This window comes from Molothrus aeneus, chromosome 11 (assembly GCF_037042795.1).
Source record: "Molothrus aeneus isolate 106 chromosome 11, BPBGC_Maene_1.0, whole genome shotgun sequence".
NCBI classification, from domain to species: Eukaryota; Metazoa; Chordata; class Aves; order Passeriformes; family Icteridae; genus Molothrus; species Molothrus aeneus.
Window position 1 is genome coordinate 18,234,278 of NC_089656.1, and position 70,675 is coordinate 18,304,952.

Genomic DNA, 70,675 nt, shown 5'->3' on the forward strand with positions numbered 1-70,675 from the left:
TTTTTTGGGAGCAAACTGCACTCAACAGCTCCTGGCAGGGCAGAAGTGCCAGGTCCAGCTGCTGGACCACGTGTTGTTGGTTCCCATACACAGTTTGTTTGGAAGTAAATAGAAACTCTTTGTAAATACAGCTGGGGGAGTGTGGGCAGTGGGAAGAGCAGCCAGAGGGGCTGGCGTGGCTGCACCAGGCTGTGGGACTGGGGCTGACTGGTGAGGACTGGCTGCCCATCTCAGCTTGGAAGGGGCTGGGAGATGCAACCCCAGTGATGACAATCTGTTCCTTCTTGAAAAATCCTCAGGAAAATGGTGTCAGAGATGGAATCAGCCCCAGTGCTGACTTCAGAGGGTTCTTTCTTTGCTCAGAGCTGTGCTGCTCTCTCCCAGCTGCCAATATTTGCTCCTCTGCTCCTGCTCTGTTGAACGAGTTTGATAAATGTCCCTCTGCTTTCTGAGCCTGGCTGGGTTTGAACAAACCTCTGGGAATATCTTGTAAACTCCCTCCTAGTAAACAGTAAATAAAAGTGGTTGGTGTTTTGCCTGAAGGAAGAAATAAATATTGACTGGTTAGAAGAATAGTAGAAAGACTTTTTTTTTTTCCCCAAAAAACTTTGTAAAGAGGACAAGGCAGCGCATTTGGAGAAATCAGAGCTGCTTTTCTTGGATGTGCCAGCTCCCAGGAGATGGGTGCTCCCCTGGCTCCGTGCTGGGTGTGGCTGGGGCCCCTCCTCAGGGGACATCCCGGGGGATGTGCTGCCCCTGCTGCGGGATGCGGATCCCAGGGGAATGCCGGGGATGCTGCTGCTGCCGTGACACACTCGCCTTGTTACTCACGACAGCGCTTTGGGTTTTCCCTGTTTGTTTACTTCGAGAAAAAGGAAGGAACTTTGAGCTTGTCTTTTGCTCAATCGCTTCCTTTCACAGTGGGTAAAACCACGGAGCTGGATGCCAAGGCTGGAGCTGTTGGGACATCGGCAGAGGTGAGTGCTGCCTGCGTGTTTCACCGACTTTTTTTGCGTTCCCTATTCCCTGCGGCTCCCGCGCTTCCCCCGGAGGAATGTCAGCGCTGGGAGAGCATTGGCAGCAAACTAGAGCGCGATTAATCTGTTCCCAGCAAAAATCCGGCTCTGGAAATAAAGGGGGATGCCATGGGGTTTACTGGAAGGGCTGGAGCTGGGTGGGATTTCCCTGCGAGGAGCGGGACTGGCGGCCGGGGGCAGAGAGCTGCCTTCAGTCCCTTCCAGGGAAAATTCCTCTCGGGAATTCCCCCTCCTGCCCGGTCACCGCAGCCCTCACGGCGGCGTCGCGGTCCCCCCTGTGCGGGGAGGATTCCCCGTGCCCTGGAATTCCCGGCTGCGAGTCCCAGAGCCGGCTGCTGGCACAGCCCGGCACAGCCCAGCCAGCGCTTTTATAGGGGCAGGGCTGCCCTCCTCCTCCTCCTCCTCCTCCTCCTCCTCCTCCTCCTCCTCCTCCCGCCTTAGGGAGGATGGTCCCGCTCCTCTGAGCCCCAATGACCGCCCGGGAGCTCCTGCGATCCCAGCCCCTCTCCCTGTGGCTTTTCCCCCCTTTTCCCCTCCCTCTCCTTCTCGTTATTGCTCCACGCCCGTTGTCACAGGGATGATCCAGGGTTCTCCCCTCTGCCTGGAGAGCATAAATACCACCGGGAGCTCCGGGAGACTGCACTGCTCCGAGTCTGAGCCCAGACCTTGCACATCTCGCACCTCCCGAGGCTTATTCCATCCTTTCCCCCCTTCCTCCTCGTTTAAATATTTCAAACACGTTAATTTATCTCCCACAAGCAGGCTTGGAGGAGCTGCAGTTACCTGGAGACTTGGAAGTACTCAGCAAGGTAAGTGTAAAGTTCAGTCCTGGCTGCTGAAATTTTGGTTTTGAGGGTGGTGGGAGTGCAAGAAATTACTCTGAAGAAGGCACAGTTTTAGTAACTTCTCCAAAAAGTTGCCTGGATGGTATAAAACAGCACAGTGCTGTCTGAGCTTCCCTCATGTGTGCCCTGCAGAATTTAATGCAAGATTAACAAGCATTAATCTGGAATGAATGGGAGGAGTTTGCAAGTACAGGAGTGGATTTCTATGCAAATAGAAAATATCCTAGGGATGCTGCTGCAGTCCAGAGCTGATCCCTGTGGGCACATTTGTGAGCTCCAGGCTGCCTGTGTTTGTGCAGCTCTGCCCTCAGGTCCTGTAGGAAAGGAATTTCAGCATCACCACATGTGGTGTCTGTCACCAGTGGGTTCTCTATGTGGTTCTACATAGAAACTCACCCACTTGGCTTCTGTGGCAGAAATGGAAGATCCAGATGTTTTAAGCCATGGCCTTGAAGATGCTGAATCTGTGGTGTGCCCAGTGCAATGTGGCACTGTTGTCCTGTGCCTAGGAACTTGTCCTCCTCCCTGTCTTTGGAAGGCAGCACAATTCTGCACAGCTTGGGGTGTGTGCATCCCAGGGAAAGACATGACCTGGGGTTTCCTGCATCATCTTGTGGCCTTATCCCTGGATTTCTTTGCACAGGTTAAAGCTGATCCCAGGCTAACTCATCCTAGATTCCAGGCTAACTCAGGTTAGAAGCTGATCCCAGGCTCAGTGTAGAAGCTGATCCCAGGCTAACTCCCCTCTGCTTCACTGTTTTAAATGCTCTCCTGACATCCTGAGCTAACTTTTCATTTTCCATCCTTGTCAGCTGGTGCCATGTGTAACTCCACAGGCCCTGGGATGTTTTAGCTGCAAATGTCACCCATAACCCAGGAGCAGGAGCCCACCCGTGTGCTTCACCAGGGAGCAGTCAAAGCTCAATATCCCCAGGGAAAAAGGTGACATGGGGACATGCATGCAGGATCAGCCTGCATGTGGCTTTAGCAGTGTCTCTGCCAGGCTTCAGATGTGCCCAGCTCTCCTGCTTTCCGTGCAAAGCAGACACCATCCATTAGCTGGGGAAATAGCTTTCTAAAAATAACCTTTCCTTAAGTCCAGTGCTGCTCTTTAACTCCCTCAGACCCCAGAAGAAGGCCTCCCATTTCTCCCCACTTTGGACAGGCTTTCCAGCGCATTCAGGAGTCCTTTTCTGCTGACTCAGTCATTTCTGATGGCTCCCAGATGTTCACCTGGCACCAGTGTCAAGGGCCTGATGTGTTTAAAGGGAGGCTGTGCTCCTCTTGAACCCTTGAAATCAACAGCAGAGGCTTCCTCAGCTGACTGTCAGCTGATGATTTTCTGTGAATAATGTCAAACCCCAGCTCAAAGGCAATGTGATTTTGTGATTTCAGCCTCCCTGGGTGAGGCATTGCCCCAGCCCAGCAGGGCACTGGGACAGGCTGGGCTGCAGCACACATGTCCCAGTGTTCCTTTGCACCTGGGCACGAGGACACTGAGAGGCAGATGGATGGACATCTGAAATCTGTGACAGCTTTCTGAAATGTGAGCATCTTCCAGCTGCTTTCAATTAATCTGGCCAGGAAACTCTCTGCTTTCTGATCCCTTTATCCTTCCTTGGGATGCTCCTCACCTCAAGCTGAAGCAGAGGACGGGACTTGCACACCCCGAGTGAAATAGAAGATTAAGCCAAAATGACCTAATTTTAAAGAGGTGCTGGTATCCTTTTGCTGGCCAGTGGGAGCCAGGGAAGCACATCCCGAGGAATAAAGCACATCCCAAGGAATAAAGCACCATCTGTTGGGAGGTTTTGGCTGCCTCGCCGAGCCAGACGCGCTGGCCTCGCTGCGGAGCCCTGAGCGGGGCAGCTCCTCTGGCTCTCAGATGCTACAGCTGATTTTTTTTCAATCTGCCCTCTCTGAAAGTTCAGTGTTTGCCTTAGATGGGTGGCAGATTTGGGCTCCTGTTCAGCCAAGGGCAGGCGGCCAAACGAGGGGTGCAACGGCCGCCTCTGAGCGCCGGCTGTTCCTGCAGGGAGAGCGGCCGGGGCTAAATGGCCACATTGTCAATGGCCCTGGCAATGCAGCTATTTTTAACCTCTCAGGGAAGTGCCTCAAAGTAGGAATTGTTCCCTGAATTTGGGTCAGACAGTCTACAAAAGCAACTTGCTCCTTCTCCCCTACCCTGGTGCAGCCGGGTTAGAAAGTCGGGCTCCTGCCTGGGGGGAGGCGAACGCCGCAGGCGGGGCTGAGCAGGATGAGGTTAAAGGAGTGTCTGTCTGTCCTTCTGCCACCGACTGTCCTGCCCTCCAGGTGTGCCTGCAGCTGGGGACAAGGCGAGTGTGTTCGGTTTGCTCTGCAGAGCAGGAAATGATGAGGATTTGTTACCTAAACTGAGCAATGACATCCTGCATTGTTGTAGGCAGGCAAAGGCTGAGAGCGCTGCCTGGAGAGAGGCTGGGGGCAGCTGGTTTTCATCTGCCTCAACGTTCAGTCCAAGAGAGAAGCCTCAAGCAGGGACTCTGTGTCTTTTGTGCAGTCAGCCAACAAGTTTTCGGGGGTTCTCGGTGTTCTCAGAGTTTTTTTGGGGGTTCCTGGCTGTGCAAAGCACCTCCTGCTTGCTGCTGTTCTCAAATGCTGCTCTAGTGGGTTGGGGGAGCAGGGGGTTGGGGTTTTGTGCTCAAGTGCAGCTTTTAGCAGGGAGTTAGATGGCTCTCCCCTGCTCTGGTTGGCTTCCAGCTCCTCTGGTCTCAGAGTGTCCAAATCCTGTGTCACTGGATGAAACTTCTCAAATAATTCCTGCTAATCTGGGGGTTGTTTCCTGCCACTGCAGAGGAATGCTTTCAGCGTGGCTTTCAACAGTGCTGTCAAAACTAGATCCTCACCTCGTGCTGGAGACAGGGATGGGTGAGCTTTCTCCCAAACATTAACCCTAAGGAGGGAGATGCTGTGCTTGCTCTGTCTGTAGAGATGCTTCTTGCCCCTGGATGGATTGATCCTGCTCCAGGGGCTCAGTGAGTGCTGCACAGCCTCCTGTGAATGATCCAAATAAACCCAGCCAAGATGCTCAAGGATGACTGAGTGGATAAACTGGAGCATGGGAGGGGTAGAATGGGAATGACTGGTGGAGCAGGAGCACTATAGAGCAAGGGACAGGGATCAAAGGAAGCTGCTCAAAGACCAGATGTCACTCCTGCACCGAGATTGACACCGGAACGCGAGAGGCAGGATTGTAGAAAAGACAAAGAAAACTTTATTTAAAGGAACTGCGCGGTTTTTATAGAGTGATACGATAGGTTCTGTTCAAAACCAAAACATCTTCCTCACACACTGTCCTTGAGAAGAACAGAAAGACCAAGCAGAAAAACACCACTTGCAAATTGTTCATACTCAACAAGTTATCACATCTTTCCAACTCTCTAAAATTCCTCGCAAGCCGCTGTGAGAGACGCCGTTTCTCCCTCTCCGTCCCACGGCATCCACAACCAAAGCCCACTCTGTCGGTGCTGACGGCATCCGAGTGCCTGGGAACACCTAATCTGGCCGGGGGAGGGCGGCTGCTCCCGCTGCTCCATAACTCACATCCCGGGAAGCGTCAGCCGGAGCCCCGGCTGCGTCAGCGCCAGCAGGGACCGCGCTGCTCCGTCCCGCCGTGACATTTCCCAAACACAGCCGCTCTCCTCCAGCCCAGCAGCTGCTCTGCTGCAGCCTCAGAGCAGCTCCTGCTGCTGCCTGACCTCCTCACCCGCCTGGCTGGCGATTTTTCGTTCCCTTTTATTCATAAAGTAGCGAATCTCGGCTTTGCCAGCTGCTCTTTGGGGGGATGGCTCCAGGGGTCGCCCTGCCTGGGAGGGGATGGAGCTGGGGTTACTCAGAGCTGATGGGTATTACAGGGTGGCAGCTCCATCGGGGGTGCAGAAAGCATCCTCCTGCATGCCTGGGAAGGGTTCACCCCCAAATCAGCATCAGAGGAATTCCCAGGTGTAATAAACTCTGAGTCCCCACCTCTTTCGGTGCTGTTCGGGTCTTCCCACCTTTGGGGTGAGCAATAATTTTAATAATTTTAACTCTTTCCCAGTCTCAAATCTGGGCTGTGTGACCTGGTTGTTGGGGGGCAAACGCACTGAGATCTCCTGTGGCACTGCTCTGACTGCCTCTTTCTCCCCAAATTCCAGACCTGCACTGAGCCCCGTGAGTCCCTGCAGGAAAACCCAGCATTGCCTTCATCTCTGCTCCTGCTGGCAGCATGAGTCCTGCCCTGCCCTGGATCCTTCCTCTCGGATGTGTGCTGCTGCTGCTGCTGACAAAGACAGCTGAGTGCTTCATCTTGCCCAACTCGAGTCACCTGGAGAGCATCCTCAGTAAATACCAGGATGGGGAAGCTCACTCCAGGTCCAAGAGAGCCATTTTATTCTCAGACAGACAGGAGATACTGATGCTCCACAATAAACTGAGAGGTCAGGTGTATCCAGTGGCCTCTAACATGGAATACATGGTGAGTCTAGAGCCTGATGCATCACTTTATTACTGTTTTTATTTTTTCCCCCTAACTGTATTTAAATTTTCCTTGTGGTGCGAGAGGTGTAGCAAATTTCCTCTGAAGTAAGTTTTTCTCAAGAGGTTTCCTGAAGCCTTTCATTCCAGAGTGAAGGATGCTTTAGATCTGTGGCCTGTTTTGGTTGGAAGGGGCTGCTGCTGTTGGGTCATCCAGTCCATCCTCTGCATAGTTCCAGAAGTGGTTCCATTATTCATAAAGGAGCATCTGGCCCAGCCCTGGATGCATCTCCGGTGCTGGCAATTCCCCAGCCTGCCTCAGCAGGTTCTTCCATTACATTCAGGTCATAAAAGCAGCGATTTTCCCCCAGTGTTTAACCCCTGCTCTCCCTGTGAAAGCTTTCAGCCTCTTGTGGGGACACCACAGTCTGCTCAGGCAATCTTCTGGTGGTTTTTGGGTTGCCAGCCCAATGATGGAGGTTCACCTGCCCTCAGTCACACAGTGATAACCTGAGCTTAGCAATGTGAGCCAAACCTCCACAATGCTCCTGGGAATCTGCACAGGACCACGGGGAAATGGGGCCTGAGGAATGTGGCTCCATCTGCAAAGCACTGGGAGTAGCTGGAAAGGTTTTTGGAGTTCCTGGGTGGATGGGTCACTGCTGTTTTTGTAGTTCAGGAAACCAAAATAAAAATTTGGTCAATGTATTCTCCTATTTTAGAGGGAGAACCTAAAAGTTGGAGGAGTATGAAATACGCCTTTGCCATCAACAATTCACATGAATATTGTTTTTTCACCTGGTGCCAGAGACCCTACTTTGAGCTATTTTTGCCATGCCATCAAAATATTACAGGGCCACAAAATGATGTAGGCAAATAATTACTTTTTGTGTACCTTTTCCCAATGTGCAAATATAGTTCTGATCAAAACTGGTCTGACTTCAGCCATGTGCCCCTGCTGACAGATCAGAGGACGGATGACTTGTTAAGACCGTGTTTAAAAGGGTAAAAGAAGAGTAAACTTAAATGTAATATAAAATTGCCTGCCAGCTGTGCTGAAGTGAGGGTTGCAGATGGAAAATCCTGCCTTTTGTGACTGCAGGGAGAAAGGGAAGAGAAGGGAGGGCAGGGGATGGTGAGGAGGGACAGCTGTCCCTGGGTTCTGGGTTCTGCCAGAAATCCCGTGCCTTTCTAAGAACTGGGGATTGCATCCCTTCCTCAGCATTATCCTGCAGGGAAGCACTGCCAGGAGAGGCCACTTGATGCATTTCCAGAGGGTAAACACAAAGCAGGAGCAAGCCCAAGGTGTTTTGGTTGGCCCTGGGGCTGGCAGAGCCGCCGCTCGTCCCTGGCCCAGCTGCTGTTTGCACTTCTGTGTTTGCCTTTGCTCTGGGAGCTTTTCTAGTGGTTTTCATGGGTGATGGAGGGCCAGTGAAAGGGCCTTGTGTGCTCTGAAGAAAGGAGCTGAGTATGAGATGGTGCTGCTTGGAAGGGCTATAATCAGCCTTTCATGTGCTCCTGTTTACCCAGTAGGACTTGGAAATGCCATGTATATGCTGAACGGGAATTTCTCTTTAATCCTTTGTCCTGCAGAGGACATTTCTCATTTGGACTCATTGAAGAGGATGGTCTGTCTGTAGAACCATAGATAAACTTTCCTCTTTCCCTTTGGTGCTGGAGTGGAGCATCACTGGAGATGTGCTGGGATAACTTGTGGATGAGTGGGTAGAGCTTGTTCTTGCCCATCAACCTCCAGCCACACCCTTGTGAAAATCCTTTCTCCCAGCTCCATATCTGATGTATTTAAGTGGTCTAAAAGGGAAATGAGACCTAATATATTCCAGAAAAGGGACATATTTAACTGCTTCTGGATGAACTTCTGTTTTTGGATACTGTTAATGAGAAAGCAAGAGCACAGTGAGTCCTATAACTTACCTGGAGATCAAAAGAATTTTTATATACATATGGGATAGAGGCAAAGGGGGCTGAAAAATGAAGGAAGAAACGGTTTAGCTGCTGGGTCTGTGTAATTAATTGAGAGCTGGCACAGGTATTCAGTGCTAATGGAAAATGAGTGAGCAGGGCACAAGTTCCTGACAAAACTGAGCCAGTTCAAAATTACCTTAACCCCTCTACCAGCTCAGTGACTGACACTTCCAGAGTGCATTTGGACAGTTGAACAGAGGTGGGTGGGTGCCAAGGCCAAAACAAACTCCTTGTTAACAGTCCCAGAGTGAAAAGGACATAACGGACTCAGAGGAAAAAGGACAAAATAGATCCTAAGGCATGGTGACCTTTTAAGATGGCTTAGTCAGATGCTTTCAGCAGTGATGAAAGGCAGAAATCTTTCCTCTTGCGGCCGCCCCAGAGACAGCTGGATAAAGCAAAATTGTTCTCAGTGCAGATTGCTGGAAGGAAAATAGTTTGTTTTCATGTATAAGGTATGCATCCTTCCTCTCAACTGCAGGGTGGTGGCTTTCCCTGTCAGGATGGGGTAGTGTTTCTGTTCTGTGGGGGTTAGCAAAAAGCATCTCCAGACCTCTGCCAGGACATGTCAGGCCTGGAGTTTGATGCCACTTTTAGAAGGAAGCTGCCAGCATTGCAGAGAGTCTGGGCTGGGGAGGAAAATGAGTGAGTAACCTGATCACTGCAATTCAGGTGTCTGGCTTTGGGTTTGCAGGCTCCTCAGGCTGAGGGAGCAGACTCCTTGTGGGATGCATTATTAAACCTGGACCTACAAGTTGTGGTGTGGTGTGTGTGTGTGTGCCATGCATATATTTTACATATACACTGTCCATTCCACTTTGAAAGGCCATCAGAAATTTGCAGGAGTAAAAAAGAAGAGAGTTGATGTGCTAACCCACTTGGAATCACACACACCCAAAACATTTTCAACCTCTGCTTCTGAAGGAAGCTGAGCACAGGCTCGTTGCCCCTCTGGCTTCAGTCATCTTCCTAGATACTGCTTTGAATATTGGCATAAAGAATTCTTGCAAGTATAGCTGGGAAAGTTTGAAAGTTTCTCTTTTTTTTTTCCCCCTCTATGTTTATTGCTCTGAAATAATTCCAGCCCCCTGACCGCATTCGCGTCTGAGAAGCAAGAGGCAAATAACTGCTCTAATTTAGATGGGATGGCTTTGTAATCTGATGCCTGCAGAAACGAGCTTCTCTCCTCATGCAGAAAAAGCCGTGCAGAGATGGAGCTCCCTCCCAATTACCTGCTAAGTGTCTTTTTGTCCGAGTTCATTTATTTTATCCGCAGGCATCAGAGGGAGATACAGCGTGAACGCTTGCATTAATTCCCATTTAATAGCCCATTGCTCGGGACGTCTCTGCATTAAATTAAGAAATTTGGAACATCTCCGCCTCCGGGGCTGCAGGGAATAGATCTGGGTAGGAAGTCTGAGGAGCCGGGAGTGCAGAACATCTTGGGAGAGTTTCTGTGGCTTTTGTGCTGGATGGGAGGGCAGCTGTGGCCGGTGGCTGCTGAGCCCACAAAGTGGGAAACCACAAAAAGCTGCGTCTGCTGCAAGAGGCTGCCGGAGCAGAGGGCTGGGGATGTGTGGTGGGTCTGATCCCATCACTCCCAAGGCGCTGGGAGGGCTGAGAAGGAAAATGGTTTTGTTCCCTGTGTCAGAGCTGTGTCCACACAGGGTTTTGCAGGCTGAATTTTCCTGGTCACTGCGGAGTCCAAAGCCAAGCTGGTGAGGCTGGGACAGCTCTGGGATGCTGCTGGAATCTGGGTTGCTGAGAGTGCTCCACGATAAGCTCTTGTGTGAGCTCAATGAGATGAGGTCGTGTTTGCCTCACTGAGACACTGGAGACACACCGAGCTCCAGGAGACGCTGCATTTTCCTGTTGCCTTACCCAGGGATGCACAGTCCTTCCCCATCCCAGCTGCAGCTGCCTGAGACTGTGTGCAGATATGCTCAGAGTGAACACTGGGAGCTTTGTAAATGTGTAGGAGAGCCTGGATGCCCTGCATCCCTTCAGGTCCTTTGAAATGTTTGAGATGAGAAGTTGCTTTTCCTCTGGAGGGGACAGGACTTGGAAAGAGCAGCTGGTTGTGATGGTAAATGTCCAAAGAGGACAGTCTCGTGCTGGCATGTGGATGGGCTGGATGCACATTACAAGACCTCTCCTCTCTTTGCTTTTATTGGTAGGAATGTGTGGTAATATTTTAATCCCAATGAATTATCCTCTAAGGGCTGCTCTGAATAGAGCAGCTGTCAGTAATTACACAATGAATTCAGGGCACTGGCTGCTGGACCCAGAGAGCCTGGCCTTTAGAACAAATGCTCTCCTGGGCAGCAGAGCCAGCAGAGCTGCTTTCCTGTTTGCCTTTGTGTCATGCTGGAGCTCTCCTTTGGCTCACAACTGTGTGATATTCGATGAGCAGTGATCTCACCCCAGCATCCTGCCCTCAGAAATGGCATTTGTCACTTCCAACGTGATGCCTGTTTCAGTGAGAGTGGAAAAAAGCTTAAAAACCCTGGGACGTTGCCACCTCTGATGTATTTGACTGGATCCACTGGTGGACTCTCATTTATTCTGGAAGGAGAAGGGGAGCTGGGACTGAGAGCCTCAGACCCACAGTGCTTGATGAAGAGGTTGGATCAAAGATCTCCAGCTGTGTGGTGGTGGAGGTAGTGGAGCTCTCACTTGATGGGAAAGCCTGGAGACATCCCAACAGTGAGGACAATGGATGAAAAATCATCCTGAAATACATCAAAGCACTGAGTGCATGACAGAACTCCTGCAGGACTCAGAAATGTGTGTCATGTTGGAGATCATGGGATCCCAGAAATGATCCCAGAAATGTGTGTCATGTTGGAGATCATGGGATCTCAGTAATATCTGTCATGTTGGAGAGCATGGGCTCTCCAAGCTGGAATTTTAATTTTTAATTTTTTAAAAACATATTAGGAAACCAAGTGCCAAGAATATCTTGTGGTTTAGGGTGCATGGTCTGGATGTGTTCCTGAGGTCCTCCCACGTGGGTCTGTGTGTTTTCTGATGAACTGAGTGAAGCATTTCCTCAGATGCATGGCATCAGCTGGGGAAAATCGTAGACCCTTCAGTGCCCTAGACTTTCATGGCAGGGGAACATGCTGAGAAATTGATTTTAGCACAGAAACATCACCAGGACAGGCCAGAAATAGGGGGGTGGTCTGTACCTTAACCTTTCTCCACTAACTGCTGTTGGTTTAATCTCCTGATCTAGTGAGTTTGAGATGCAAAACTGACCTGTTCTTTTCTCTCCCCAACCCTGCAGACCTGGGATGAGGAGCTGGAAAGGTCGGCACATGCCTGGGCTCAGCAGTGCATCTGGGACCACGGGCCCAGCGACCTCATCAGGTCAATTGGGCAGAACCTGGCAGTTCACTGGGGCAGGTAAGGCTTGGGGTGCTCCAGGATCATTGCAAAGGGTGATTCATGGGGTGTCCTTTAGAGAGAGACAGCTGGAAATGTTTGCTGTGGTGCGTGGTGGAGCGTTGGGGAGATGGGAGAAAAGCTGGGGGTCATTAATTGTGATTAATTGCAATTAATTGTGATCAGTGGGATGGGTATTGTGGTAACTCCTGCAGCCACCTTCCACTGAGAGTTCCCAGCACTGATTTGGGCTCCTCCATCCATCTGGAGCTGGCGGTAGCACCTCTGTAACACACCCAAGTCACTCCTTCTCCTTGAGGAGAACAGGTACAGAAGCCTGAGCCCTTGCTCCTAAATCTGCTGTTTCAGGGGGTTCTGGCATCATGCAGCTGAATGCTGAAGTTTCTCAGGGGCAATGTCTCGATTCAGCTGAGAATTTGTGTCTGGATTCAGTTCAGAATTTAATTCTCTCTTGCTGTGTTTTCCATAAATATTTATCTGGCTCTTATTTTTCTTTACTGAAAACACTTTGTAGGGTTTTTTTTTTCAATTCCTAGGACAAGTTGTTAAACTAGAGTCATTAACCCAGTTAGGAAGCTGACATGAAGGCTTCTAAAGGAATTTTCCTCTCCATCTCAGGATGAAATCTGTTTATTGTTAAGTCTCTAATTTTAAGCTTGTTATAGGTTAAACCTGCTTTGCACAGCAAACATTTTGTACCTGCTCAGGAGCCCTGAGCTTTTTCCCCCATTTCCTGGGTGGAAGTCCAGTTATCTTTGTTGTAAATCAGGTAGAACTTGGTGGAAAGCAAAGGAAATTTGCTGGTGTGAAATTAGCCAGATCTAAAAATTGGGGCCCATTTTAATGCTTGGCAAGTAGAGTGGTTAATTCATTGGAAACAAAGTCAAAAGATCGTGCTGTTCTTGGCTGCCCTACAAGTGCTCAGGATGGCCACGGGTTCCTGATGGAAGAAGATCCAATCTTGCTCCCTTTGAGGTCCCTGAGAGGAAAGAAAAATCAGATTTATCTCAGCTTTTTCAGGAACGGGCCATGACTTGATTGCCTCCATTTCCTCTCCTGTAAAATAGGATTCGGAAAGTATTTGCTTCATGACATCATGAGATGGATGTTTTTAAAATACTTCTAATGAGTGATTTTTAATGAAAAGTTGGCTGAAAGGGTAAGCTCCAGTTGGTAATGATATAATTTGGATTTCTGGCAGCTTGCTTGGTGTGAGGTGTTGAAAGCAATCAGAAAGCAGTGGGTTTGGTACAGTTTGCAGATCACTGTGTGTAAAGTGTGTATGAGTTTGTACAGGTAGTATTGACACCATCTGTGCCCCCCAAACAGCATCAGCACTGCCTCAGACTGTGATATCTGGGGCAGAGATTACACACAGGGTACAGGGGGCTTGGTGCAGGGGAAAATTGCTGCCAAAAAAGGTGGGATAGGAGTGCAGAGCACCAACTACTCCACACCAGCTCCTGGTGGCATGTGAGTAGGAAAAGCCCACTCATTTTCTAAGGTCTTACAGTACTGGCTGTGAGTTATCTCCCAGATCTAGCAAATTGCCCCCTGGTAAGATAGGTACATGATGGCTTTGGGTTTAAGATGTTTGGCAAAGCCTAACTTGTGTTTACTTTCAAAACACAACTTCCCGCCAAACTAGAAGTTATTTTGTCGTTGAGTGGAAAAGTGAGAGGGCATTTCAGGTCAGCAGCACTTGAGGATCATGTCAAACCTATAAATAATACAGAGTCAGGTCAGGCTGTGAATCTGAGGGGAAAAAATCATAGAAACACACAACAGTTTGGGTTGGAAGGGACCTCAAAGATCTTTCCAGTTCCAATTCCCCTGCCATGGGCAGGGACACCTTCCACCATCCCAGGGTGCTCAAGCCCTGTCCAGCCTGGCCTTGGGCACTGCCAGGGATCCAGGGGCAGCCCCAGCTGCTCTGGGCACCCTGTGCCAGCACCTCCCCAGCCTCACAGGAACAATTCCTTCCCGAGTTTTTCACAGAAAGAGTGGTCAAATACTGGAATCATCTACCCAGGGAGGCGGTGGAGTCGCCATCCCTTGATGTGTTTAAAAAAAGACTGGATGTGGCACTTGGTGCCATGATTTAGCTGAGGTGTTAGAACATGGGTTGGACTCGATGATCTTGAAGGTCTCTTCCAACCTAGAAATTCTGTGATTCTGTGATTCTAATTGCAGTGACATATCCCATCTAACCCCTCATCTTTAACAGTTTTAAAAACCGGCCTTTTTGTTGGTGTTGTGGTTTTTTTTTATTATTATTTTGGTTTTTGGGGGGGTTTTTTGGTGTTTTTTTTTTTTTTTTGTTGTTGTTGTTGTTGTTGTTTTTTTTGGTTTTTGGTTTTTTTTTTTGAAAACTTCTACCAGAACATCCTGACTCCAGCTGCCTCTTTTCCCCCTCAGGTATCGCTCTCCAGCCTTCCACGTGCAGTCCTGGTATGATGAGGTGAAAGATTACACATTTCCATACCCCCACGAGTGCAACCCGTGGTGCCCAGACAGGTGTACAGGTGCCATGTGCACGCATTACACCCAGGTAAAGGACTCCAAGGGCTCTGTACCCACACTCCCCACATCCCCCCCACGTCTGGAACGGGGTAATTTGCTTATTTGCAATAACCACATTTCCCTTACAGATAGTCTGGGCCACCACCAACAGGATTGGCTGTGCTGTGAATGTCTGCAAGCAGATGAATGTGTGGGGAGAGATCTGGGAGAACGCTGTCTACCTGGTCTGCAACTACTCCCCCAAGTAAGGCAGAGCAGCTGGGCTCTCTCCAGCCCTCCCAAAACTGGCAGCTGGCTTAACTAGCTCTGGGGAAGAGATTTCAGGCAGTCTAGACTGGTGGTTGTGGCTTTAAATTTTTTCTTTAGACAGCAGCACTGGGCTGGTTCAAAGCTACAGAGCGCTGCCTGGAAAACTGAATGAGAGGCTGGGGCCAGGCTGGAGCTTTGATGTCCCTGCCACGGGAAGGGAAAGGAGGAGCAGGAGATGGCCAGGATGGAGCTGGCTGCTGAGCAAGGCTTGCTCTCTGCTGTCACAGGGTGGGAAGGGATGGGGTGGTGGCGAATGCCAAAAAAACCCTGAAATAACTGCAGCAGTCAAGATTTCACCAGCTCGACGGTTTGATTAAATTTCAAAATGAAAAATCATATTTCTTTGCCTACTACATCCAGGAGAAGTTTACTACCTGGCAATGGCAGTTAAGATTTTCTGGTTTAATGGCTAATAGGAGAAACATTCCCACTCCAAGCCCTTGGCAATTTAAAACTTCAAAACAAAACAAAATAGGGAAATCTCTGTATGCAAACAGAGTGGCTTGGGGAGCACCTGACTTCAGGGGATCACTGCAGAATAATGCAAAGGAAAAAGATGTGTGGGGCTGCAGCTGTCATGTCCAGGCAGAGCTCTCTGGGTGGGTTCTCTAAGCCCCTCTCCCCATTTAGGATGAGCACATTTTGCTCCTGGTTTGGGGGGATTTACCCACCTGCTGCTCCTGAGGGATAACAGCATCTCCCACAGAGCCCCCTCAGCAGGCTGGGAGATTCACACGTCATCCATTCAGAGCTGCTGGATGGAAAAACACTCTATTTCTGCAGCTTCTGCTTAATCTCTTCTCTCTGGCACCGGTGCACATTGTCCTCATGTAGCCTCATAGGTGGAGACAGCTGAAAGAGCATAACCCAGGAGTTTATAGGCACAGCTTAACTCCAGCTCCTTCAGCCTCCTCATCCCCTAAAACTTGCAGGACAGAAGGCCAAAATGGACTGTTGTTTCTGGGGAGCTTCTTCAGCAAAATGCAGTAATCCATTGATTTATTTCTGTTTACATAAGACCCTGGTGTTGATGTTGGAATGCAATATAAAAGCAATATGGCACACGATTTAAGCAAACCCCTAAAAATGCCATTTTAGAGACGGAACAAGGAGGAACATCTTTCCTACAAGGCTGGTTGTTTAGTCTCTATTTAGTTGCTCTAGGCCAGGATGATGTTTCTGGGTTTGGAGGCTTGGAAGGGTATTTGGGTGTCTGATGGGTGCTCATTTCTCCTGTGCTCCCAGGGGCAACTGGATTGGAGAAGCTCCGTACAAGACCGGCCGTCCCTGCTCCGAGTGCCCTCCGAGCTATGGAGGGAGCTGCCAGAACAACCTGTGCTACAAAGGTACCTGCTGGGGGCTTGGGGCACCTCTGGGGTGGGGAATAAGGCTGGAGCAAACCTGTGGAAGCTTCTAATTGGGACCAGCCACAGCTTCGTGCCCCTCTTAATTAGCCATCCTCAATATTCCGATGTTGGGAAACGTGGGAAATCATCAGCCACTGAAAGCAGGAATCCCTGATCTGCTGAAAATCTGGAGCTGGGCTTCAGCAGGTTTTCCTGAGGAAAACAGAGCTTGGATAGGGAGAAGCAGCTGTGAGCTCCCATGGGTTTGGCCTGGGAGCTGCGGGGGGGTTTGAGCACCGGCAGGCTGGGGCAGGAGCGATCCCGTCCTGGTGGGGTTTGCTGGGGAAGAACATTTGCTGGAATGTTCTCCAGGGCTTGGCAGAGGCATCCCGGGTGGGCAGAGCTTGGCTGCCTGCCCTGCACCTTCAAGGGCCACGGGTGGAGCCTTTGCCTCCCTCTGCACCTTTCAGGGTGGGGGATTCAAGGGATGGTTTTCAGGGATGCAAAATGAACCTGGCGATTTGTGTCCCTTGGAGGAGAGGAGGGGGATCCTGAAGGGTTTTTCCTGACCTGTGGAGTGTTTTTGGAAGAGAGGTCAATAGGATAAAACATATTATTAGGGTGAGCCCTCCAGCAGCAGTGCTACCCCCAGCATCTCCTGGGGCCATTTCTCTCCTCCCAAGTGTTTTCCTTCCCAGAGAGCTGGGCTCTTTGAAAACAGGGAGATTCCCTGGAGAATTGCCCAAAGCTGAGGCTAATTTTTCTGCCAACAAGCATTTCTCATTTTTTATCTTGTGGGGTTTGAAGGAGGACCCCAGGGTCCTCCTTCAGGGTGCAGGTGGGCTCCAGCAGGGAGAGAAGGAGGGGGATGCTCTGATGGAATATGAGCCCTTCAGCAAATTTGTGTTTTCCTCCAGAGGGAAGAGCTCAGTGGGAAAAAGAGGAAGGAATAACAGCTGGTTTTTTTCACTAATTAGTGAGGATCCCTTCAAATCTTCATTGTGAGATGCTGTAAATGCTGCTTCATGTGCAGAGGAGCAGGGGAGGAGTGTCCTGGCAATAGCCCTGAGCTGCTTCCAATGGGCATTTCTGATCTCCCAGCTGTTTAAAAGCAGATCCTTGTCCAACCAAACCATCCCCACTGAACATGAACCTGACTTGCCCACCAGTGTGAGCACACTGTGATTATTTTGAATGCCCTTTTCTGCCAAGATCACCGTTATGAAGATCCCATCATTGCTGAGACAGACGAGACCAACGAGGTGGAGATCCCGCAGGTGGCGGAGCAGAAGCCGGTGCAGTTCCACCTTCCAGAAAACAAACCCAGCAAAACCATCAAGGCCAAGAAAATCACCCCAGAATCCTACATGAGTAAGACACAGACTTTCCCTTTTTCTTTCTCTTTTTCTCTGTTTCTTTCTTTTTCCTATGGGTTTTGGAGCAGCTCAGTGGGAAAGGGTGTGGGAAGTGATGAGGAGGCTCAGGGACAAAGGAACTGGGAGGATGTTTGAGTGGAGGAAAGGTGATCTGTGTGAAAATTCACTGTGTGAACATTTCAGCTGTGCAGAAAGCTGCTAAAAGTGATGAGCAAAGCTCTCAAAAACAACCTGTACCTTCTGCACATCGATCTGTAAAAGTCCTCAGTGTTTGTTTCAGTCATTTCATAGAATCCAGGAATGGTTTGGTTTGGAAGGAACCTTAAAGCCCACCCAGTCCCACCCCTGCCATGGGCAGGGACACCTTCCACTGTCCCAGATTGTTCCAAGCCCTGTCCAGCCTGGCCCTGGGCACTGCCGGGGATCCAGGGGCAGCCCCAGCTGCTCTGGGTACCTCCCCACCCTGCCAGGGAACAATTCCCAATTCCCAATCTCCCATCCATCCCTGCCTCTGGCAGTGGGAGCCATTCCTGGGCTCCTGTCCCCCCATCCCTTGTCCCCAGTCCCTCTCCATCTCTCCTGGAGCCCCTTTAGGCCCTCTGAGCTCTCCCTGGAGCCTTCTCCTCTCCAGGTGAGCACCCCCAGCTCTCCCAGCCTGGCTCCAGCTCTCAGAGCATCTCTGTGACCTCCTCTGACTGACTCCAGCAGTCCATGTCCTCCTGATCTCAATAAAATATCAATGTGCCAAAAGTCCCCTCAATTAGTAATGCATTTAGGAAATATTGGTTTTATTTCACCTTTAAGAAACTCTATACTCAGCACTTAACCTTCTTCACAGCTTTTCTGGGGTTTACGGCTTGTTTCCTCTTTATTTCTTGCTGGGGACTATTTCTGAAGTTGTTTGTGGAGCTGCTGGTGCTTCCTGAGTTGTTTTCCAACCGCTGTTAATTAAAAGACACTTATTGAGAAAACAAGGTGGGGCGAGCCAGAGGGCCCTTTTCAAGTTTATCAGCCAGCATCTGGAGAGTCTGTAATTAAAAGGAGAATGAGAGCTCTGAGTGCAGACCTCGGGCTGTAAATCAAAGCCTTCATCTGTCAGCTGCATCTTCCTCGCTAATATTCCAAAGACACCTGTCTCAGGTGAAGGGCTAAGGAGGCACCAACTGCTCCAGGCTGGATAAAATCAGATTTTATCTTGCTGCACCAAAGACCTCCAGGAAAGATGTGTGGAGCTTGCTTATTTCTGTAGCTCAAGAGCAGGCTGAGCAATTTCCTTTTTAAAAAATGTATTTATTTGATTTTTTTTTTTTTCCCTCCCCAGCACAAGTCATTACCTGTGAAACCAAGATGAGAGACAAATGCAGAGGCTCAACGTGCAACAGGTAGGGTTTTGTTGATACTTCTTGGAGTGCTGAGGGGAAAAGTAAAGAAATATTTACTTTTTATTGCTATAAATTATTTATAATAAATAATAATATTAAAAATAATATTATAATAATATATAATATTTTAAATAAATATTTATGTTTTATTGCTAGATATTACTCAGTTCTTGCAAACACAGGATAGGCTGCACTACATATTTTTTGTGACTCTCTAGGTAGATCTCTTTAGGAAAAGCCCCAAAACCCAACAAAAAAAAAAATCCCCCTAAATGTCTCTTAATTCAAGCCTGCAGCCAAGCCTGGCAATAAGGTGATTTGCATGATTTTACTCAGCCATGAAGAGTTTCAACCCACTGTTTCAGGTGTCAAAAATAATTTAATAAATTTCGGCACAGTCATTTTTTTGAGCCTTTTTCATGCATTCCACTGCTGCCCAAGGCAGACCAATAATTCATGGCTTGTCCCCTCCCAGCCAGTCCAGAACCTCTGGTTAAGGTTTCTGCAGAGAACAGGACAGTTTATCACTTGGAGAAAAACCAAATCCACAGAACCTAAATATTGGTCGGGCTCTTAAGGAGGGTGGAGCAACTGTTTTAAAAAAGCAGCTATTTTGCAATCTTGTTTTTAAAACAGGAGAGCTACGTGAAATGAATGGAATGACTATTAAGCGAAATAGAGTCAAAGTCTGTTTTTCTTGAATTGTTTTTCACCACCCTCAAAGATAAATATCTTTACTAGGTATTTGTGCCCAGCTGGCTGCTTGTACAGTAAGGGAAAGATCTTTGGAACATTTTATTATGAAAGTGTAAGTACCTTTTAATAGCTCCTGGATGTAATTTGTGGGAGGCAGTGGGAATGACAGAAATGGGGAATGCCAGCCGTTCTGCTGTAATTTGGCTTTTCATACTCTCCGGTTGTGGTGCTGTAAAATGGTGCTAATAAAGATTATCTGCATTTTCCTCATCTTGCTGTTGAAAAAAGGGACAGAGTCTGGGAAGGCAAAGTGGCTCCAGATGTGATTTTGTCAGGAAATGTCCTTAATGCGGACACCCATGGAAAGTGAGGGATGAGCATTAATGGGCAGCTCCTACAAAGATGCCTTTGCTCCTGGGGGCAGCTGTCGCCTGAACAGAAACTTTATATAAAAACCACTGTTAAATTTTGTAACTAAATAATATTTTGCTTGATCTTAAATTAGTAAGATAATTTATAAATAAAGCATAGTACCACTTTCCCATCAAAACTGCTTTTGGGGTGAAGGAAGTTGGAAGATAAAAGGGTTTTTTTGGGTAAAATCAGGTTTTCTTTCCCTGTTCCAACTGTTGGTGCGTGACTGCATCACCCCTGATGTGTCTTTGCCCTGGAAATTCTGTGATTGCAGACACCCAACCCCTCCAAGTGGCGTCAGCAGAAATATTTTGGGTTTGAATATTTTCTCGAGAACTGGAAATATTTCAGACTGGTCGCTCACTTCCAACACTGCTTTTCCTCTAAATTGTATTTAAATGTATGGTTTTGTTATTTGAAAAATATAAAATCTTGCCATTCAACCAGGCAGCGCTTAAAATAATAGTAATAAAAGAATCTGTATTGGGAGAGGAAGATTTAACAACCAGATTCCAAAGGAGTGTACTCAGCTTATTTTCCACTTGGTGCTCTGGTGGTGGTTTCATTTCTCCTCTGTTTTTCACGTAGCAGTTGGGCAGCGTTGCTCTGTGAATGGGATTTATTGGATTTGATTCATTTCACATCTATTTATCTCTTGTCAGTCCTCCAGCATATGTCGTGCTGCAATCCACTATGGAATCCTGGACAACAAGGGAGGGCTGGTGGATATCACCAGGAAAGGGAGGACACCTGCTTTTGTGAAGTCCACCAGGAATGGTGTGGAGTCATTCAGGTACTGCCCTCACCAAAAGCTGTTGGTATTACCTTTAAAAACAAGCAAATATTCAGTCATTGTTGCTCTCATGTAGACACAGTGGTCCAAATAATTCTACTCTGCTTATTTTTGTTTTTGTTTGCTTGTTTTACAGGAAAAGCAAACCTTCAAATGCATTCATGGTTTCCAAAGTCACAAGTAAGTTTTAAATATTGAGGGGGAAAAAATATATGTTGCTGGAGTTTTATGGGATACTTGAAAACATCATTCCTTTCAGGGCTCTTTGTCATTTCCAGTGGTTGTGTCAAATGGTTCTGTGCCACAACCAAACCCTGGAGTGGTGGTCTGGGGTGATCAGAGCCTTAGAGTGACTGCCCACCCACCCTGGGCAATTCCACCACCACCCACCTCATTTTCCTGGGAGGAGGGTAGAGAAATAGGTGAAAATGGGCCAATTCCAGCAGCATCTCCTGCTGATGGATCGCGGTGGGGTCCAGGCTTCAGCTGCGATAGTGAAGGGGTGGAAGTTGAGCCATCCATCTTTAAAAGCTTCAGTCACTTGTCAACTCTTATAAAAACTGAAAAGAAAAAAAAAATAGTGGCTAATGTCCTAGTGCAGTAATGAAATGAAAAACACAATACATGTGAAATTAGTTTTTAACAGTCAGTCATTGCATTTCTGATGGGCATATAAATATACACTGCTCTACTTTTTAAACAATTCAGACTTTCTGAATATCTTTGCAAAATTCCTCCAGTGCAGAACCATCCTTTTGATGAGATCCACCCCAGCCCCTCTCAGGGAGAGCTGCAGGTGTCAGGATATTTGGGCTCCACATCTGGAGCTGTAGCAAGCCCAGGTGTTGTGGATCAGCTGCTTGTCTCTTCTGAAAGCTGTGACCTTTTCAAGGCCACACTGCAGTGGCCTTAAAAATTTCCAGGATTCCTGCTGGAGAGCAGCTCAGCCCCATCCTGGGATCCTGCTGCTGGAGCAGCTTTCCCCCTGGTGCTCAAGGGTCCCACCTAATGCATTGTGTGGCTCTGACTTGTGTTTTCTTCAGCAGCCTGAGCTTTTGGGTCTAATAATTTGCCTTTCCACGTTTATCTTGGCAGCACAGACTCTGGATTGTTACACCACAGTAGCTGAGCTGTGCCACTTCAAAAAGCCAGCGAGCCACTGCCCAAGGTAACACAAATCTGGGTTAAAAACCTCTGTCCTAAGGGAGGGGCAGCTTAACAGAGATGCTGAGGGCCCTGAATTTGAGGGCTGGTGCGAGAAGAGCTGATCATACTGGTTGAACTGGAGGAGGGGGTTGGGAATGGGGTGTTTCCTCCTACCACCATGCTTTTCTTGGCATCACTGTAGAAAATTCACTTCATGTTTTTGGATGGCTTCAGTAAGATATCAGCCAGGCTGCACAATCCTGTCCCAGCACACTCTCATGTGTGAGTGTGCAAATGCACACGTGTTGTCTTTTTCCTTCTGCATTTGCTGGGTTTTGGATGTTTTTGGATGTTTTCCTTTCCACCTTAAAACATGGAAGAAGTTTGTTCTGGAAAATGTGCAGGAGTAAGTGACAGGGCAGGGGGGCACAAACACAGGCAGAGATTTATGTGCACAGAATTGAGCAAAAATACAAGTAATCCCCCTTGAAAGGGTCATAAAAGACCAACCCCTCTTCTCCTGGTCCAAATCCCTCTATTTGCAGCTCTGCAGCAGCAACCAAATGTCATCTGAGGGGAGCGAATAATCAAATTCACTGTTGCCACCTGCAGACCAGATGCAGGCACTCGAAATCTCCCAGGAATGCAGCTGGCCTTCCTGTGCACCCCTGCTCTGGAGAATCAATCTGCATTCATTGTTTTCCAGGATTTACTGCCCTGCCCACTGCAAGGACGAGCCCTCGTACTGGGCGCCCGTGTTCGGCACCAACGTCTACGCCGATGTGAGTCCAAACCTCTCCCTGCCCATCCTGACTGCCCTGTCCCACAGCTGGGCTCACTCTGGGGCTCAGGGGAGAAATTCAGACTCTTTTGTGGTTATTCCATGTGGGGATGGGCAAAAGGGGGTGAAGGATGGGGTCAGCAGGCTGGGGGAGCCCTTTTGGTCTCCATACACTGATTTATTTGGAAGGGTTGGGATGTGTCGCTCCACAACTCCTTGAGTTGGGTTTGGTGAGCCCTTCTACTCTCCAGCACTGACTGCTTCCTAAAGAATTGGTCATGGCCCTTGAGATTTGGTCACATCCCTTAACCTCCCCAAGCCTTTGGGCTCTGGCTGTGAAATAATGGTTGTACTCGTTTAAAGCATTTTGGGAATTTATAGGTGAGCACCAAAGGGCTTTTATTCCATCCTATCACACTATGGAGCTGACAGAAAAAGACCTCTCTCTCCCCTTTCTTCCTCTTTCTGGGAGATGAACAGCTTCTCAGCAGCCAGGGCAGAGCTCAGAGCAGTGGAAAGAAGGAAAGTGTGTGAGCTGCTTTTATGGGTTTGTTTTTCTGAGCTTTGCTGGTGGGGATGAGCAGAGAATCGATGCTAAAACTAGGCAGAGTCATTTTCTTAAAATCTCTTAGTATTAGGCCTCTAAAAACTGGGCCTCAATGTTTTTCCATTTGTGGGTGTCTGGTTATTTTGTTTTTTTTCCTCATTTTCTGTTTTCCATCGGGGGCTGTGTTCAGGAATGCCAGCTCCCTGGCTGCCCTGTAGCCTGTAGGATCCTGGTTTAGAAAACCTGGGGAAAGCAGTCAGCAGATTGTGGACCCCCAGCTTCAGGTCACCCTGGAGCTTTGCAGACTGCTGAGAAAATCCATCCTGCAGGAATCATACAGTAATTTGGAGAAGCAATTTTGAAAGCAATTTCAAAAAAAAAAAAACCCAAAACAACCCCACACTATTTTTAATTTTGCTCAAGAAGAAGTTTTTTTTGAAGGAAGAGCTGCACAAACAGGTTATCCTGGACTAGCTCACAGGCAAATCCATGGAGCAGCTGCCTCCCTGCAGTACCTGCCTCCTGCATGCTCCCACCTGCAGGAAATGGGAAATAGTTTTGTCTTTTTTACAGAGGACAAACCTCCCTCAGATCAGCCCTGAACAGGGCCTGTGATTACAAAGGAATTAGGTGAGGAGCAGCATCCCAGGCTGGCACTGCACTGACGCAAAAGGATTAGTGTCCTTTAATGAACCCATTTCCTACTCTCCCTCCTGGGTATTGTTTCAGAAACGGGGGCATGGATGGTGGCTTGGGAGAAAAACAAAAAGCAAGAGTAATAAAAAAGTATTTGGCCACTTCCTCGAGGGTTTGGTTAACCTTTTTTCTGGAGTACTGTGCTAAGCAGGGTGATGTGGAGGTGCCAGGAAAGAATTGAGGTTGGTGGCAAAGCAGGTGGCACAAAGAGTTTGAGGTGACTCTGAAGGGTGCTGCAAAGGGAGAGGTGGGATGCTGGGAATGCTCAGAATGGGAAACTGAGAAGAGAAATAACCACACCACACAAGGAGAATTTGGGGAAAGGCTTTTCCCAGGGAGAAAGGCCTGTGCAGGATGCTGGGAATTAACCCCAACCCACTGCTGGGGAATAATTAAAGCAGGCAATGAGCTGGATGAGACAAGTGCTGGTCTTCTGGGAGGGCTTTGGGAAACCAACTTCATGTCTAGTGTGGCACCTTCGTGGCCCTGGGGGCACCTGGGCTCCAAATGAATCTTCTTAAATAAGCTACCTAAAAGACAATGAAGCATTTATCCCCATTTCCAGTCTGCACTTTGCTTTAAAAAAAAGTTCAAGGATTTGTTTGTGGGGAAATTAGTAAGGCTGTGGAACAGGGACCTAGAGGAGACTTGAATTTTGGGGTAAATGAAAAAATGCAAGAAATATGCAATGGTAAAAGTGGACAGGCCTGGTTCTGGGGGGATCATAGAGCCATGGAATGGTTTGGGTTGGAAGGGGCTCCAAAGCTCATCCAGTTCCATCCCCTGCCATGGGCAGGGACATTTTCCATAGACCAGGGTGCTCCAAGCCCTGTCCAACCTGGAGCTGTGGGAACAGCCAGGGATCTTTATGGAGGTTGTAAAAGAGCTTTTGACTTCCGTGAGACTCTCATTTGTCACTCTGCCTGGCACCTGGTGTGACATAACCATGCAGGGGAAACCCATCCCATCCCTGCCCAGGAACCCTGTGGAGCCAGGAAAGAGAACAGCTGCCCACGTTTGAGATAAGGCTTTATCCACAGTTGTACAGTGATTGCTTGGAGGAGGATGGAGGGATGGATGGATGGATGGATGGATGGATGGATGGATGGATGGATGGATGGATGGATGGATGGATGGATGGATGGATGGAAGGCCTGCACAGAGGCAGGAGTTTGTCACCAGAGCAAACTGAGTTGGGAGTCAGCTCCCGGGAGATATGAACTTAATGATTAAATCAGTCACACTAGCGAGGAAATTCTGGGTGATTAAGCTCATAGTCAGAGAACATTGTTAATGACCCACTATAAAATGTGTTGTCATTTTATGGTGTGTGCCCTGGGGCTCATTTCATCAGGAATTGGTCTCCTGAGCATCCCAAGGGGCCTCACCATGGAAAACTGTTTTATTGCCCATGCTGCTGTACTCCTGAACCTTATTCTTGTAATATCTTCCAAAAGCTCTGCAATTAATTAATCAAAGCACAGCGTGGCCTGGGACATGAGAGGGCTGTAATCCAACAGAGTGATAAGAGGAGGTTTGGGGTAAATCTGTTGGTCAAAGCTTTGAGTGAGCGGCGGAACAGCAAGTCCTGGAAAAAAAAATAACAGGAATGCTTTGAAAAGAACATTGTTCAGGATGTCTCCCAGTGGAGAGTGCTGCAAATTGATCCAGGACAGTTTAATTTTACGAGCCAGTTTTAGATTTATAGATTTCCCACCACATATTAGGGCAAATTCACTGCATATCTTCCAAACACAGCATTCCCTTGCTCCATTGACCATATATAGAAGCAAAATGCCAAACCAGCACTCAAAACTCTGAGGGCTGCCAAGAGATAGGCCATCCAAAGTGATAAATATATATATAGGGGACAAGAGCTGCCATATATGGCTGTGGCAGGGAGGCAGCATGGGCTGCATCCTACTTACACAACGGGAACAGTTGCACTTGGCACTGGTTTTGTGGTACTTGGATTTTTAGCAATCAGGGCATTTCTGGGCTTGGGATTTTCACCTGCTGCAGTTTTGCTGTGCAGAGTTGGTTTTTCCTTTCTGTTCTTCCAGCTCGCTGCATGTAAACCCTGCAAAGAGCTGATGGCCAAGTTTACACTATCCCTCAGCTTTCTGTGCTTTTGCTCCCTTTTTCTGGATGTTTTGGGGGCTTAGTCATCAGTTGTTGCTGGTTTGTGTTCCTCCAGCTCTTCTGGCTCTGCACATCTGGGATGTGCAACAGAGAAGCTTTGGTCTTTCCAGAAGTGTAATCTCCCTCCACATTTGGTGCTGTTTAATGGGGTAATGCCCATCCAAAAAACTACACCAGACAAAGGGGGCAGCCCTTCTGTCTTTCCTAGAAAGAAGGATGTGAGCTGTCCCAGATAATTAGTGATCATTTACCTTAATTCAGGAGGAGCATTTGCTTTCCAAGCAATTGTGTGAATAACCTTTGCTGTCAGTGGCACAGGGTTTCACCTCAGAGGTTTCTCTGGTGCAGTCCCAAGAGGCACTGACTGGAAAATTTCCTCAATTCAGTCTTGGCCCTGGATAAGGTGAAGAAGCGTGGGTTTGGGCTGGACATTTGGAAGGAATTGTTCCCTATGAGGGTGGGGAGGCCCTGGCAGAGGTTTTCCAGGGAAGCTGTGGCTGCCCCATCCCTGGAAATGTCCAAGGCCAGGTTGGATGGGGCTTGGAGCAGCCTGGGATGGTGGAAGGTGTCCCTGCCCATGGCGGGGATGGAACTGGAAAGATCTTTAAGGTCCCTTCCAACCCAAACCATTCCATGATTCTGTGATGATCTCACAGGGGCAGCTCCACCTCAGAACAATGGAAAATCTGCTTCTCCTCTGTGGTGATGGTGGATCTTCTTTCACCCAGAGATTATGACATACCCACAAGATCTAGTCCCTAGTTTGTCCAAAAGAGGGACAAAACTGTTCCATAAATGTTTCTTTGTCTATTCCCTGTTTTGGAATTGATAAGTCTTCGTAAATAAAATATAGACAGTGCGTAAGTCAAAACAATTAAATATTTTCCAGAGCTCCAGTATCTGCAAAACTGCAGTGCATGCAGGGGTCATTTCAGACGAAAGAGGAGGCTTTGTGGACGTGATGCCTGTGGAGAAGAAGAAAACCTACGTGGGCTCCTTAAGGAACGGCGTCCAGTCAGAGAGGTGGGATCCCCTTCCTGTGCACTTCCCTCTTCTTTTCCGGTGTTTTCAGGTGCCTGGGAAGGTCAGCAGATATCAGCTGGACAGGCTTGGGAAGGAGTGGCTTCCCAGTGCCACTGTGAGTTGTGGCAGCCAAGGAAATGGAGCGTGCTGTCCTCGCCCAGCCAGGAGCTGTGTTCAGGCTGCTGTGAAATGTTGTTAAGCAAACATTGTTAGATTTTGTCACAGCACAAGTCCATGCTAATACGTTTTGCTGTGTTTTTAACACATCAGGAGGTAAGCACAGGTATTGTCAGCTCTCAGCCCAGGTCATGATTTGGGGTTTGTAATTTGGATTTCCGTTCAGTTCTGGGTGTGGAATTCATTTGTTCATTCGTGTCCTCTATTCTCTTTGAAAGAAGTAAATTAACTTCTTGAGACATGATCAAACACTTTTTGAAGATTAATTTGCCACCCTTGTAGGTTTTTTGTAGTTTCTCCAGGGCCAACCATGCTGGTTTCAGTGACCAATTGCAAATCTGTGCTTCCAGCATCCTGCACTTCCTCATGACCACAGCAATCCAGTCACAGCTCATCCACTCCTTCCTAATTTGAGACTTCCCTTTCAATCTGTTATGTGTTTTTTCAGATATTGGTGTGATGGCACTGATTTCTCAGGGCTATCTTCACAAGTACAACATTTCCCACAGTTAGGGAGGTTTTTGGTTACTGCTAACTCTGTCTGCTCTGTGCAGTTCTTCTTTTATGAAGAGTATAAGGAATTTTATCAAGTTTGCTCATTTTATCCTAACAATGGATATTCCAGAATGCTTTAGAGCATCTCAAGAAATAAAAGCAGACTAAGACAGGAAAGCTATAGCTGTTAAATATGGGGGTTTTAATATAGATTACCAGGGTCAGCATTTTCCAAGTGGATAACTTGGATTTGGGTGAAAAACCTCCCGTTTCTTTGAATTCTTTTTATCTCAGTCTTGCTTTCACTCATCTTTTATACCTAAAGACAACTTTTTACTGGGATGGCAAACTGTGCCCTAGCTCAGAATAAATCCCACCCCTGTCAGGGATGAGCAATGTGAGCAGCCAGGGCTGATCTGGAGGGTGAGGGAAACCAGAGACCTTCTCACAGTGGGGATTAAGATTTGGAAAGTGTTATTTACACTCAGCAATAAGGAGCAGCCTCATGCTGTGAGATCCAGCAGACAGTGAAATAGCTTTTCCAAGATTAAGGTGAACCCTCACCCTTTAGGACTCTGGAAATAACCCTGGGTAAAGACACACACCCAAACAGGTATGGGAAAAGACTTCCTTCGGGATTTACTGTGTCCTTACACTTGTTGCAATGTTTATTTTGTGGGAAAATGAAATTTTGTATTTTTCCTGGGTTTTTTCAGTGCTGTAGGACCTGGGAATAGAAACACCCCCTTTCCCCATGCACAGAGTCACCCCAAGCAGCTCGGAGTCAGAGCAGCTGGGGACACCTCTGCAGGTTTAAAAGGAATATCTGTATTTATTCTCATTTAACATGAGCTGATGGGGCCATTCCCACTCCCAGCACTAGGAGCCAAGCCAGACAGGCCCTGGGAACCTGCCAGCCTATTTGACAGCAGTTTTTTTTAGGAAAACATATTCCTCTTTATGCATGAATCTCTGCACAAGGGAGCACAGTGTTCCTTGGATAAAAGCTGAGGCTGTAAGAGAACCTGTTGTCTTCCAGCTCCTTTTTTTTTGGCATTAGCACTACAGATTTGGATTGAAAACATAAAAAAAAAAAAGGTGCAACCATGGATTTGTGCCACTTCTTTCTCATCCTTTATCTTTCTCCTGCTCCTGGTTGGAAAGAGATAGGGGAAACTCAGAGCTGCCTGTTTGGGTCTGTGTTCACTTGATTCATTCCATGTTTGTTTTCTTTTCCTCTTTTCTTCGTCTCCAGCTTGAAGAACCCTTCAGATGGGAATGCCTTCCGAATCTTTGCTGTGAAGCAGTAAAAAGCCCCCAGGGAAGGTGCAGGTTCCTTTGGGAGAACTCTCTGTTGATCTCCAGAGACGCCAAAAGCTCCTCTGAACGGCATCAGCTCTGCCCGTACCCTCCTTGCCCATCTCCTTCAGGGAATTCCAAAAGAAAAGGGGAAAAAAAAAAAAAGAAAAACCCCAAAAAAAGACCCCAGGTTCTGACTCAGCTGTTGGCATCTCATCGCACCCGTGCAGCGTTGTATCTTTTTGTCTCGTGTTTTTTGTTTCTCTAGGGGCATTCAGCGACCATAAACTGTTCTAAGTTTCGTTTTACCAGAGGTGTTGCTACACAGGATGGTGGTGGCTCCATGTGCAGCAGATTCAGGGATCTCAGCCTGGCCCTGGATGGTGTTTTTAGGGTGTGAAGCTTGTCCTGGGATGGGTGTGAGGATGAGCAGACTCGGGAGTGAGCGGCTGTCCAGGCGCTGGGCACTTTGAAATGAGAAACTCGTTGAAAAATTGCATTGTCTGGGGACAGGATGGGCTTTGACAGAGTGATTTTGTGTGTGTTGGATGGTTTCTGTGCAAAAAAGCATAAAAAGTGGTGTTTCCCCACTGAGGTGACGTGCAGCAGCTCTGTGAGGCTGCTGGGTAGCTCAAACGATGGGGCTTGGGGATGCTCTTGGCAGCCAAAATTAAAGTTTTGTGGGCCTGGAGCAGGGTGTAAAACGGTGGCAGAGATCCTCACTGCAGAAAATGAGGCCACCAGATCATCCAAAGAGCAGGTTTGGTGTTTGCTGGTCAAACACTCCCAGGTATTTTGGCAACCTCTGAGCAGTCAGAGAATTGGGGCTCCTGTGCTGGCACATCTCATCCTATACTCCACGCCATAACTTCAGTTAAATGCAGTGTATTGGTTTATACAGCAGTGCTGGTTGTTTTATAGTAGTTGAGTAGTGATAAAATTAATCTTATTTCTGCTAGGAATGGTTGCATCTGTAGGAAACAGGTTCACTTTCCCTTTGTGAAGCTCCTTGTGGTGTGCGCAGTTCTGAGACTTTAATGATGCAGCATAAATTGGGGCAGATTAATTTTTCCAAAAATTTCCAAATGTGAAGCCAACACAATGCTGTACCTGTGGGTATTTGATATCCAGGATGGTGGGTTTTGCAAAACTCATAAGGTGTTGTAATGGTGTTATTTTGATATTTTGATATTTTTGTCTTGACGTGCACCCAAATGCATTTCAAAGAGAAGGGCTCAGCATGAGCTGCCTTTTTAAGGCAGAAGGACGTGCTCTGCTTCATATTGGAAATGAATTTTTATGATTGGTCTAAACACAAATCTGGTGGGTTTTTGATAGAGACACATGCAGTAACTTCATCAGTCATGAGAAGACAAAGCCAACAGAGGTTCCTCAGTTTTTGTAAATGTGCAGTCCTTCCATTCAATAACTGAATTGTAGTATTGGATAACAAATGGGAAAATATTTCCCTCTGTTTGGCAGATGTTTCACTGCTGCTCTTAGGCCCAGAACATGTTTGGTTTAATCTAGACAGACATAAGCATTTCTATGATTAAATTCCTTAATTCTGTAAACACCATGAAATTAGCAAGGAAATGGCATTTAAATGACATTTATCATTCAGTTTGTCCCACCACTGGGATTTATTTCTCCATAAAATCTGAATTTGGAAAGAAACCTTTTGTAAAACCTGAAATTGGAGCTGCATTTCACTGTCTCCAAAAATGCTGCACAGAAAAGCCACTTTTGGGGTGGATAGAGAGAAGTGAACCTTCATGTCATCTTTGTTTATGTAGTATTGTCGTCCAAGGTGTACAGTATTGACTTTAGATAGGAAAACGGAACCATTTCCTTTTCTTACTAAATAAATTGGTGTTAAAACCAGCTGGAACATATCCTAGAAAAGCTGCTGGTTGGGAGCATTTGAGATGTTGGCAGTGAGGAGAAGCTCCCCCGTTTCTGCCCGCTGTGAAGTGTTGGGGTGAGCATGGTCTGGTCCCAGCCCATCCAGAACTGCAGCAAGAATCTGGGACCAAATCCCAGAATCCTGGGCCAAATGGGCTGGGAATGGAACTGGAGAGAGTGAGAGGTGCAGTCAGGTTCATGGGGACTGCAGGAGCACATAAAACACCTCGACTCTAGTGTGGGATCCATGAAAATTACGGATGGAAGGTGATGGAAAGGACTGTGAGGGCTCTTGGAGTAAAACCCAGGGGATTACTGAGAGCACATAAAAATCCAAACAGCTGGGGATGTGCCTAGGTGACAGAAAAGGGACAGGGGAAGGGTTATTATTCCAACAGAAATATCCTAAAATGCTTAATTCAAGTTACAATTGCGTATTTTTATCTTCAGCCAACTGGTTTGGATTTTTAGAAACCGATGTTAATTTAAGTCTGTATCTGTTTATTTTTGTATTTGTTGTACAAAAGAGAAATTGTGACTTTACTACACAAATATTTTTCGAGGTCCTGGGTGCTATTAATTTAAACATACCTCCCCCAGAATTAGGGGTGATCAGGTCCTCCAAGGCAGTCATGACCTATCAATGACTTGCAATCATGTGTGCTAGCTATTCATGAATAGGTGGGACAGTACCAGTTTTTTAGCCAAATATTGACAGATTTTATTTCTGATACCAAGACATTTCTCAGCCTGCTATATTTCAGTGCAGCTTAAAGATGCATCACGTCTGTATCTCACCAGGCCCTCTCCTCCTCAGCCCCAGCTCAGCACACCTGTAGGCACCTCAAGCATCCAGGTGCGGCCAAAGCTGGTGCTGCCTGGTTGTTCTTTTCCAATAATTTGGGGTTTGGAAGCAATGGCTTGGTCATTGCAGAACACCTGGCTCAGCCCAACCTCCAGGAAACACAACCAGGGTGAAATCCAGAGCCTTGGCTCCACTCATTCCTTATTTTAAGACTTCCAGCCAACAGCTGGTTGAGGAGGCTCCAGTTTGTCACTTGTGCAGTCAAAATATTTAGGGCCAGTTCATAGAGTTGCTTTCCTTTTTTTTTTTTTTCTATGAAAAATGGTGTATTTTACTTCCTATGTATAAAAGTTACTTGTAAATTTTTGTGTGCCTTTGCATGTTTTCCAAGGGGCCGTGGTTGTTTATAAACTAGATTTTTTTTTGTCTAAATACAGAATTGTAAAATATCTTTTCTTCCCTACCCTTCCATTTTCTTTTGATTTCTGAATTATTTGTGAAATAAAACCTTCCCAGAATGAATGCTTCCCTTGTCTTTAATGCTCAGCCAGAGCTGGGTTGGTGTTTAGAAGAGCTATTTGGGATAATTCCTGGGGACTAGATTGTCCCCTGGAGACTCCAAATGAGATTGGGATGTGCAAAGCCTGTTCCACAAACAAATAAACTGCCCAGTACCCAGGCATCAAAAATAAGAGGTATTCTTAGTGAAACAAGCTGAGAGTAAGGGAAAATCACTGCCTGTCTTTGAATCCCTGCAACGTAAGGGCTGAGTTAGATTAATGGGCTAGAAATAGTGTTTAATGATTTAGTGCTGCAAAATACAAGAGAGGTGAACTCCTCCCCACCTGAGCAGGCTGGTGTGAATTCATTTTTTGAAAGGAAAAGTATTCAGATTTTGCAATTCCCTTTGAAATTTTCTCCAGGCTCATCCTTGCTGACAGCACCACAAATCAAACCAAGATTTTTCCTGGTAATCCAACGCCATTTGGTTAAAGGAGCAACACAGGGAGGTTCATAACTCATCCTCCAGACAATGAGCACCAGATGGGTTTTGACCAAAAATATGGGCTGGGCCATGGGATGGGGTCCTGATTGACCAGGCCATGAAATTTGTGTTTTTCATTACCTATACAAGAGGATTAATGCTAAATCCAGAGATGTTTGCTTTACTTCAGGGCTGGGCTGATGCAGTTCTGGTTGAACAATATTTCCCTGTAAATCCCAGCCTAGGACTGATGAGATTATTAATTAATTATTAATACCTCATTATTGCCCTGCCAGTGATTTCTGTCAAAGGCAAGTTTCATGGGTGCTCCTGCATGCTCTCCAATTCCAAACTGCCCATTTGCATTTACCCTGTACTTTCCTTCCCCCATTTTTACTGCTGCAAAAATATCTCCTTCTCTGGAAGCATTTGGGAAGATTTTCCTAAGCAGAGCTTCAAGGTAAGCAGAGAGGGGAATTCAGGAATTCAAGGTAAGCAGAGAGGGGAATTCAGGCTGTTGGTCATTGTGAGGCTGCCTAGAGCATCCCATTAATGGCAACAGTTGTTTGATATCTTATTTTTTGGTGCTACAAAATGCCCCACACTGTGATTTGGAACCTGATGGTATTTAAGCTCCCTTCCAACTAAATCCATTCTATGATTCTGTGAGTTCTGTGCTAAAATTTAGGTCTTGGTTGGCCTAGAGAGCGAAAGAGCAAAATACTAAAAATTTAGGGCTGAACCTAAGCCATCCTTTGGGTCAGCCTGCCATCCTTTGACACTGTCTCTGGTTTTGTTTCCTCCTGCTCGAGCCCTGGGCTTTGTCCTCTGCCTGTGCAGCAGAAATTGGTGATATCACAAGTGGGAGCAATCAGAGCTGTGCCTCTTCCTGTACAACAGGCATGAAAACTAGGTAAGGCAAGGCTCAGGGGGAAACACACAGCCAGGAGAAATATTGATTATTTTTTTCCCAGCTGGGGTGGGGGTCCAGATTCTGCTTTAGCACAGAAGGCATAAAGATTGGCAGGTTGGAGGAAAGTAGAGGGGAAAAAAGGAAAGATAAACCCACGAGGACCTGAGTGAGGGTGGCAGATCTGATATTCCCACATTGCTGGGAATCCTTGGGGATCAACGAGCAGCCAGGCTCTCTCTGCTTGCTGCTTCAGGCACAAATATCTCCTTGCTGGTTGTTTTGCCTTCTGCTGGCTGCTCCTCAGCCCGTGCTGAGCTCATCAGAGCCTATGTATAGCACGGGCATGCCTTGGGGTGGGTGTCCTTCCAAAAACCCACAGTCATTTATAGGATGCGCCCCCAATGTTTTCAAAGCCACTTTGCAAACCATGGGGTTGGCTCTCATTTACACCAAGGACCTACTTTAAGGCACTTAGGAGGCATTTATGCCACTTTAGGGTGTGGGGAGAGCAGTGTAAAGAAGCCTCAGTGTAAACAGAAACCACCCTTCTATCTGGTGGTTAAAATTGGGTTAGGGAGTTAAGTCAACAGACAAGGTCTGCCTTATGCTGCTGCCTCTGCTCCTCACCCCGGGGAGGGCTGTCCCCAGTGTCCCTCAGCCACTGCTCAGCCCAGCACATGGCCGGGAGATTCAGTGTCAAAAGGAACACAGGGATATTTATAGAGGGTGAAAAGTCAGGAGGCGCAGGTGGAACACGAGAGCAGAAAGAAGAAGGGAGCAAAATAAACCCAGAGCTTCGCGGTTAATCCTCCAAGGGCGGATTCTGTCAGGTTTGGGCTCTTCTGGTTTAGGGGCTGTGGGTGACCTTGACCCCAAGGGGGGACCTGCCAACACATGCAACTGTCCTGAGGAGTGCTTGACTGATAGCTGAGGTTTTTATTTGGTACCTGCCTCAAGGCTTGTTTCTGCACATCTGTCTTTTGCACATGTGGAAGCTGAGAAAATACCACCTATGAGCTAAACCCAGGGGCCAGTTTGTCAAAAACGAATCTCAAAAGCAGCCTAATTTCCCTCTCCACCAGCTGAGCAGGCTTTGTAAGTTTGAAAAAAGAGAATAAAACCCAATAGAGATTGACTGTCGGAGGTAGGGGTGTTCATACCATCTTACTAGATGTGTTGGTAATGAAAATATTGTTTATATCATGCAGGGAGCTCCAAAACTGCATCAGTAGCTGTGCTGGAAGAAACAGGCTGAAAAATCAGATGACACTTGGAAGGGAAGAGTACAAGGGATAATAAAAGATGGAGACCAGTAAAGAACAACTCAGCCCAAATGAGATAAAGAGTCAAAACCATCACATTATGGCCAAGGAGATAAAAGCCAGATCAGGTGTGAAAGGATCAGCAAGGCAGGTGAGAAACCTTCCAGCTTTGTTCAGGTCTCTGGTGCAGTATGACACGGTTTGGGTTTGTCCTGCTACTGCCTGGAAAATATTCATCCCACTGTGGGAAGTCCAGGAGGAGAGAAAGAGAGACCTGAGAGCCAAAACAACTCCTGAGAAAGCAGGAGAGGATGGAAAAGGTGGGGAAGAGGATGCCTGAGGTGTGTCAAGGTACAGTAAAGGGAGAGAGGGTTCTTCATGCCCAAAGAAACTCCACTGGCAAGGGATGGCCTTAAAATGTAGTAGGAACCACCAGGACCATTGGTAAGGGTTCTGACGGGAGCAGATGATCTGTGTGCTCTTTTCAAGCCACCAGTCCAGGTTTTTAAGATTATTCTGGATGGCAGCTCCTAAAAATGAGATCCTGCTTTGAGTGGAGGATGGGCTAGAAAATGTCTTGGTGGTCCTCCCAGGTGTTTTTTCGCTATAATTTTCCAAGTTAAAGGAAACATTTTCCACATTTTCATTTTCCTATAATTTTCCAAGTTAAAGGAAAATTTTCATGTGGGACAGGAATCCTCTGTTTGGACCAGGGTGGGGCACAAGCAGGGACTGTCATTTTTCTGTGGCTGACAGAGATGATCTGGCAGAATAAGTCTAGATAAAGGTGTGCAGTTTTATGGCAGTCATGATAAAAAAATAGTCATTGTTCTTTTAAGTCTTTGTTGTTCAGGTTTTTTTAGTTGTTTTTTTGGGGATTTTTTTTAGGTCTTTTGGCAGACAGATGAATTCTGAGGTACAGATGGACCCGTGGCTGTTGTGTCTGAGATAAAATAATGGGGACAACCTTCAGAAATTCTGGCAAGGAAGGGGTGGTTTAGGGCATTCCCTGGGGGTGTCACTGAGCCAGAATTGGGCACTGGCTGCTGCAGGGCAGCCCAGGCACAGACAGCATCTCCTCCCCGTGCCAGGCGTGCAGCACCATCTGAGGACAGGCTCTGGGGTGGGGAGAGGCAGACCATGGAAATTTTCTCATCTGCAGAGTCATGAAACCATCTCAGGCGTCTGAGGGCAGCTGGCCAGCTCAGCAGGCTGGGAGTGCCTTTCCAAAGACACCAGGGAAGTCAGGCTGGCCCAAAACTTTACAGCAAAACAGATGCAGGCAGCTGAGCAGCGCAGCGCTGGACAATGCTCTCCTTGGGAACAGCTTCATGATCAGCAAACAATGATCTCTGCAAATCCAAAGCACTAAATGGGGACTTGTTTGGACACTGGCCATTTTAACGAGAGCCATAAAATTATGAAAACACCAAAGTTTTCACGAGCTCCAAAAATTCACGTCTAGACCAAGCAAAGGACTTTAGGAGCCAGCTCTAGTTGATGCTGTGGACAGCTCTGGATGCAGTTCCAGAAAATGCTTGTGATGCGCTTTTAAGGAGAGTTACTGGAAAAGTGGTCAAGCCCTGTTCTCTTGGCTGTGGGCACCGTGTGGCACAACAGGGGGGCTTGGAGTGGAGAGTCCCCCCTGTCCCTCCCAGGTTTTGTGTTGCTGAAATGGCTCCTGAGGTATCAGAAAGTCTCTTTTTTTCCCAGCCCCACGACCAAAGAAGAAGTCGAGATTCGTCAGTTCTGCTTTTCAAGGTTGTTTATTTTCTCTTATCTGTGACATTCTCTCTCTGACCTGCTGAGATCTGTCCAGCAGGTCGGGTTGAGGCACACTGACCACCCTCAGGGCGGTGTTATCTTTTTATACTAAAAACTACCTGTACTTTATTTACAATAATTTTCCAATACCTATCACCTGTGTTAGACAGTCTGTCTCTACTCTAAACCAATCCAGAAGTGTCACCATCACAGCAGAAGATGGAGGACAAGGAGAAGGAGAAGAAGGACAGGACACACCCAGATTCCTCCATTTTGCCTCTTGAACCCCCATTCTAAATCCCCAAAATTCTACTTTTTCACCCTGTGACAAGTTAACCATCATTCTACTCAAACTCTTGTGGCTTGTAACTCCTCACACAAAGCTGGGAATTGTTTCCATGGGCTAGAATCAGAGGCACAGGTGGTTTTGACTCCATGCCAAGGTCTCTGAGCCCCCTGCCAGGGTCTCGAGTCCTCCAGGGCAGCCAGAGCAATGTCCAGGGTTCTGGCACGCCCCAGGTGTCCTGCACTGACGCAGGAGAGAGTTGTGTGCAGTCTCTGCTCTTCTCTTATACAATCCATGACTTCAGATAAAATCCATGCCAAGTATCCAAAAAAGGGATTGAGCGTGTGCTCTTCCCGTAATCTGAGCACAGCGTCCGGCTGTGACAGTTTTGCCAGTAAAATCCAGGTTTTTCCTCTGCCCAGGTTTAAAATTAGCTGTGTCCCAGCAGGGCCATCCCTGGCAGCCTCAGGGCTCAGCCTCGCAGGGTTAGGGCCCCAAAAAAGCCCAGTTTGAACAGTGACCAGGAAAGTTTGTTCAGGGAGGGCTCCCTGGGCATGAACAACAGGAGCCTCGTTAGCTCCTACATCGAGACAACACTCCAACTTTACAAAAATACCTCCTAAGGTAAATATCAGTGAGTCACAGATACTAAATATTAATAATTCACACATTGGGAGCAGAAATATCAGCAGGACCTGCAAGGCAGGCTTTTTTAATGTGCAATATTACAGAATTGGGTATGTGTTCCTCTATTTTTTTTCCTTTCTTTTTTTTTTTTAATTTGTATTTTTTGTGTGCCAGCCTTTCCCATTTGCGACACAGGCTTGGAGCTGCTCCAAGGCCTTGGCCCAGTGAAATTGGATGGAGTCTCAGTCCCACCAGGGGAGAAATTTCCCTGGAAGGGACCCAAGCAGCACTCCTCATCCAAGGGTCAACAGTGGGGCATTCCCAGGGAACTGGAGGGTCTGACTCCATAACTGCAAATTACAGATAAATGAGGGGTGTTTCTTTGATTGACTGACCTTTAGGAAAGAAAAAAACCAACCCCAAGCCAACCACATTACGTAAAATTTATGCAACTACCCAAACCCCCAAAGCATTTCTGTGTCATTAAGGATCAAAAAGGAGTGAAAGCCAATCCTCGTTTTTGTAGTGAGGCAGTTTGAAGTAAAAAGTGGTTTTGTTGATCAAAACATATTTTAAAAATACACTGTTTTAAAAAGTGAAATTGCAGTTATTTCAGTAACTTCTTTTCATGTTTGAAAGTGTGACTTCTTAAAAGCTTGCCTGAGTTGAAAAGCATTAATGAAAAATTTTAATTAATTTTATTGTTTGTTTGGGTTTTTTTTATTATTTTCCCATGGTGTTTCACTGGCTTTTGCTGGCTCATGTGGAGACTGAGTGCTATCTGGGTGAAGAGAGGAGCAATTTTTTTTTGTTGAAATTGAGGAGTGTCAGCTGAAGAAACCTAAGAAATTCCAGACAGAACTGTGAAGGAGAAAGGCTTTTCTTGAGGGATGGAGCTAAAGGAGGAGTGAAGAGCAGGGGACCATGACAAGGACTCAAACTGGAGCCCAACACCTTTTTTTGTGAAATCTGAGGGAAGCTTTGCTGTGCACTTTGAATAAAAGCCACTCTGCAAAATCCAGGGGGTGAATGGAAGTCAGGGTGGGAAGTGATCCTCATGCTTTGAACCCCCTCAAACTTATTTTCCTTTTCTTCCCCAACAGAAAAGTGTTTTATTCTGCAATTATGAAAGACCCAATTTCATCATCAGTAATTCCACAGTGCAGTGTCCTGGCTTTGCAGCCCATCCTGTAGCCCACCATACTGTAGGGGTTTTATTTGTTTGGTTTGTTTGATGGTAGTATATATTTTATAGTTGTGGATAATTTGTGAAATATTGTTTATGGTTAAATTTATTTTTTTGGCTTTGTGGTTTTTTTTTATAAGTGGTATTTTTATATGGATGATTTGAGGTATTATGTGTTTATTGATTTAGGAATAATTTTTTTTGTGTCGTTAATTTAGGTTTATTTTTGATATTTTTATTTTTTGTAGTTTGGTTTATTTGTTTATTGTTTTGGTGTTTTTTATTGGTTTTATTTTTGGGGATATGGGTATTTATATGGTGGATTTTTATTGGTAGTTTTGTTATTTTGGTATTAATTTTTTTTATTTATTAAAAGTAGAAAAAATTGTTTATTAAATAATAATTTAAACCATATGAAACAATAAAACTTTTTGCTGTTTTAGAAGAGATGATAAACTTAGAAAAGTTTTTTTTGGGGGGGTTGTAGTTTGGTTTATTTAGTTTTAGCAGCCAAGCCTGCTGCCACTTAGGTGGTCCCAAATTACTTCTTGCTTCCAGTTCCTCAGCTCCTTTAAGCCAAACCCAGATTTTGGATGGACTCTGTGAGAGCTTTTAGCTCTGAGCAGTTGATTCATTAATTAGCACATGCATTAATTAGCTGGAAAGGTAAGAGCTTTTTGGTCCCACGTGGCTGTGCAGGTGGAGGTTCTTGTCCAGGAATGGGGGATGGATGCTCCTCTTCACATTTGCCTTTTGGGTTGCTCCAGTGGAAGGAGAAAAGGGACCCCGTGGCTGTAGGGACTGAGCTGTGGTGGCACTGAGAGGCCAGCAAGGACACAGGGAGCAGTTCTCCTTTCCTTTTAACCTCAGGGTCTCAGGGGTGTAGGTGTTTTAACCTCAGAGTGCATGTCCTGCAGATCTTCTCCATTCAGATTCTCACATGGTGCTGAAATTGTCCAGGAATGCTGAGGACACATTTCTCCCTTCCTCTGAAAGCACCAGGAAGGGTTTGACTGCAGGCTCTGCCTTCTTCCAGGAAAGCAATCTTCTGTGGGATGCTGGAGGATGTCATTCTTCCAGCTAAACTCAATGCAAAGGAAATTTTCTCACTGGGAAAAGACAGCCACAAGCAGCCTCTCTTTTCCTGAGCTAACATTTGGGTTTTTGGAAATTATGGGCAGTGTTCCAGCTCGGTGGCTGGGCAGACAACACAGCCCTTGTCTCTTCCTCTCCATATCAACAGCTTCCCAGTGGCCTTCCCTCAGGGAAAATTAATGGAACAGCTCACTCAGCTGGTCAAACAGCACAGGCAGCCTGGAAAACTGCCAGGATGACAAGGCTGGATGAAAGCCCAACTCCCTCCTGCTGTTACAGCACCATTGGGTTTGTGCTTGGTCACTGACAAGGGGATGGTCCCTGGCAGCTGCTCCATTTGTAGGCCCCGTTTTACCAGCCCTGAGCTGAGGTGAGATTTTGTGTCTGCAGAAACTGCATCCCATCCATGGGAGCATCTCTGGACTGCTGGATGAGCAAGGGAGTCATTCCCAGAGCTGGGGGTGTGCAAAGCAGAGGGAAATCCCATTCCCAGTCCCAGCTCTGACCCACCAGCCCTCTGGGCACAGTGCTTCTGGCAGATGTGGGTTTCTCATCAAAGCCCTGCTTTAAGCTGAGCTCTCCTGTACCTTCTCATTATCCTCTGTGATCTCTGCCTTTAATTAAAGGGCAACCCCTGGGGCTTGCACAGCCACCCCTCTTTCCATTTCCCCTCCCTTCCCTGGTGGCAGAGAGGGGCAGGCAAGGCTGTGCTGGGCTCAGGGGACAGTGGTGGCAGCAGTGGTGGCACAGACTGAGCTCAGGGAACCCCCTCATGCTGGTGATACGAGAGGTTTACCCTGGAAGGGGAGGGAGACAAGAAAATTATTGGAAGACGAAGCAAAAATGAACCACAGACTCATTTTTAATGAGTGTACTGAGAATTACTGTAGATTTCAACATCTGTTTTGACTGGACAGGAAGAAAGTGTTGCAAAGGGTGCAAGAGTACAGATCCCCTTTGCAAAGAAAGGCTCAGAAAACCCTGTCAGGATCTCATTTATGGATCTCACAAACCAGGGCCTGAGCTGGTCATTGCAGGTCTCCTCCCAGTTCTGCACAAATCAGAGGCTCCAAACCAGCCATGCAGGACAATGTAGATTTTCTGGAGTTGTGGGACCTTTGAGAGGGTGTCTTTAGAGGTGAATGATTTCCAGCATGGCAGAAGCAGGACAGATTTCATCATTTCATGGTTCTGGCTGTCCCCTCTGGCACTGAGGAAAGGTGTGGCAATGCCTGCTGTGGGAGCCCACAGGGCTGTGGGACAGGGCTTGCAATGCTGGCTCACCAATTTCCCAATTAAAGGCCTTGAGTGGTCCTCCTGATTTGTTCAAGGATATTGCACAGAAATGAAAAAATAGCCAAATGTGTCACAGGAAGCCCAAGGGCTGGAAGCAGAGCTGTGTAATTCCTCCTGTGGAAGTGCAGTGGGGATTTTCAAGTTGTGATGCAAAGCTTGGTCACAGCCACTCACTGAACTGACACTGCCCCACTGCTCCTTTCCTCCCTGGTTTGACTGAGCTCTGCCCCAGGCCCTCTGCTGAAATTGCTGCTGTGGGGCAATGTCTGGTCTCGGGTTGCTGTTGTTGATTGCTGCCCCAGGATGTGCAGGGTGTCTCTGCTTTGGCCTGTGCGGCTGAAGAACGAGTCTGAGCTCTTCACTTTTCTGTCTTGAGGTTCTTTATTAGTTCTTATCTATAAAATTTTCTTTCTGCCCAGCTGAGGTCTGCTCAGCAGGGCAGCCACAGGCACTCTGACCGCCCCCGAGGCAGTGTTGTCCTTTTATACTACAAACTACATATAACATATTGACACTTAATTCCCAATACCTATCACCCATGTTAGACAGTGCACTTCTACTCTAAACCAATCCCAAAGTGCCAACATCACTGCAGAAAATGGAGAACAAGAAGAAGAAGAAGAAAGGCTGGACACGCCCAAGTTCCTCCATCTTGTCCTCATAACCCTCATACCAAAAATCCTAAAATCTACGTTTTCACCCTGTGATCATTTTATTATTACACCATTCAAACTTCTGTGACTTTCAGGTCCTCATACAAAGCTGGCAACTCGCTCCAGGGGTCACAATCAAATCCCCAGGTGCTCTGGGCTGTGTGCCAGGGTCTCTGAGCCCCCCGGCGCGGTCCTGGCAGCTCTGGACACCCGGATGGATGCACTGAGTCCCAACAGTCTGGGAGTGCCACATTTGGGTGAAGAGTCACATTTGGGTGAAGTGTCTCACACAGACCATGCCCTCAGGGACAGCAGCACCTCTTCCTGAGCAAAACCACCCTCATTAAACCTCAGTAGTGCCAGCTGAGTCAGCAGGTGATGGGATGGAGCCACACCTTCTCCTGCAGCCTCATCCCACCCTGCCACTCCAGCTTTTGGTGTCTGGACCTGTTTTCTGGCAGCAGCAGGATTTGCTGGGCAGGAAAGGCAGTTCCCATCCCAAATCCAGAACCAAGGCCTGTGAGGTACAGCTAAAGAGAGAAGGACATTTCCAAGTAAGTCTGGGCTCTGGGGGACAGGATATGACAGTGATGGGGCTGCTGGGGTGATCTTCAGTCACTCTTCTGCCTCACACCCGCTGGGACAGTGGTCCACACACTTGTCATTGTGACAGATCTTGGCATTAGTACTTTAGGGACATGGGAATAGATGTATCAGTATTGGGTAGCTGCTAACAGGACAGGAGGGAACAAAATGAACTTTCATGAAGAGACACCGTGTTTTTGTAAAATATATATATTAGAAAAGCAAGAAAGGCTCAAGGGAACACAACAGAGCTACTGCAGTTCCTGACTGTGTGTAGAGCAGACATGAAAGCCTTCATGGAGTGCCAGGAGGTGAAATCAGCCACAAAGAAATGCCTGTCAGCAGGACAGTGTTGCTCCAGGTCAGTGAGTTATGGATTCTGGACAGGAGGGCTGGGAAGAAGAGAGGCTGTGGAACATCTTTCCAATAACGTCAGGGATGTTGTTGCATTGCTTGCAGCCCCATTTGGCTGATTCAGGATTTCCAGGGCTTGTGCCTCATCACAATAAAAGCAGGAGATGCTCACATCCTTGTCCACCCAGAGGAACCAACCTTAACCAGGAGCTTGTAGGAAAAAAATAGGAGCTGGAGCTGTGTCCTGAGCCACAGGAAATCCAGCCACGTGTTGGAGCTTGCTGGATTTTCCCTCATTTTGTGCTTTTTGCTCATGTTGGATCCCTGTGCACAGCCTGACTCATGGCTTTGGGAAAGAGAGACATCACTGTTGCCTGCTCAGAAATCCAACTGCTTTCAATTCACCCAAACCACCATGCTGGGCTCTGCAGGTCCTTCTGTGGACGATTGCCAGCTAAAATTTCCCATCAGTAGCCATCACAGGATGCAAACAAAACAGCTCCACATGTCACTGTGCTGCTCTTGTACTCTGCTTTGCCCCTGTCTTGTCCTCTTTGGCGCAATGTCCACTTGCATCAGTCTGAGGTCTATTTTTGTCATGAGCATGAGATTGCCTGGAACATCTCCAAAAACTGAACTTGGGCCACTCTTTTGATCATGGAGCAGATAAACATCTTTCTCTGCTTGTCTTTATGAATTATTTGCCCTGAGAAAGCAACTGGGATTTTGTCCATGGCCAGCAGAGCTTGCAGAATTTCTTTGGGTGGCCTGGAGCAGGGATGCCCAGGATGTTTGAAGGGTTTTGGTGCCTGCTTTAGCAATATTAGTCTGAGGTGTGGCTGATCAAACCTTCTTTTTTGGTGGGAAAGCTGAACTTGTGACATCTGAATTTTGTGGCATTTTAAGCTGGGAGTTGACTTTTCCTAGGGAAAGTTTTAGTGCTCTTGTGGGAAAATGAGAGCATGGCCAATCTAAATACTAAATAAAGTCACATACTGCTTGGAACAGTTTTCCTGTGCTCAGTGAAGTGGCCAGTTACTCTGTGTGGCTCTGCTGCTTTACAGAAAACCCCTCCACCCTGCCCTGTGTCACCCTGAGCTCTGACATTGCATGGTCTGGATTTGCACAGCAGGAACCAAAGATCTTGGATTGTGCTCTGCACTTGCTCTGATTTTAGATGTCCTTACAGACACAATTTCTCTGCCCTGTTGTAAATCATTTCGTCTCTTTTGATCCATCAGAGAATCTGGTCCCAGGTATCTGGGAAATGCAATTTATAATCCTGCTTCAACTTCTTGGCCAAAGGAATGAGAATCTTGAGGGAAGTTTCATCCCAGAAATCAATTTTTCTCCTAATGAAAGCAAACTGGTGTCCTGTGCTGGGTTTGCAGCAGGGGAGCACAGGCTGGGTTTTCCATGTAAATGGCTTTTTCAGGCTGCGAGTGGGATGCTCAGTTTTTCAGGCACAGTAAACCCTCATCAGGAGAGGGGGTGCAAATTGGCACCACCTCACTGGACCTGCTTCACACCTTGGCTGCAGCCAACAAAGCCCCACAGCTGGTGATACCAATAGAGAGAGAGAGATGGGGAAAGTCCAACGTGCTCAATCCACCCCAAAATTCAGGGGCAGCTGGCCTGGAGACAGCCCCACCCCTGCCCAAGCTCCTGGAGGGGCTGGCAGGTCCCAGCTGGGAATTGTGACATTGCTAAGGGAGGTTTCCTGTTACAGCTGGAAGCACTGCGTGGATTTGGGCAGAGCTGCCCTCTCCCAGGGAATCACATGGGTCTGGAAACAGAAATGAACTCCCCATGGCATTTCTCTGACGTGCCTGCCCGCTGCTCTGAGGGGTATGGTGTGTGCAGAGAGCAGCACCAGCAAAGGCATCACCCCTCCCTCCCTCCCTGCAGGGCTGTTCCTGGGCCCTTGCTTGCTGTCCAGAGCACAAAAACCTCATCAAATGTCTGGATGGAGCACAGGACAAACCCAGCTGTCGTACAGATGTGAAAGGACAGGGAGGCTTTTGGTTCTGTCTCTCTTTAAAACAAAGCAGCTCCTCCACTTCTTCAGCCTCTCAAGCACTGTCACAGCCTGTCCCCCCCCTCAGGGGACAGAACAAATGTCCCCCCCATCCTTCAGGGCTGGAAACCCATCTGCCAGAGATGTGTTTGAGGCTCTGCACATGGAATTATTTTCCATGCTCTCTGTGGGTAAAATGATGTGAGTAAAGCAATTATGACGAGCATCACAGCTGTCAATAAAATGAGGGACAATGTATAAAAGGAGCAGTTTAATGGTGAACTCGACTTGGTTGCTGTTTTCTCAAGCTGAGTTTCTGTGCAGAGGTTGTCAGAGAAGTTCAAGGATTTCCTACATGCGTTTGTCCATTGGATGAACTCAACTTTTCTCAAGGCCTTCAGATTTCTTCACTTTTCTTGATGTGCCCAACTGGAATTGCAGGTAAATTGCACAATTTCTTCAGTTGATCTGATGGAAAATCGGTACCTGTCTCATGTTTTCTGTGCATTTACAGCTGAAACGCATAGTCCTTTACCCTTTTTTCCTGTTGCAAAAAGGAACAGGAAATACACTCTATTTGGAAATAGAGTTTCTTTTTGGAAATACACTATATTTTCTCCTCTATTCTGCTCTCCACGTTGTGATACACTGGAAGATATTAAACAACAAAACAGCAAAGAGGATATGTTTCATATTATTTTGTTTATAAGAACACTCTGGACTGGTAAATAGCTACACCCTTCATAAATGTTTTCAATTTTCCCTTTGAAATAAGAAACAAGTAATGTTTTCAACAAGCAGCTCTTCCTGGTCAGGGATTTTTCTCATTTTAGAGAACACACATAATTTGGAAATCAAAATGTTTCCAGAAAACATGTTTGGGGCACGTGATTTTTTTTTTTTTTTATTTTGTTTTGTTGTTCTTGGTTTGTTGTTGTTTTTTTTTTTTTTTTAATTTTATTTTATTTAGAGCCATGTGAAATCCAAGCTGTGACTCCAAAGGCATGACTGTTCATGATGCTGAGCAGAATATCTTTCAGTGTGGGAACCTACGAGGGATCTGTAAAAAGACACAGCAACCCCATAGAGTCATTGCAGGAGAGGCTTCACTTGATTTATTTCTTATTAATTCTGCAGGAAGTGCCTTGTGTAACAAACCAATAGCTGGAGCTGTGTGGGGAAGGGTTGTACCTCAGACACAAGTCAGTGCCTGGATTATTCCTTGGAAACAAATGACCAGGCCATGGCATTTCAGCTCTCCAGCTTTGTTGCTCCCAGCACTGTGGAATGATCACAAAAATCTCTTTTTTCCCAGGCTGTGCTTTTTCCCTGGAGAATTCCTGAGGTGTTCCAGATACTTGGTCCCTTTTCCCAATTCCCAGACTTGAGATTCTCCATGACTTCACCATGAGAGAGCTTGAAAAATGAGGTCCCAAAGTGAGAGGGCCCAGACCCAGCCTATTCCAGGCTGGCCTTATGTCCTCACGAAGGATTTTTTGCCTTGCTGAGGCTGGGATGGTTTTCCCTAAATGTTCTGTACTGTTCTGGACTTCCAGAGTATTTTTGCAACCCAGTTTAAGCCCTTGAGAGTGGCTGGGCTTGGCAGAGCTGATTCTGGGCTCAGGCCTCGCTGCTGATCTCGAGCTTTTGCCTGATTGCACAAAACATTTTATAGATCAAGCCTGAATAAACCCTTCAATTCAGGTTCTAAGGTTAAAGCACTTTATGGCAAGCAGACTTTTAGGAACTGTTTGTATCAAGAGGAATGATTTGATTAGAGAATGAGAAACAGGACTGGGGAGACAGGAACCTGACCTCAGCAATAAAAGGCACAGAGTTGCTTTTATTCCTCCTTCTTGGAATCTGGTGTACAAAGGTACAATTAAACAACATGGCCAACATTTCAGCAGGCCAACTCAAACCATTTGTGCTTTTCCTGACTCTGGGCATCTGCACAGGGTTTTGCTTTGCTTTGCTTTAAAAATCTGGGCCAAATCTGCTTCCTAGCACTGTGTTGGTTTCTCTGGGTCTGGATTGAAGGCACTTGAGATGGTAGCTCACGTTCGGACTCAGGTGTTTATTGTTTCTTATCAGTGAAACAGTCACACAACCATGAGTTTGGCAGCCTTTCATTAGAAGGCACAAAATGGTTAACTATCTCTTGTTACAAGGTCCTTCAAGACTAAACTATCCAATTAAGAGCTGACACCTGGATTATTTTCCCTTTTAACCCAATAACTGATCCCAAAGAGCTGCAATGGGGACTTTTCTGCCCAATTACAAAATGCCACCCAAGCCCATGGAGAAGAAGGAGGAAGAAGCATGAAGAAGAAGCCCAGGATGACACCCTGTGCCCTCCATCTGCTTCCATCCACAACACACTGAAAACCCCCAAACCTCAATTTCTCCCCCAGTGACACACCTGCACTGCTCTCCATAATCTATTTCACACTTTTGTGGCTTCCAGTCTATCTTTAAGTCTGGGAAACTTTCTCCATGGATGAGGGTCAGAGTCAGTGCTGCCCTGGGGGTCAGGGCAGCCCAGAGCAGACAGAGAAACATTCCCTGTGTGCCCTGGGTTTGCACAGCACTGCAAGGTGGGAGCTGGGCTGGGGCCCTCTGGAGCTGCACTGACCACGCTGAGCTCAGGGCTCTTGGGCTGCTCAATCCAGACTCAGCTTCTGGACACCCCCCAGCAGCTGAATGGAAGGATATCTGCAGGCAGGGTGTAATTTGGAAGAGCAAGCAGGGCAGAGAGTCTGGGTCACATTGTTGGAGGCAGCTCAAGCTGGAATAGCAGGGGGGAGGAGGGTGGAGCACAGGAGCGGCCAAACACCCACACGACCCCAGTGCCAGCCTTCATTGCTTTTGCAGTGTTTGATTTGTTGTTTCCTTAGAAAACCAGGCTGAGCTCCCAGCAGCAGATCATTTTCAACCTCTCTGTCTGAGCAAGAAAGAAAAGGCTTTGTCCCAAAAGTGGATATTTCCTGTACCACTGGAAATGCCAAGTGGTGTTTGCATTCTTTTTATTCTTCTTTATCTTTCTGCAGGAGGAATCCTGGCCAGGAGCAGGGCCTGGACACTTGGATGCTGCTGCTGAGGTGAGCATGGGATGGCCTCTGGCTTGCTCCAGAGCCAAGAGGGCTGGGACAGAAAGGGATGGACACAGGGAGGATGAATCAGCATCCTGGTGGCCTTTAACCAGGTTGGATGTTCTGCTCTACAGGATGAGTGGAATTGTCCCAATTCATGTGGTGGAGCTGCAAGGTGAGACCCCCTGAGCCAGAAAATATTTTCATTTCCCTCACTCAACTCCTTCAACCAAGCATTGAAGGTACACTGGAGGTAACACAAGGTGAAGAGACTTAGGCAGAATTTAAACGTGCTTGTTCTTGGGCAAACACTGAGTAATGATTGCACTGAGTCAGGGTCTGAAGGCAACGATTCTCAGCTCCAAGTGAGCTCAAAATCGTTTGTGGAAGTTTGATGCTGTTTTGCAAAGTTTACTTTCTCAAATGAGAAAGAAATAGCCAAAAATATTATGATTTCTACAAAAAACCAAGTTGGAATAGGCCAAGTAAAATGACAATCTCCACTTGGCAGGGAGCAGGGGTGATGCAATTAGCTGATTTTTTATTAAGAAATGAGCAGAAAGGTGTGAATTTGATACATAACCCATTTCTGGCCAGAAATACCATGGCATGGAGAGCAGAAAAGATAAACAGCTCCATGCTTTAGCAAAAACAACCTGTGTCTATAGACAGATAATGCTCAAATAAAAGACTTCAGAAATGAAATCATAGGCTAAAATAAATCTCCCTAATTTATTTTCCTTCTCTTTTCTGCCAGTTTCAAGTTTCCTTCAAATCTCTCCCATTTGCTGAATTTTTCTGTGGCAGAAATCTGGCGTGCTCTTTTGCAAACCAGAGCAGAAGGAATGCTTTCAAATATCCCAGACAGATCATTTTCTCTTTGCTGCTCTCTTGATGGTGTTAGAAAACACAAACTGCTTTTGTGAGACCTCTGCTACTGTGACCATGTGGGAAGAACCATGGTACTCTCCAGGAGATGACATACAAAATTCAGAATGAGTAAAAATTTAAAAAAATACAATCTGCTGATGCTTTGAGAAACCCTGTGTCTCTGTGTAAACCTCTGGCTTTGGGTTTTGGGGTTTGTTTTCGTTTTCCCCATGGGGATCCATGAGATCATAGGAACCTCATGAGAAGCAAGAGGTCTTTGCTGAGCATCTGGGCTGCCCCTGCCTCCCTGGAGAACAACAAACATCCCTGGGGACCCCACAAATCTTCTGCTGATGGCTGAGAGACCAGGGAAGGAGCTCAGCCCTTAATTGAGGTGAGGAAATTCTGTATTATGGGAGGGACAAGGAGACCAACCCAGTTTGAACTGGTGCCAAGGGCAGCCACCCCGGGGTCATGGTGTTTGGCTTGGCTGTGTGAGGAGCAGCAGGGGACACAGAGGGTCTGGAGGGGTCCCACGAATTCCTCCAGGTCCTGTCATCCCCTCCGGAGAGTGGGATTTGATATCTCCAGGTAAGTGAGATAGGCTCCCAGCCAAGTGGAGATTGTCATTTTACTTGGCCTATTCCAACTTGGTTTTTTGTAGAAATCATAATATTTTTGGCTGTTTCTTTCTCATTTGAGAAAGTAAGCTTTGCAAAACAGCATCAAACTTCCACAAACACTGCTGCTCTTTCTCACTCTCCAAACCCAATAGCTGTCCTGCCCTTATTAGAGAAGTGTGGTTTAATTACGTGTCTTCGTGACCATTTTTCAGGCCCTGGTGGACAAATCATCGTGTGTGGCTGACCCAGCTGAGCTCCACCTCTCTCCAGAGCTGTGTTTTCCATGGGAGCACATCTGTTCTGGCTTCTCCACCTATTTCTGAAGGTATATCAACAAACTCCCTCTGGCTCTGACCTCCCAGCAGGCCAGCACTGCAGCACTCACCTCTCTCATTAATCAGCCTTGTGTCATTAGCTTGATTGAGTGGCAGCTTTGTCCCTTTTCTCCCTTTCATTGGTGGAGAAATGTCTGTGAAATATTTGGGTTACCTGTCTGCGAAATATTTGGGTGGCAAAGTGTGAAATGTCCCTGAGGACGGAGCCCGAGCTGGCCGGCCTCTGCTGCTCCAGAGCTCTTTGGAGTGCAGTTCCTTGTGTAAAAACCAGAGTTTGTAGCCATGGTATCTTCTGAAAAATCCTTTCCTTAGGATTTCTCCTCCTGAGAAGCTGAGAGGCCTCAGGAACAAAATGGAAACAATGGTTATCTGCTGCTGTGGAATGCAACAGGTGCACTTGGGATTGGGCTCATGTGGTTGTTTCTAATTAATGGCCAATCACAGCCCAGCTGGCTCAGACTCTCTGTCCGAGACACAAGCCTTTGTTATCATTCTTTCTTTTTCTATTCTTAGCCAGCCTTCTGATGAAATCCTTTCTTCTATTCTTTTAGTAGAGTTTTAATATAATATATATCATAAAATAATAAATCAAACCTTCTGAAACATGGAGCCAGATCCTCATCTCTTCCCTCATCCCTGCGAACACGGTCACAAGAGCTGTCTGAGGCCACATCCCCAGAGGTGACCTGAGGGTTGTCTTACACTGAGGCAGCTTCTTGCTTTTGCTGTAGCGTTTTTGGTGTCCCTGGGATGTTTCTGGTGGCACTGAGAGCAGAGGGGCTGGTGCAGAGCTGCCTCTGGTGGGGCTGCAGAGCTCTGCTGACTGAGGAACATGCTGGAAAGTCTTTCTCCCAGCTGAACACACGTAAAACATCATTCTCCTGAAGGTGAGAGCTGATCCATCCACCACAGGCGGTGAGAAATCAGAATAAACCCATTGTCCTGAATCTTTCAATGTCTTAAGCCTGGAGAACTGTTATCATTTATTTCCCATATCATTGCTTGACCAAACCATGCTCTGCTCTAGATTTTATCATTTCCTCACACAATAAAAACCAAATCTTTTCAATTAGAGGACATTCCTCTACCAGTGCAGCTGACATCCTGTTTTGCCTTCCGTGCAGCAGCTGCACATGGAGTTTAAAACTCAGGGAATATTTCCTACAATCTCCTAAATCTCCAGTGCCATTTTCTAGCTGCAGCCCCTGTCAGCTGTTCCAGCACCTCCCAGCTGGGTTGTGGGGTGGACTGCTCCAGGAAACATTGCATGGTTCCACCTCACAGAGTAAAAACTTGATTATTTGCATCCTATTATTTAGGACAGCAGAGCTTGGAATTCCCCCTGAGGTTTGCCTGGCACTGCAGGAGTGCAGGTGCTGCAGGAATTTTGCTCCCACAAAGCTCAAGCAGAGCAGGAGACAGAAAAAAATGAGTGGTTTTGGGTGAGATTTGTGCCTTTTTGCACAAAGGATCCATTGGAGGCTGTTTAGGTCACAGGTGGGGCTTTGGGGGGATTTCAGCTCGTGCCTCAGGGATTTATTTTGCTGCCAATCAGTTATTGAGGGTGAAAATGTCACCTTAATGCCACTGTGGTGCTCAGGGCAGCAGAAGGAAAAGTGAAAAGAAGGAAATGGAAAAGTGGGCACCTGTTGAAGTAAATGGTGCTGGGTCCTCCCCCTTTTCTTTTAATTAACTCCTAAGGCAAATGAAACCCATATTTTAACAAATAAATCTGATTGTGAAGTACAGTTTGGTGCTGCTTGGTGCATTTGGACCTCGTGTTCTGCACAGCAGCAGCCTTGCATGTGGATGGCAGAAAAACCCAAGGTGTGAGTCCCTGCTCCTGCTGCTCCCGGGGGTTCAGGGGTCACAGTTTTATGGGCCTAATGCAAAAACTGCACTGAAAACAGAGTCCTTGTGGCAGAATCAGCCACGTTTGTGTGCCAAATTGAAGTTTTCCTAGGGTTTCTATGTCTAAGATGTATTGTTAACATATATTTGCTGCATGTGTTTAATTTATTTTATATATATATTTTTTTTTCTGCTGCCTTCAGGATGTTTTCATGCCAAGGAGGGAAAAAGAAACCCTACCAAATAACAAGTTCATGGAGTGCTTAAATCTGAGGATATGTTCAAGGTATTTGTTGCAAATAAAGCCAAAGGCCTCATGTGCTCCTTGGAGCATTCCTGGAGAGCTGCTGGCTGCCTTTGCCTTGATAATGATCTTTATGTGTTTAGCTGTGAACACAATTTCCCATCTCCTGTTGCTGCTTTTCTAGGTTACATAAAAAAATTCCTGTTCACGCACTGTTTTCCAACATTGATTTGTTTTGTTTTATTTTCCCCAGCTGTTCCTTTCTGCCTCCCTTTGAGTTTATTCCCATCACCCTCCCCATTTTCACATCCCCTCCAGCCCCTGTCCCCAGCCCCTCACTCACAATTGGGCCCCCCTTTCTACATGCAACCCTCTGCTCTTCTTTGTGATTTTCCAAAGAAGTTTGATGATTTTCATTTCAGCAGTTTTCCAAGAACATTTGGAATTTAATCCTGCCCTGTAAACTCCTTCCTAGTGCAGCACCAGCTCAGCCTTTTGCAAGTTCTCTCCTTGACTCTGATAAGGCAGAGCAGGATGTTTTAATTAGTTCCACGTTGACATTAAAGGGGTTTTGTCCCCACCACGCCCACCCCTGTTACTGCTCTGAGCACCAAGCACAGTCACAGTCAAGATTCCCAGGATTTAAATCTCCAAAACTGTGTCTCTGCTCCAGGCTTGCTGGTGCCCTGCTAGGAGCATTATCCAGGTGCCAGATTTTTTCACCCCTCTTGATAAAAACAATGTTTGCAGTCCAGCCCTTTTGCCCTCACAATGCTGATTCTGTGCTTCTCCCCCTGTCCCTTTTCCCAAAAAATTCCCTGTCTTTGCTGTGCTCAACACCCAGTGTTCCCTTATCATGGGAATATGCTCTCAGAAATACTTGACAAATATGAATTCCACTCAGTTCAGGCTAGAAAGTTCTTGAATAAGTCACAAAATGAAAGAACTCTCAATTTATGCTTCTATTTCTTAATTATGTTTTATTATATAAATGTGATTACCCTCCACAGAGAGAGTGAATCCCTTTGCTTTTGTCAGGGACAGGGAGATGAGAAACCTCAGCGAAACAGGAAGAAATGACAAGATAAATAAATAAATGACAAGGTAAATTAACCCATCCATGGGTTTATTGGGTTATCAGCCCTGGGGCACAAAGAGTGCATGAGATGCTATTTTTAAAGGGGCAGCATCCAGAGGTCACTGAAAGTGTCAGTGATTGCAGTGATTTCAGTGATTTCAGGTTGGTGATTTCTTGAATTCAGGTGCCTGATCCCAGGGTTTATTGAGAGCCAAATGTTGGGTTATCCTCGTGGATTATGGAGGGGTTTGCTGGAGAGCTTGTTCTTGTTATGCTGAATTTATTGTGCAATTTTCTCTGGTGATTCAGCACCCTGCTGCTGGCCTGGGAGCTTTTATGCAGAGAAAAGTCACGGGCATGGATTGTAAAGGCTTTGACTTGTATTTTCTGGGGTAGAAATCTCTACCTGGGCAGGAATTGCTCCAATGGGATTGAGGTGCTGCACAATTAAACAGGATCAGAGCTCATGCAAAGAGAGCTTCAGCTGCAAACTCTGGTGAAGGGACTTAATTTTCTAGTCCACAGATGCAGCAGTTAGAGAAGTTATTCTCTTTATTCTACTTCGCTGAGGCTTGTGTTCCCTCTTACCATGGGAATAAGCTCTCAGAAATATTTGACATATACAAATTCTACTCAGTTTGGGCTAGAAATTTCTCGAACAAGTCACAAAACGAAATAACTCCCAATTTATGCTTCCCTCTCCTAATTATGTTTTCTTATATAAATGTGATTACACTTCACAGCAACGGAACACAGCGTACCAAACATCCAGGGGGAAAAAATGAGATTGGAAAGAAAACAGGCTTCATCCTTGAGTTGAATTTGGACCTTTTACCTTTTAAATAAAACCATCTGTATTTATATTTGAAAAGTTTGTCAGGGCCAGATGTTGACAAACCCTACTATTTCCTAATCAGTAACCTGGAGGGTGACCCCTTTGTGCAGCCAGGCATGTCCTGAGCCTTCCTATACAAAATGGGCTGTGAGGAGCCAGAGGTGGAAATTATTTGCCAAAAATCTTTAGGAAAAAAGAAAGAAAAATGAAGGGATGCATACTACTGGGATTGGAGCCTTGGGAAAAACAATCACTCATCCTTGTTGCAATCAGGTATGCTGAGATAAAATAAAAATGGGACAGAATGCTATTCTGTGGACTAAGAAACTCTTCTCACCAAACTGAAATATTTTTTTTCTTGATTTCAAGCACAAAATTTAGCTTGGAACTCGGGCTTTCCTTAAGCCTGGAGTGTGTTTGGATCCTTGGCTTAGTTCATGCCTACATCCTGATTCTGTTTTAATTTAAGGCAGAAAGAAGAAAATATGTTTTTAGTGCCAGCTAACCAATTCATATTAATTATCTCCAATGAAAATAAGGATAAAGAGAAAGAAGCAAAACCAACAGAGGCTCTGACTAAATTCAGCAATTTTAATTGAAATTAAATTTGGCTGACCCCAAATCACCTCTGGGCTGTTGCTTTGACCTGCAGGAGCCGGGGTGCCCACACAGCAGGTCTGAGCCAGCTGAGGAGCAGGGATTTGTGCCACAGCCCATTCTCCAGCCCAGGAGCTCATTTCTGTGGGGTATTGAGGGGGCTCTGCTGTTGTCTGAAGGGTTGGAGGCTCACAAACGTGTCCAGTTTGGGACCTGTGACTTCCAACCTCCCTAAAGCTGTGGGTTCCTGAGGCTGGATATGGTGTGGGAATTACTCACAGCTTCCTGTGCTTGGGTGTTCCTCCCTGGGCACATGGGGACCTTTGATCTGACCCACTCCATCCCTCTCCTGCTCCTGGACTCTCTTCACCTCTATTTCAGCCCAGGTTAGCTCATGGGGCTTGACCAAACTGAAATGGAAACATTTTTTATTTATTTTTTTTTTTCTTTTCAGTGCAGACATAACATCAGGAACCCTTGTTCAAACAAAATCCTCTTGGAGTGACTGCAATTAAACCAAGAAAGGACGTGGACCTGGTCTTTATTTTTGATCTCTTGCCTCTACTGTGATTCAGGTTGGCTTGGATAATAAAAATAAATCCCTCCTCCCCTTGCCATAAATCAGCATATTCTGGCTTTTGTCCCCAGGAAGAGCCTGTCTGTGTTATTCCCAGTTCCTTGTCCCAGTTCTAGGACTGGATTATCTTCAGGGACAGGCTGGTGCCTCGTGCTCCTTCTTACAGCTGTCAGAAGAGTGAGGAGACCTTTGTGAGTCATCTCCTCCCTGTGTGCTCTCCAAGCAAACTGTCCTCCACACCAGCTGGGCTGCACAAGGGTTGTGTCCTGGACTTTTGGCATTCTTGGCCTAAATTTACTGAAATGGGTGGAGGAGAAGGTGGGGCAGGTGATGTCCTTTGGCGCAGAAGCTCCACCGGTGCTGTGTGTGCATCCATGCCCAGAGCACCCCAATTCTGGTTCCCTCTCCCTTTGCCAATCCTTCCCCTCCCTTGTCCCTTTTCCCTCACTGGTGATCTCCCTGGTTCCCTCTCCCTTTTCCAATCCTTCCCCTCCCTTCTCCCTTTTCCCTCACTGGTGATCTCCCTGGTTCCCTCTCCCTTTTCCAATCCTTGCCCTCCCTTCTCCCTTTTCCCTCACTGGTGATCTCCCTGGTTCCCTCTCCCTTTTCCAATCCTTCTCCACGTCCATGTTCCCTTTCCCTCAGCCTCCATCCCTCCCCAGCACCCCATGTCTAGCTTTAAGATTTTATCCATTTCAAAGGCCTTCCTTTAACAGGCAATATTTTCCCCTTCAAACTCAGTGTCAGGACACCAAGGATGCTCATTCCAATTTTCTTTCAAAATATTGGTGTTAGAATATGCAAATCTGGGGTTTTGCTGGGGCCAAAAATTGGAAGCCAGGTGTAGAAAACTTCAGGTTCTTTCTCTCTGAGAAGGGTGTTTTTCCTTTGGCTTTTTTTATTTTTTCCCTGTTGGATGTCATCTGTCTGAAGGCTTTAGAAGGAATCCCCAGGAGTTGCACAATTCCAGCAATTGGTGCAATAAATTAAATAGAGAAGGTGTGTGGTTTTGATAGGGAGAAAACAAGTATGAGTATAACAGCCCCACTGGTAAACAGAGGATTTAAGGAGCTCATGCAGAGAAATCCATAAAAAAAATAAATTAATCTCTGCACCAGGCTTGGAGTTGCACCAAATATAATTGAAAAATTTCTCAAGTTTTGCTCCATTTTTATCAACAAGTTCCCCACTAATGCAACATTTCAGGAATGCACATAAATGCAAATTTTGATACAGTTAAATTCAAAACAATGTGAAAAATTATTTGAAGTTATTGAAATGATTGAAAAATCACACAGGGTACTTAAGGCTGGAGGGAATCTCTGCTCAAAGCAGGGTTTACAAGAGCAGGTTCCCCAGGAGTAATTTAGGTGCTGATTTTATTTAATAATTTTCTCCTGAATTGTGACTTCAGTTTTTCTATTGTGTTTCTGAGGTTAATGGGACACCAGGGAAATTGTGGTTTGCTCCTTTCATTTTGCCAGGTCTGTGTCGAATGCAGTTTCAGTTCTGGTGATTTTCAGGCTTTCTGCCTTATTTTGAGATAGCAACCCTGACACTGCAATAATATTGGAGAATGAATCACCATGAAAAGAGACACCATGAAAAAACCAGCATATTCCTGACTTCTGGATATTCTGAGTCCATCAACAAAGGCTTCATCCCAAATTTCAGTTAATTCTGCCCCCCTAGGAATAGTGGCCAGCGCTGATGCTTGTGTGGAATGGAACTAAGAACCTGCAGGAATGATGATGCTGTGACCATGCAGGGGCCAGCACGGAGAGGAGCCCCTCAGCTGTGCTCAAATGCTGGAACAAAGCTGTGAACTCCCCTTTTTTTGGAGATTTTCAAAGCTTGGCTGGATGAGGTCACGAGTAACCTGATGAAATTCCTTCTCATGGAAGGTGTCCCTGCCCAGGGAAGGAGGTTGGATCTAGATCATCTCCTTCCAGCCCAAAGCATTCTGTGATTCCATGGATTTAGAAGATTCCATGAGTGTAGAAGTCCCTTCAAAGCCAGAGTTGGTCCCACCAGAGCCTCATTAGAGCCCCCACTGACCCTGGACTTCTTCCAGCTGGGCCTTGGAGGATCCTGTCAGCCACACGGTCTCACACCTCCTCATCAGTCTAAGATTGCCTAAAACCTGTGTTTTTTTTTTTTTTTTTCCCAGGATTCCTTTTCTTTTTGGAAGGATCTGCTGGCATTATCTCCTCAGCTCTCTCAGAGAGAGGAGGCAGGCAGGCTGGCAGCTGGACAGGGTGGAAGGAGCAGAGCATCAACTCCAGATGATTGTCTGGACTGGCTCAAAGTGCCATCAGGTGTGAGGCTTGGATGGAGATTTGTGGCGTTTGACTCCTTGCCCAGACAGAGCTGGAGTTCCATCAATCAAAGGCACCGTGTCTGGCCAGACACAGCCATTGTGTCGGGTCCTGGAAGGGGAATATCCTGAGATTTCTGTCAGAGCCACAGGGGTTTGGCTTCACAGGTCACTTCACTCCTTCCTGGCCCCTGCTGTGATAAACAGCTCCAGCTCCTGTGCTTGCAGAGCTGTTTGCTCAGTGCCTGCAGGAGTTCAGACCTACCTGAGGTGATTTTTGCCTTTTGGCCTGGGTGCTCCAGCCCCTGGGCTGCAACGCTTGGCATGAGCCAGGTTTATTTAAAGTCTGCAGTTTTGCTCATTAGAAAAACCCTGAGGTGGAGAGGGCGTATCTTAGTAACGGCCTCGAGGGTATTTATTTGGAGATTCATTTATTTATAGGTTGAGATTTAGAGTGTCACTTTGGATTGTTATAAATTGAGCTGTTTTCTCTGTGCCTGGTTATTTATGCTGTGGTGATGTTGCAGCAGTAAAACCCACAGCTGGGGCAGGATCAGCCCCTGACCCCAGTGCTGCAGGGCTGTGGCCAGAGCTCCTCCATCACAGATGCCCAGAGCTGTCCCTGCAGAGTCTCTTCTTTAATCCTCACCCCAACAGCAGTGACCAGACAGCCCAGGGTGACTCCCAGAAAGGTAGGGGCAAAATAATTCAGATTATTTTATCTATGCCAAGTCCCAGACTGATCCATAACCCTCCAGAGAGCAGTGAGAGCCCCCAAGAGCTGAGGGACAGCGCCCACCCTGCTCCTGTGAAACCCTTCCTGGTGCAACACCAGCTCAGCCTTTTGCAAGTTCTCTCCTTGTTCCTTTATAAACACCCCCAGACCAGCTCGTGGGTCTGCCCAAAACCCTGACTCTGATAAAGCAGAGCAGGGGGTTTAATTAGTTTTAATCAGTTTAATGTTTTAATCAGTCCCACATTCACACCCTGAGGGGTGCTGGTGGGCTCCTGCCTGCTGCAGAGCTGCTCCCATCAGGAGAGTGGGGTAGGTAGCAAAATATATCCATTTTTAAAGGCCTGGAGAGGCCAGAATAATCCAAATTCAGGCTTGGCAAGGCTCAGCATTGCAGCATATTCCTTCAGCACTGTAACTCCAGGCTGGGCTGCACACACAGACGAGGCTGGCAAGGCAGCAGGAGTTGAGTTTGTGTTTTTTTTTGTGGGGGGAATAAAGATTAATGCACCAACTGTAAACTCAGGGTGGGGGAATTTCAGGAGAGCAAAGAAATGTCCTGAGTTGTGGCAGGGATTAATATCCCAGTTCTTCTAAGAAATACAGTATTGTCTTTCCAGGATGGGCAGGGCTGAATGGTTCCTTCTCATCTGAGAAGAATAATCTCTCTCAGGCAGCACATCCAAGCAGACTTGGATGGTTTTGCTTTTAGGTACAGGTGTCCTGACTCTGCTCCTGAAGCCACAGGCTGGAAGCAGCCCAGGGCTGAGTGCAGCATCACTCCCAGCAGAGTGATCACTCCCTCAAAGCAGCTGCTGCAGAAAAGCTCAGGGAGGAGAGGCAGCGTTCCCTGGGACACAGCGTCCAGGTCATTCCTTGGGTTTTGTTTCATTTCTGGAGAGCTCCTGTGCTTTGGTGTTTTTTAAAGGATTTTCACTCCAGTCTGAGGGGAACCTGTGGACACACCTGGCTGGCTGTGATCAGTTGAAAAGAGGGGCATGGGAGCCTTAAAACCAAGAGCTGTGAGTGCAGGGGAAGGGAGGGAGGGAGGGGTGGGTGGTTGGTGCTGAGTGCTCTGCTCCCTGCACATCAGGCACTGCCCTGTGACACTGATGGCAGGGGCTCAGTGCAGCAGTTCTCCCTCACAGCTCCTTTTCACCACCACCATCATGTTTTCATATAAATCCCTAGTTTTGTAAAGCCATCTTGCTTTCTGTGATCCTTCCAAAATAATTTTTCTGCTGATCTTCAGCTGCTTGTTGGAACCTTGAGGTGGCTTTTGGTGGGCTCAGGGTTGCAAGGTGCTCCTGGTCCCCTCAGCCACTCAAACCAACCAAAAATGCTTGGGGGAATCTTGGGTAGAATTTGCTTAGGTCTGGACAAATGTGCCATGATTCCCCTAAACTGGTTTTAAGTGCCTGCAAACCAGAATAATCCTGGCCACAGCACCTCCCCAGGATATGGAGGAGGAATGTATGGACTGTGAGTTAAGAACCCAAAAATGTCCTATTGAATTCTCTATTGTGATTCGGTTACCAAAACCCAGTAATTAAAATAGCTTTTGGGCTCTCCACTGGCACAAGGAACATTACAGATTGTTGTGTTTTCCACAGGCAAACTGCCAAGCTCGGGCCAGAGTCAGGCTTGATGCCTTTTATTTCCTGCAAAGGGAATCACAAACCTGGGGCTTTCCCTCCAAGGGCTGCAGTGAGCTCTCCCAAGGAATTCCTCACCCAAAATTGGGATGCCTCCAGCTCTGGAGCATTCAGGAGGATCCACACGTGGTGAGGCAGACAAGTGCCAGCCCACCCAGCCCTTGGGACACATCTCTGCAGCTTCATGCATACCCAGCAAAGCCTACTTAGATGTTCACTTAAATAGTTCTCACTTTAAAAGTTTGATTAAATTTTTCTTACTTTAATAATTTACTTGAGTTTTTCTCTTCTCTTACCTGTGCAGGGAGGGCTGTTCCCATGCAAGTGTCCTGCTGCACAACCCAACCCAGACCTGCTGAAGGGACCTCAGGAGCTTTGGGTTGAGAAAGGAGGAGGAAAAACGTGACCAAGCTCTGCAAACCCCCTTTGGGAGAAGGGAGCTGATTAATCCCCTACTCTGAATTTTCTGAGCCTCGTGTTTCCACCTTTAAGGTACCAGGAGCGTCACCAGGCCCCAAGTGAATGGTTTGAAAAGTAATGTATTTTTAAAATCTAACAATGTTAGAATTTTATGTTCTAACTAACGTTTTTTCCCTGGGGATCTGTTATTTTCCCTTCTTTCATGCTTTTGTTTTAAAATCAAGAAAGATCCTTTGCAAATGAATGACAAATCAATGACAATTGATTTGTTCCCAGAACCTGGGGCTGCAGCCATGTGGGAGAGGTCCCAGATTGCCTGGAAAGCTGATGGGAAGTGGTGCCAGGGGGAGCTTCTTGCTCCTCTTTTTCCTCCAGGGCATTTTCTTCCTTGTTGCAGGTGCAGGGCTCTGGGATGTTCCCTGTGGCACAGCCATTGGATTTATAGGACTGTGAAGGGTGAGCAAGGGCTGGTCTGAAAAGATTTTGCTCTCATTTGGGCGCCTGAAAATTGTTTTGGATCTCAACCTTTTCAAAATATGGGTGTAAAGTGCTGAGATAACCCCCAGCTCTCAGCCTCCTCCAGAGCAGATCCAGCACTTGCAGAAGTGGCTGTGGTGGGGTTTGCAGGGGTCCCAGGACCAGGGAAGAGATGAGAATCTGACTCCATGTTTCAGAAGGCTGATTTATTATTTTATGATATATTTTATATTAAAAGAAAATGATATTCTAAAACTATACTAAAAGAATAGAAGAAAGGATTTCATCAGAAGGCTTGAAAGGAAAATAGAATGGAATGATAGTAAAATCTTGTGACTCTCAGACAGTCCAAGACAGCCAGACTGTGATTGGCCATTAATTAAATTAAAATAAATTTTAAATTAATTAAAAACAACCACATGAGACCAATCCAAGGTGCACCTGTTGCATTCCACGGCAGCAGATAACCATTGTTTGCATTTTGTTCCCGAGGCCTCTCAGCTTCTCAGGAGGAAAAATCCTAAGGAAAGGATTTCTCACAAAATCTGCCTGTGACAGTGGGCAGTCCTGAATCCACAAAATCCAGCCTTGCAGGGAAACTGAGGCACTGGGTTTGGCCAGTGGTGGCAAAGGGCTGAGCCCAAACTCTTCTCCAGCTGCTGCATCTGTTGGTGAGCACATCCACAAGGTTTGCATGCAAAGGTTCCTAGAGATCAGACAGAGGGTAAATCTGTGTAGAATCACCCAGCAGGCTCTGCTGGGTAAGAGTTTCCACCCTGAACCACTGTCTGAGCATTCAGCTCACATAAATCTCAGCTCCATCCCAGCTTGACACAGGCTGGCTGTTCATTCCAGCAGATTGCTAGAGAAAAGCTCGCTGAATAAAAATAAATAAATAAAAGAAGAAATAGGCAAAAGGACAAAATGAAAAAAAAAAAAAGGAGAAAAAAAAGCAGAAGAATGCAGCCAAGACCTCAGTGATAAAATGGAGCAGAGGAGACTTGGAATGTGGTGCAGAACATGGTGTGCTGGAATCAGGAGCTGCTCCTCAGAGATCAGCTTTTGTTGCCCTGATGGTCCAAATGTGCAAGCAGTGAGGGGCAGAAATCCAGCCTGGAGAGGCAGGGGTGGGATGGGATGGGATGGGCTGGGACGTGCAGACAGCAGGGACAGAGCTGGAGTCTGGAAAAGGAGACCCACAGACCTTGTCCTCACATATTTGGTGACTGTTGCTTTTGCCTCTGCCTTCCTTCTGTGTTTCCTGCACCCTGCATTTTCTTGACAGTTTTCATCACCATTTGAACAGCCAGTATTTTTAAAATACCCTAAAAAGGATGAGTAAATTCTCTTTGGTAACGCTTTTTCCTTTCCCAAGCTTAAAATTCAATGGAACTGTTTGGAAAGAAGCAAGAGAACCACAACCACAGTATAGTTTTAATTGTAATTTCATCAGAAATTCTTTTTAAAAGTACAAAATCATCTAAACTGAAGTGCAGACTTAGCCATGCCTGTGTAGACTCTGTCACTTTTTCACCTGTTTTCCTCCATGTTCCACCCTCACTTTATCCTGGGGTTTCCTGAGCCTTGCAGGCAGAATTGTTGTCACTCTGGTGATGGTGCCAGCTTCTTTTAGAGTCACCTTTTGCACCAAGCAAGGGATCACAGACCTGTTTGTCTCTTCTCTACCCAGGTTTTTCCAGCGCTGTGGGAAGCAGCCCCTGGGAAATCCCTTTTCTTTCTCCCAGCCAGAGCTGGATGGAGGCTGGGAACTCTTTGTCTCCCAATTGCCTCCAATTTGTCTCCAATTCCAGACTGGGAAGCCCATCGGTGCAGCTGAGCAGGGGATGAAGGTAACATCTGCTCCTCCTCCTCCTCCTCCCCTTGTCCAGGAGAGACCTTGGACCCCAGGCTGTTGGTTTTAGGGTCACACAACAATGTGTGTTGTTGGGTGCTCACTCAGGGGTTTCAAAGGCCTTACTGCCCACCTGTGGAGTCCAAATTTCTGCTCTAATTATTGCACCTCTCATTAACACTAAAAACCATTTGGCTGCCCAGTGGCAGCAGTGCCTGGCTTAATCTGGAGATACTCAGCAGAATTTATTTCATGTGTCACGTGTTGATAACAGGTCAGGCTTGAGCAGCTTTTGGGGTGTTTGGTTTTGGCCCCAGGGTGAGCTTACTCAGTTTTTATGCTGCCTGGTGAAGGTTTCTGTGCTGTCTCTGAGCCTGGCTTTGGCATTGCTGATGAGGTGACACAAAAAGTTTCTGTTTGCTCGGGAGATGGTGGCAGTGGGAGCATAAAATCATGGCTGGGAAAGCAGCAGGCTGCAAGCTACAAATCAGCTTTTGGAGTGAGGAAATGCTTCAAGCCAGCCCAGGCTTCACCCACAGTGTGCAGGGTGGCAAACACGGGGCTGCCCTGCACAGCCACCCCTGGGGACAGCCCCACAGGATGGGTGAGGATGGCCGCAGCCTGTCACAGACACATCTCCTGAAAAATCCTGTCCTTAGGATTTCTCCTCCTGAGAAGCTGAGAGGCCTCGGGAACAAAATGCAAACAATGGTTATCTGCTGCTGTGGAATGCAACAGGTGCAGCTGGGATTGGGCTCATGTGGTTGTTGCTAATTAATGGCCAATCACAGCCCAGCTGGCTCAGACTCTCTGTCTGAGCCACAAGCCCTTGTTATCATTCTTTCTTTTTCTATTCTTAGCCAGCCTTCTGATGAAATCCTTTCTTCTATTCTTTTAGTATAGTTTTAATAGAATATATATCATATATTGTTTCTAATTAATGGCCAATCACAGTCCAGCTGGCTCAGACTCTCTATCCCAGACACAAGCTTTTGTTATCATTCTTTCTTTTTCTATTCTTAGCCAGCCTTCTGATGAAATCCTTTCTTCTATTCTTTCAGTATAGTTTTAATAGAATATATATCATAAAATAATAAATCAGCCTTCTGAAACATGGAGTCAGATCCTCCTCTCTTCCCTCACCCTCAGACCCCTGTGAACACCACCACAGCAGCCTGCTGCAAACCTGGGCCACAGCAGCTCTTGCTGGCCATGAAATCTGAGCCTCAGCAAAGCCCTGACATTGATTTTGAGGAGTGTGGTTGGTGTCAGGCCAAGGAGATTTTTTTTTTTCTTGCTCAAACTTTTCCACTACAACTGGCAGAGCTGCAGCAGTGGGAGATTGCACAATGCTGGGTCCCAGGGCTCCAAAAACAGGGGAAAGGCACAGAGCATCCCAGACTGCAATAAGGATTAGGATGAAACAGCTCAATAATATAAATATATGGCATGAATTACTCCATGTGCAAGGATTCTGGTTCAGTACTTCATTTTCTAGAATTAACAGAAAAACCAAGGAGCTGCAGGAGATACCAGGGAAAAGATGAGCTTGGTTTGTTTTAGAGATTGCTCTGATTTTGAGTTCCTTCAGTGAATCCCAGACTGCAATAAGAATTAAGATGAAACAGTTCAATAATATAAATATATGGCATGAATTACTCATGTGCAAGGATTGTGGTTCAGTACTTTATTTTCTAGAATTATCAGAAAAAACCAAGAAGCTGCAGGAGACACCAGGGAAAAGATGAGCTTGGTTTGTTTTTAGAGATTGCTCTGATTTTGTGTTTCTTCAGTGGGCAGGAGAATCTTTCCCCCATTGCCCTCTGCAGCCTTTTCTCGATGGATGATTAGAGATTAAGAGACCTCCTGTAGATTTGTGCTGGGCAATTTGTTGGCTGGTTTGTGGAGCAGGGAAATTTAGGTGAGATAAACCTCTGGCCCCATGTAATTTGGGAGGATCATGATCCCCACTCCCTTGGCACAACAGTGAAACCAAAGGAACAATTCCTATTAGGCTTTAGAGAGTAATTGAACGCTTTAATTTTGATCATGCTTGCCCATACTCCCAAGGCACAGCAGAAATCAGGTGGACACCCAAATCTTCATCTCTCCCCTTTATCCTCCCCATCTGGTTTTCATCTGGTCACAGAGAGACAATAATAATCTTTGGGGAGGTGGAGAAACAGAAACTAACAGCAAGAAGATAATTACAGTGCAGTTCTGGAGGTCAGAAGAACATCTTAAAGCAATGAGGAGAATGGGGAGCTGCTTTAGTTGAGTCAACAAAACCTTTTGCAGGAGAGGACAAATCCTCTGTTTCATTTTTGAGCTTTATTTCCCCCCCAAAGTTTAAACCAGTGATGCTTCTGCTGTAACTCACTTGCTGTGGCAGGTTTGGTATTGACTTTCAGATTACAGAGTTTTCACTGCTGAATTTGCAGAAAATAGTGTGGGGATTTTACTGCTGAGAGCGGGTGCAAGGAGGGGGGAATAAGAAAAAGGAGTTCTGTGCAAAAGCTTGCAGGATAACACAGCTGAAGAGCTGTATTTGATTTAAAACCCAGACATGGGCTCTAAATAAAATACAGCTCTTCAGCTCTCCCCAAGCTACCTACCATAAATTTTCAGCTGATCTTATAGTTTTGATGATATACTTTTTATGATGCATTTCATGCCTCATTTCCAGGCAGATTTACAGCCCTTGCACAATGCTGGATGAGTGGCTCCACATGCTTCATGTCAACAAGTTCTTTTCCTTTTTTTTTTTTTATCCCCCTGAAACTCCTGCTGGTTAAAATTAAGTCATATTGCAGTCAGAGTGCATTTACTTTATCATTTTTGACCTGCTTTTGGTCATCATTTGGTGAAAATGGCTCCAAGAGCTTTGGCTTTAGAGATTGATGGCAATAAACAAGGGCTGGCATCTCTAGAATTCAAATATTCAAAAATGGAAACTGGGTCTTTAATATATTTATATTTATATCTTTATTTATAGGCATAAATTATATATATATTTACATAATTTTATTTACATATTTATATTTTATTTATATTTATTTATATTATATTTACAGATATTTATCTATATATTTGTATTTATATATATGTATACATTTTGTTGGTTTTGTTTGTTTGGAATTTTGTTTGTTTTCTTTTGTTTGTTTGTGTTTTTGCTTTGGTTTGATTTTTGTTTTGGCCACCTGAGTTTTGACATGATTAAAGGAGGAGGCAAAGCCTACCCTACACCTACAGGGTGCCTTTTCCAAAATAATCTCACCCACAGAAACACAGGAAGATCAATGTCACCTTTTACAGGCTTACAGATGTGAAAATATCTACGAATGCAGAGCAGCCAACAATAACTTAGCACAAATCATGAGCTGTTGGAAAGAAAAATACCCTTTCACTGGGCTTGGAATAAATGCTGTGGCTTGGAGAGGAGCATGGATTTTGCCCAAATTTTGCCATGGATTTTGTCCTGGCTGATGCTCTGCCTCTGATGGGTCCCATCACCAACCTTGTACCACCCCAAAGCCTTGCACCTGTCCAAGCCACCAACAAGAAGCAAAACACCCTGTTTATTTCTATTTATTTCTGAATAAGCACAAGTGTGTTTATATTTATTTCCAAAACCCTCAGGAGCTGAAAGGCCTGACCAAGGCTGCTAGGACAGGGTTGCCTTGGGTTTCTCCTGGGCACGGGGCAGCAGGAATCTGCAGGAGCAGGAGGAATCTGCCCAGGATGTCACATCTCAGCAGGATGGAACCACAAGGCTGTTGTACCTGACTCACACAGGATGTGGCTTTTTTTTTTGCCAGCTTGCCCTGAAATGTGGAAATCCAGGCTGTTAATCCCTAAAGGGGAATAAGATGTGTGGGATAAGGTGTTGCAAGGCTGAGAGCCGTGCCCACGACAGCAGGAAAGGAGAGGCTGAATCACAGGAGGAAGGGATGGTGCTGGGATCACCCAGGCAGAGTGGCCTGGTGGCACAGTGACCCATCTCCTGTCCCTCAGGCAAGGGCAGGCACAGCATTCTGCTGAGATAATGAATCCCTGCTGGCTCCAGCAGCCCTGCAGATGGTGCTTGGAGGGCACTGCATGGATTCCAGCCAGATTTTGCCTCATCAGCGAGGCAGGAAGCATTCCAGGCATGGAGAAACACCTGGTTTGTCCTGGGAGCTGTGCTTGTCTTCCAAACTCAGAGGCAGCAGCAGAGGGACACTGGAGATGGGCTGGCAGATGCACCCAGTGCCCAACACACCTGGAGCCAGCATCCCTGGGATGCTCCTGCTCCCACAGGGCAGGGCCAGGAGCAGCTGCTGCTTCAGGAGCAGAGATTTATGTGTTTATGTGCCTGTTTTTGAGGCCTCAGGTTTTGGCTTTTCTATTTCTCACATTCTGTGCTGCTTCAGTGTGTGGGTCTGGGTTCACATCAGGGGATGCTGAGCTCTGTGCACAGAGCAGGGAGACAAAACAATTCCTGCTCCAGCTGGGCACCAAGGACAAATGATCCAAATCTCAGCCCCAGAGCACAAACACCGTGGGCTGGAGAGAGAAAAACAAGGATGGGACTGCAGGGGCTAAAGCTGGAATGGGACAATGAACTGCAAGATGCAAATGGAGCAGAACTGATCCCAGGGAGAGACCCCGGGAGCGCTCGGGCATTTTGGGACCATTTTGGTTCATCTTGGCTTCATTTTGGGGCCATTTTGGGTTGTGCTGCCCAAGGTGGATCCATTGGGGCCTCTTAATAAATCCCTCCTGTATTCTTTAGCTCTGCTCCAGCTCAGCCTTCCCCAGGCACCATTTCCAGCAGCTCCTGCTGGCTCTGGGGGTTGCAGGGAGGTGGTTTCTGTGTCTCAGCTGCTTTTCCAGTCCCCCACGTTTGGCTCTGGGGATCAAGGGCTCCACAGCACAGGGAAGAGGCCTCTGCTCAAGGACAGAACATCTTGTTAAAATATTTTCTCTCTATAAAAATGACAGTGACTTCTTTCAGGCCTCTGCCTGAGCAGAAGAAAAGCTAAGAACGAATTCCTCATGTGCAGCGTATTTCTCTTTATGACCTGGAAAGCAGTTTATGGATTTTCTTTAGGCAGAACTGATTTATCTCACACCTCCCTCCACTCCCAGAAGAATTCTGTCTTCTCTTTTTTATTTCTTTAAACCTGGCCTTTCCACATTGCTCCTTCTAGCAGCCCAAACACTGCCTGGGCATCCTCTCCCTGCTTTGCACCCAGTCCCTGCAATTAGGAGCAGTTTTGCTGTCTCCTCTGGTCCTTGTGTTGCTTTGATGGTGAGGTTTAAGCAGCAAAGAAAAGCAAAGAAAAGATACCCCCAAACTGGATTTTAGATCTTTTTTCTCCATGTCACAAAGAACCAAGTGCTGGATCAGTCCCTTCCTGCTTTTTCCTTTCCTGTGGGATGTTGCCTCTTTCCATGTGTGAGTTCAGCCTGTTGTGGAGCCGCTGGAAAAGTTGCTGTGGGGACACCTCACATATTAGAATTCAAAAAGAGAGGAATTTAGACAATTTCTATACTCCAAAGATAAAAAAAGCTGGGGGGAAACCCCTAGACTGTGGGTCACAAATATCACTGAGCTCACTCCTCCTGGTGCCACCTGCAGCTCCTCCCTGCTGTCCCCAGCAATGGCTTTGGACCCCAGCACCTCTGCTCTCCTTTGTCCTTTCACCTCTCCTCACGTGGGATTTACCAAAACCTCTTCCACAAAACATTGGCAAAAGCTGGCAAAGTTCTTTGGACACAGCTTGAAAACAAACGGTTCTTTGTTTTAATTTCTGTTTTCCAGCAAAGGTCCAACGTCCTTTTCCACAGCAGGAAGAAATGTTTTCAGTTCATTTCCCTGACAGTTGTTCTTCCTTATGTATTCTCCTTTCCTTCAAATCCTCTCTTAACACCATTAACAAATCTTCCCAGTCCTGTTCTCCCCAGGAAGTGTTTGTATTTGTTTGTACATTGATCATTTTCTTGTACTTTTTCCCTCATCTAGTTAAAGCTGTAAATTCCTCAGGGTGAAAGGAAAGAGCTACACTTGGAGTTTCTCTTTGAAATCATTGACTTTATCTGGGTTAGATGACCAAGGAAAAGGGCAGCAGAGGTGCTGTCTGCTCCATGCAAGTCCGCATTTAGAGAAATTCTGTGTTTGAATATTTTGCGTTTTAAAGCAGGGGATGGTTTAAGGACTGGATTATCTCTGCCACTCAGCTGTCCATCACTCCAGATGTTTTCTTGGCATTATTCCTTTGCAGCAAACAGTGCTGAGACTCCTGTGGTTTGTCCCTCATCCAAGAAGCCTTTCCAAGGCACCTGAGCGAGCTGAAAATGCAAATTTAATGTTGAGTTGGCAGCAGGCTGCCCTGGGCAGGGATGAGATCTCCATAACAGACTCACCTCTTTTCCTGCTGGTCTCCCTGCGTCTGTCACAGCTTGTTACCCAAAAGTGATGCTCCAGAGAGCTGTTATGGCTGCAGCCTCTGAGATGGGCAGGGAAAATGGTCAAATGTGTCTGCAAAATGTGCGTGAGTGGAAGCCAGCCAAGAGCTATGGAAACAGGCAGGTATTTATAAAATAATGGTCTCTGCAGTGTCTCCTTCCCTGCAGAGATGGGGTTTGGCCATGGCACTGGTGGTTCTGTGCTTGTTTGTCAGGGTCCAGGAGCTCACATCGTCCTAAACTTTAGAATTTGTGAAAATATTTTTTACATTTTCACTGTTTTCTGTTAGCTACACTGACAGAAAATACAGTAAAAAAAAAAAAAATACAGAAGTCCAGCAGCAATGAAAGCAAAGGTGGTGTTGGTATCTAGTTCAGCTAAGATAAATTTAAGTTTATTTCCTTCCAGTGGTGTTCCAGGACAAGTGGCAGCAATGACAGATATAAGGATAATTTTGCCTATAATTATGTGATGACAATTCTCTTCCTTTCCTAACATATCACTAATATTTCAAGCCTCCTTTTCCACACAGCTCTAGCAAGGTTTGATTATTTCCAACTGGAAGAATAAATAAAATAACAGAGAGCTGCTACACTCAATAGTGCCTCATGGCTGGTGGTCTGGCAGATGATCCGTAGGAATACTTAGAGGAAAAGCATCTTGGAGAGCTTTGAAAGCCTTTCTTAGAAATGGATATATGTGTGATTCCATTCTCTCCTCTGCCCCAGCCATGACAAATAAACGCCACCAGTGGCAGGAAGAGCTTTCCTGGTGAAGGGCAGCAGCAACTCGTTCAAAAAAGGGATTACAGCTGAAATCTGGGTTTAAAACTCTGCCTGCCCTGCCCAGGGAACAGGGCAAATGTTCTCATGCAGAGGGATGGCACAGAAAAAGAAAACCCAAAGTGTCTCCTGCCCTCATGCCAAGTTTTTCTTTCTCTCCTGGGGAAAGGTTGACCCTTTTTCCTTGGGGGATGATGTGCAAGCCCATAAAGAAGCAATAGACCCTGATGCCTCAGCCACGTCAGACCAGACAAAGCCTTTGCTTTGTCTGTGCAGGTTTTGTCCGGGAGCAGAAGAATTAACGAGCACTATAATTAATTTCATGTTTGAATTTTTCGAACCCGCCAACCAAGACTGTAAGTAATAACTGCATGAGTAACTGCAGAAGAAAAGAGATACATTGTGGTGTCTGCTGCAAGCTGTATTTTTCTGGAAACAATGACTAATCCTGCTTTTCCAGCAGAGGATTTGATGTACATCCAGGCTGAGTGCATGAATCAGTGCTGACAACCAACAAAGTGCAGCTCTTGCTCCTGGAACTCTCTGATTTTGCTGCTGGACCGGAAGGGAGTGATTTGCTTCCTCTTGTATTCACTGAATTTCTGCTCCTGCTGGGGAAGGTGACAGCAGAGGGCTTGGCAGGGTGTTCCCCTCGTGTCACCACCCAAAGGTGTGGCAGGTGTCACCTGCCCTCGGTCTGACCTGCTGGGGTGGGGCTGTGGCACATCCTGGGCACCAAACCCAGGGCGAGCACCGTGCTGGGGAGGGTTTTGTTCTTTTCACCGTGTTGGGGAGGGTTTTTTACTTTTCACCGTGCTGGGGAGGGTTTTGTTCTTTTCACCGTGTTGGGGAGGGTTTTATTCTTTTCACTGTGTTGGGGAGGTTTTTGTTCTTTTCACCGTGTTGGGGAGGGTTTTGTTCTTTTCACCAACAGGACAGGACTGCTGGGAAATGTTCCTTGAGCTTTAATTGCAGAATCAGCCTCAATGCATGGCTGAGACAATGGAAAGGTGGAAACAGCTCACTACAGCCAGCAATGACTGCTCCAGCTGGTTACTGGGATTTTTCGAGCTGGTTACCAGGATTGTTCTGGCTGGTTACTGGGATTGTTCTGGCTGGTTACTGGGATTGTTCTGGCTGGTTGCTAGGATTGTTCTAGCCAGTTACCAGGATTGTTCTAGCTGGTTGCCAGGATTGTTCTAGCCGGTTACCGGGATTGTTCTAGCTGGTTACTGGGA

General features: G+C 46.6%; 1 protein-coding gene across 1 annotated transcript; it reads left to right on the top strand.

Moving 5' to 3' along the window:
• The first annotated feature begins 1,668 nt into the window (after positions 1–1,668).
• On the top strand, positions 1,669–31,925 carry CRISPLD2 (cysteine rich secretory protein LCCL domain containing 2). Its single transcript, XM_066557297.1, has 15 exons — positions 1,669–1,846; positions 6,058–6,377; positions 11,652–11,770; positions 14,189–14,321; positions 14,422–14,537; positions 15,848–15,948; positions 17,161–17,319; positions 18,646–18,706; positions 19,448–19,514; positions 20,479–20,609; positions 20,746–20,789; positions 21,705–21,777; positions 22,462–22,537; positions 26,811–26,944; positions 28,872–31,925. The coding sequence occupies exons 2-15, from the start codon at positions 6,129–6,131 to the stop codon at positions 28,924–28,926; spliced, it is 1,518 nt and encodes a 505-aa protein (XP_066413394.1). The 5' UTR covers positions 1,669–1,846; positions 6,058–6,128; the 3' UTR covers positions 28,927–31,925.
• The last annotated feature ends 38,750 nt before the right edge of the window (positions 31,926–70,675 follow it).

Excerpts from the sequence above, each read along its gene's own strand:
- CRISPLD2 (XM_066557297.1), top strand. The coding sequence starts at position 6,129 with ATGAGTCCTGCCCTGCCCTGGATCCTTCCTCTCGGATGTGTGCTGCTG. Across the intron at positions 19,515-20,478 it reads GAACATTTTATTATGAAAGT|TCCTCCAGCATATGTCGTGC; the intron begins GTAAGTACCTTT and ends ATCTCTTGTCAG. Across the intron at positions 21,778-22,461 it reads CCAGCGAGCCACTGCCCAAG|GATTTACTGCCCTGCCCACT; the intron begins GTAACACAAATC and ends ATTGTTTTCCAG.